This window comes from Moschus berezovskii, chromosome X (genome assembly GCF_049115385.1).
Source record: "Moschus berezovskii isolate FMDL1 chromosome X, NW_MosBer_1.0, whole genome shotgun sequence".
Taxonomy (NCBI): domain Eukaryota; kingdom Metazoa; phylum Chordata; class Mammalia; order Artiodactyla; family Moschidae; genus Moschus; species Moschus berezovskii.
In genome coordinates, this window is record NC_142488.1 from 57,445,537 (window position 1) to 57,517,625 (window position 72,089).

The following is a 72,089-nucleotide window of genomic DNA, read 5'->3' on the forward strand; positions in this document are numbered from 1 at the left end:
TTACACCATGAGTGTGAATAGCACATGTTCTCGTCAGGAATAGACTAGTTTATACCTGCAATGTTGCTCTACTCTCTTGATAGCTAGCTGTACCTGAGATAAACAGGGAGAGAGGGTACTTGGATTTCATTTAAAGCCATGCTCATCAGAGCCTTGTCCACGGAGGAGCAAGGCAAAAGATGCCTGTGTGCTAACAAAGTCTATGTGTTTACCAATGTTGGCAACTTGAGCACTTTAACTGCACTTTTCTCACTTGCCTTTAGGCTTGAAAATGGACAAAAATTGATGAGGGGAAATGACCCATAATTTTGCTGTTCTTAAGTGACAAATTATCCATTCTTTAGTGATTGAAATGTCATCTTATACTGGGAAGGAGAGAAAATTTAATTTAAAAGAAAAAGAATTTATGTCCGTATTCAATAGATAGAATAAGAAACCACTAAATCCAGAGGGAAAAATATGCTGTTATATTTCTCTTTCTGACTTACTTCACTCTGTATTATAGGTTCTAGTTTCATCCACCTCATTAGAACTGACTCAAGTGTGTTCTTTTCTATGGTTGAGTAATATTCCATTGTGTATATATGCCACAACTTCTTTGTCCATTCATCTGGTGATGGACATCTATTCTAACGCATATATACAGAATCTAGAAAAATAGTACTGAAGAATTTATTTACAGGGCAGCAATGGAGAAACAGACATAGAGAAATGACTTATGGACCTGGGGAGATGGGAGGAGAGGGTGAGCTGTTTGGAAAGAGTAACATGGAAACTTATATTACCATCTGTAAAATAGATGGCCAATGGGAATTTGCTGTATGGCTCAGGAAACTCAAACAGGGGCTCTGTATCAACCTAGACAGAGTGGGATGGGGAGGGACATGGGAGGGTGGATTCAAAAGGGAAGGGATATGTGTATACCTATTCCTGATACATGCTGAGGTTTGGCAGAAAACAACAAAATTCTGTAAAGCAATTATCCTTCAATTAAAAAATAAATTAATTTTTAAAGTACTGTTATAGTTGCTCATCCTGGGAAAATTATACTCTCTTCCTAGTACTTCAAATGTATAGAGCATATTCACATCTTCTGTTCAGAAGTCACACAAGACACATTAACCCATAGCCTTATGTTCTCACACAGGACTGGGCTGGCTTCCTTTCCCGAGCACCCCGAGACCTTGTACAGGAGGAACTGAATATGAACAATAGGTTTATCCCTTAAAGGCTGTTGGACCTGCTGCCTGTGCTCTCTTAACCACCAGGCATGCGATGATGAGACACAAATGTGAAATCTGAGACTTGCTCACTAACAAAAGGAGAAACTCTCTAGGGCTGCCGCATGAGAAGTTTTTACCACTGGGAATCCAAGCAGGCACTCTCACTTGGTAGAAATCATTGAGAACTAGGTTTTATGGAGAGACACTCTTCTAGTCTGGTTTCTGAGGGTGGGCTGTGTAGCTGCAGCTGTTGTCTCTCTCCCTGCAGGAGGAAGATGAATTTGTGAGCTTCCCACAAACCACAGTCACAGAAAGCTAACCAAAATGATCACACGGATCACAGCTTCATGTAACTCAATGAAGCTATGAGCCATGCCGTGCAGGTCAATCCAAGATGAATGGGTCGTGGTGGAGAGTTCTAACGAAACGTGGTCCACTGTCGAAGGGAATGGCAAACCACTTCAGTATTCTTGATTTGAGAACCTCATGAACAGTATGAAAAGTCAAGAATGTAGGACACCCGATGATGAGCCCCCCAGGTCAGTAGGTGTCCAATATGTTACTGGGGAAAAGCAGAGAAATTGCTCCAAAAAGAATGAAGAGGCTGGCCAAAGTGGAAACGACGCTGTTGTGGATGTCTCTGGTGGTGAAAGTAAATTACAGTGCTGTAAAGAACAATATTGCATAAGAACTTGGAATGTTAGGTCCATGAATCAAGGCAAATTGGACATGGTCAAACAGGAGATGGCAAGAGTGTACACTGACAGTTTAGGAATCAGTAAACTAAAATGGATGGGAATGGGTGAATTTAACTGAGATGACCATTATATCTACTACTGTGGGCAAGATTCCATTAGAAGAAATGGAGTAGCCCTCATAGTTGACAAAATAGCCTGAAATACAATATTTGGGTGCATTCTCAAAAGCAACAGAATAATCTCGGTTCATTTCCAAGGCAAAACATTCAACGTCACAGTAATCCAAGTCTATGCCCCAACTACTAATGCCAAAGAAGAAAATCAGCAAACAGTTCTATGAAGACATACAAGACCTTGGAGGACTAACACCATAAAAGGTGTTCTTGTAATCTTAGAGGATCGGGATGCAAAAGTAGGAAGTCAAGAGATACTGAGTAACATGTAAGTTTGGACTTGGAGTACAAAATGAAGCAGGGCAAAGGCTAACAGAATTTTGCCAAGAGAACACACTGGTCATAGCAAACACCCTATTCCAACAACACAAGAGATGACTATGGACATCAGCAGATAGTCAATACCGAATCAGATTGATTATATTCTTTGCAGCCAAAGATGGAGAAGCTCTATAGAGTCAGCAAAAACAAGACCGGGAGTTGACTGTGGCTCAGATCATGCACTCCATTTTGCAAAGTTCAAGACTAAATTGAAGAAAGCAGGGAAAACCACTAGACCATTCACGTATGACCTAAATAAAATCCTTTACGATTATAGAGTGGAGGTGACAAATAGATTCAAGGGAGCAGATCCAGTGGACAGAGTGCCTGAAGAACTATAGATGGAGGTTCATAACATTGTATAGGAGGCGGTGACCAAAACCATCCCAAAGTGAAAGAAATGCAGGAAAGCACAATGGTTGTCTGAGGAAACCTTACAAATAGCTGGGGAAGAACAGAGAAGTGAAAAGCAAAGGAGAAGGGGAAAGCTATACCCAACTGAATGCAGAGTTCCAAAGAATAGCAAGGAAAGATAAGAAAGCCCTCCTAAGTGCATAACACAAAGAAATAGAGGAGAACAATAGAATGGGAAAGACTAGAGATCTCTTCAAGAAAATTAGAGATACCAAAGGAACACTTCATGCACAGATGGGCACGATAAAGGACAGAAATGGCAAGGACCTAACAGACGCAGATGTGATTAAGAAGAGGTGGCAAGAAAACACAGAAGAACTGGACAGAAATGGTCCTAGTGACTCAGATAACCACAATGGTGTGATCACTCTCTTAGAGCAAGACATCCTGGAGTGTGAAGTCAAGTGGGCCTGAGAAAACATTGCTACGAGCAAAGCTAGTGGAGGTGATGGAATTCCAGCTGAGCTGTTTAAAATCCCAATAGATGACGCTGTTAAAGTGCTGCAGTCAATATGCCAGCAAATTTTAAAAACTCAGCAGTGCCACAGGACTGGAAAAGCTTTTCATTCTAATCCCAAAGAAAGGCAATGCCAAAGAATGCTCTTATCTCCATACAGTTGCTCTCATCTCATATGCTATAATGTTCAAAGCCCTTCAAGCTAGGCTTCAGCAGTAGGTGACCCAAGAAATTCCGGATGTACAAGCTGGATTCAGAAAAGGCAGAGAATCCAGAGACCACATTGTCAACATATGTTGAATGACATAAAAAGCAAGGGAATTCCAGAAAAACATCTACTTCTGCTTTCTTGACTATGTTAAAGCCTCAACTTTGTGGATTAAAAAAAAAAATGTGGAAAATTCTTAAAGAGATGGGGATACCAGACCACCTTACCTGACTCCTTAGAAACCTGTATGCAGATCAAGAAGCAACAATTAGACCCAGACATGGAACAATGGACTTCTTCAAAATCAGGAAAGGATGGTCACCCTGCTTATTTTACTTAGATGCAGAGTATATCATGCAAAATGCCAGGCTAGATGAATCACAAGCTGTAATCAAGATTGCCAGAAGAAACATCAACAACCTCAGATATGCAGGTGATCCCACTCTGATGGCAGAAAGTGAACAGGAACTAAAGAGTCTTGATCACGGTGAAAGAGGAGAGTGAAAAGGTGGCTTAAAACTCAACATTCAAAATACTAAGATCATGGCATCTGGTCCCATCGTGCACTTCATGGCAAATAGAAGGGGGAAAAGTGGAAACACTGACAGATGCTCTTTTCTTGGGCACCAAAATCACTGTGGATGGTGACTGCAGCAATGAAATTCAAAGACTCTTGCTCCCTGAACGAAAAGCTATGACAAAGCTAGACAGTGCTTTAAAAAGCAGAGACATCAGTTTGGCGACAAAGGTCCATATAGTCAAAGCTATGATTTTTGCAGTAGTCATTTACGGATGTGAGAGTTGGACCATAAAGAAGGCTGAGTGCGGAAGAATTGGTGCTTTCAAATTGTGGTGCTGGAGAAGTCTCTTGGAAGTCCCTTGGACAGCATGGAGATCAAGCCAGTCAATCCTAAAGAGAATGAATCCTGAGTATTCATTGGAGAGACTGATGCTGAAGCTGAAGCTCCAATACCTTGGCCATCTGATGCAAAGAGTAGACTCATTGGAAAAGACCTTGATGCTGGGAAGGATAGCAGGCAGCAGGAGAAGGTGATGACATAGGATGAGATGGTTGGATGGTATCACCAACTCAATGAACCTGAGTTTGATAAATCTCTGGGAGATAGTGAAGGACAGGGAAGCCTGGCGTTCTGCAGTTCATGGAGTCGCAAAGAGTTGGACTGAACTTAGTGACTGGACAACATGAGGCATAGGCTGAGAGGATCCAAGTCCACCCGAATGACCCTTGTCCTGTCACTCCTGAACCCCAGCAAAAGAATGAAAGTCTTCCTGTTGTGTCAACAGGGAAAGGTACAGTCTTATTTACTGTGTTTCTCACTCCAACCTGCTGTGCTCTGGCAGAGGATGCCTAGTGAGAACACTGAAAGCTCATGAAGCTGTTTCTCCCTGGTTCAATTGAGAGAAGAGGGGGTGTGGCCAGGGTAAACTCTGAGTTTACTCCTGGGGACAAGCTAGCTGGGCTTTGTGTGAACTTGACAACGACAGCACCGCAGAAACCGTCCCCATGCCCTGCATCTCCTCCTCAGTATCTATCAACTATACCATTTCTGAGAATGCCCAGGCTTCCTTACATAAGCTCCAGTTTCCCCTCAGAAATTATGTGGGTGAGAGAGTTTTCATTCATTCTCCCTTTCTTCTTACTAAAAACACCCCAAGCCACACTCAGTGATTGCATGGCTATGCCAAGACTTGGCCCAGGCCTAGATTCTCTGCCATCTGCAATGTTGGTGCACTCTGACTAGCTCAGAGGAATTTGATCTCAAGAAACAAACTCATGGGGCCAATCATTTCTCTAGAGAAGATCTCTCTGGGACCAGAAAATGAGCCAGGGACTAATGGCCTGAACCCTCCTATCGAGAATATTTTCACTGTCTGACAGCAGAGGGCATGGCTGAAGGGGATTATCTGCTCAGCAGGGAACTGTGCAGAACTTGACCCTCTGCCTTCCATAACTGTTGAAAGTTTAATCCCCTTCATATTTTGATGATGATTTAACTTCTCCAAAGGATACATGCTATATTCCACTGGTAACCATGAGAACCACAACTCTATACACATTTATGTTCAACTTCCATTCATTTCACTGCTGTCCTAACCTCCCTCCTCATCTTCTAGGAGTTTGTTCCCCAGGGCCCCATGCCACAATTAGACAACCTCACATGGATCTGAGTTTTGGCTTTGAGTTCTCTGTGAGGTAAACTTTGAACTCAGGCTCAGCACAGAGGACAGGGCCTAGAGTGAAAAGTGGTTCACAAGAGAGATGGCTACTTTGCTCAAAAGGAAACCTTTTTTCTTGCAGTTGGCTCAGCAGGAGAGCTATTGGGGAGCTCCACATCATTTATCCCACATATGCAGATGCAGCATGCTTGGTTCAGAGCCCAACGGACTTATACAGTGAATCTTCATACTGAGGCAGAGCTGCCACTGACCATCATTGATACAATAGGGAGCAAATATATCTGAACACATACAGGTGTATGGACCCTTTTGGACCCACACAAGATGGCAGAGTGGAAAGATGTACGCTCATCTTCTCCTGCATGAACTCCAAAATTGCAAGTAGTTGCTGAACAACCATCAGCAGGAGAATGTTGGCTTCCACCACAAAAGATACCCCACGTCCAAGGGCAAAGGAGAAGCCACAGCAAGATGGTAGGAGGGACGACATCGCATTTAGAATCAAACCCCATACCCATCAGAGATGCTTGGAGGGCTCAAACAAAATCTTGTGTGCACCAGAATCCAGAGACCCCACAGAAAATGAGCCAGGCCTGCGTTTGAGTGCTTGAGTATCTCGTGCAGAGGTACGGGTCAGCAGTGGCCTGCCACAGGGTCAGTGGTTCTCAGTGCAGCAGACCTGGGTCACACAGTGTGCGGCATAAGCCATCTTGGAGGAGGTCGCGATTAACCCTACCATAGAGCCGCCAAGCAGACAACCCACAAACTGAGAACAATTATACCAAATAAATTCTCACACTCTTAAGAAAAAGTTCTAGGACCCTCAGCAGATTTCCCAACCTTGGGGATCTGGCAAAGGGACTGAGAACCACCAGAGAATTTGACTTTGGAGGCCAGTGGGATTCAATCACAGAACTTACACAGGACTGGGGAAACAGACTCTTGGAGGGCACAAACAAAACTTTGCTCACACCAGGACCCAGGAGAAAGGAGCAGTGACACTACAAGAGACTGACCGAGACATGCCTGTGAGTGTCTAGGAGTCTCTGGTGGAGGCATGGATTGCCAGTGGCCTGCTACAGGGTCCGGGACACGGAGTGCAGCAGTGCGTGCATGGGGCCTTTTGAAGGAAGGCACCATTATCTTCATTACCTCCACCATTTGGTCTCAGGTCGAGCAAGAGGGAGGGAACACAACCCCATCAATCAATAGAAAATTGGATTGAAGATGTACTGAGCATGGCCCTGCCATTCAGAAAAAGACCCAGTTTCCCCCACAGCCTCTGCCATTAAGAAGCCTCCATAAGCCTCTTATCCTTAAACTTCAGAGGGCAGACAGAGTGAAAACCAAAATCACAGAAAAATCAAGCTGATCACATGGACCACAGCCTTGTCTAACTGAATGAAACTAAGAGCCATGCCATGTAGTGCCACCAAAGACAGATGGGTCATGATGGAGAGTTCTGACAAAACACGGTCCACTGGAGAAGGGAATGGCAAACCACTTCAGTATTCTTGCCTTGAGAACCCCATGAACAGTACAAGAAGACAAAAAGTTATGACACTGAAAGATGAACTCCCCAGGTTGGTAGGTGCCCAATATGCTACTGGAGAAGAGTGGGGAAATAGCTCCAGAAAGAATGAAGAGACAGAGCCAAAGCGAAAACAACGTCCATCTGTGGATGTGACTGGTGATGGAAGTAAAGCCTGATGCTGTAATAACAATATTGCATAGGAACCTGGAATGTCAGGCCCATGAATCAAGGTGAATTGGAAGTGGTCAAACAGGAGATGACAAGAGTGAACATCGACATTTTAGGAACCAGTGAAGTAAAATGGACTGGAATGGGCAAATTTAACTCAGACGACCATTATATCTACTATTCTGGACATGAATCCCTTAGAAGAATGGAATAGCCAATATAGTCAACAAAAGAGTCTGAAATGCAGTACTTGGGTGCAATCTCAAAAACGACAGAATGGTCTTGGTTCATTTCCAAGGCAAACCGTTCAATATCACAGTAATCCAAGTCTGTGCCCCAACCAGTAATGCTGAAGAAGCTGAAGTTGAACGGTCCTATGAAGACCTACAAGACCTTTTAGAACTAATACCCGAAAATGTTGCCCTTTTCTTCATAGGGTACTGTAATGCAAAAGAAGAAAATCAGGAGATACCTGGAGTAACAGGCAAATTTGGTCTTGGAGTACAAAACAAAGCAGGGGAAACACTAACAGAGTTTTGCCAAGAGAACACAGTGGTCATAGCAAACACCCTCTTCCAGCAACACAAGTGAAGACTCTTCACATGGGCAACACCAGATGGTTAATACTGAAAGATTGATTATATTTGTCGTAGCCACAGATGCAGAAGTTCTGTACAGTCAGAAAAATCAAGACCAGGACCTGTCTGTGGCTCAGATCATGAACTCCTTATTGGCAGATTCAGACTTAAATTGAAGAAAGTAGGGAAAACCACTAGACCATTCAGATATGACCTAAATCAAATCCCTTATGATTATACAGTGGAAGTGAAAAATAAACTCAAAGAAATGGATTTGGTAGACAGAATGCCTGAAGAACTTTGGACAGATGTTCATATCATTGTACAGGAGGCAGTGATCAAGATAATCCCCAAGGAAAAGTAGTGCAAAAAGGCAAAGTGGTTGTCCAGGAAGGCCTTAGCTTAGCTTAGCTTAAGTTGCTCAGTCGTGTCCGACTCTTTGCGACCCCATGGACTGTAGCCTACCAGGCTCTTACGTCCGTGGGATTCTCCAGGCAAGAGTACTGGAGTGGGTTGCCATTTCCTTCTCCAAGAGATCTTCCCAACCCAGGGATTGAACCCAGGTCTCCCGCATTGTAGGCAGATGCTTTACCATCTGAGCCACCAGGGGTAGCTAAGAAAAGAAGAGACGCGAAAGGCAAAGGAGAAAAGGAAAGATATACCCATTTGAATGCAGAGTTCCAAAGAACAGCAAGGAGTGATAAGGAAGTCTTTCTCAGTGATCAATGTAAAGAAATAGAGGAAGATAATAGATTGGGAAAGACTAGAGATCTCTTCTGGAGAAGACAATGGCAACCCACTCCAGTACTCTTGCCTGGAAAATCCCATGGACGGAGGAGACTGGTGGGCTAACGTCTGTGGGGTCGCACAGAGTCGGACACGACTCAAGCGACTTAGCAGCAGCAGCAGCAGAGATCTCTTCAAGAAAATTAGATATACTAAATGAATTGGGGGCAGGAGGAGAAGGGGACAACAGAGAATGAGATGGCTGGATGGCATCACCGACTCGATGGACATGAGTTTGAGTGAACTCCAGGAGTTGGTGATAGACAGGGAGGCCTGGCGTGATTCATGGGGTCGTAAAGAGTCGGACACGACTGAGCGACTGAACTGAACTGAACTGAACTGAAGGGAACATTTCATGCAAAGATGGGCACAATAAAGGACAGAAATGGTGTGGACCTAACAGAAGCAGAAGATATTAAGAAGAGGTGCAAGAATACACAGAAACCTATGCAAAAAAGATCTTCATGACCAGAGAACCATGATGGCGTGATCACTAACCTAGAGCCAGACATCCTGGAATTCGAAGTCAAGTGGGCCTCAGGAAGCATCACTACGAACAAAGCTAGTGGAAGTGATAGAATTCCAGTTGAGCCATTTCAAATCCTTAAAGATGATGCTGTGAAAATGCTGCACTCAATATGCCAGCAAATTTGGAAAACTCAGCAGTGGCCACAGAACTGGAAAAGGTCAGTTTTCGTTGCAATCCCAAAGAAAGGCAATGCCAAAGAATGCTCAAACGGCCACACAATTGCACTCATCTCACACACTAGTAAAGTAATCTTCAAAATTCTCCAAGGCAGGCTTCAGCAATACATGAACCGTGAACTTCCAGATGTTCAAGTTGGTTTTAGAAAAGGTGGAGGAACCAGAGATCAAATTGCCAACATCCGCTGGATCATGGAAAAAGCAAGAGAAACATCTATTTTGACTATGCCAAAGCCTTTGACTGTGTGGATCACAATAAACTGTGGAAATTCTGAAAGAGATGGGAATACCAGACCACCTGACCTGCCTCTTGAGAAACCTGTATGCAGGTCAGGAAGCAACAGTTAGAACTGGACATGGAACAACAGACTGGTTCCAAATAGGAAAAGGAGTACGTCAAGGTTGTATATTGTCACCCTGCTTCTTTAACTCATATGCAGAGTACATCATGAGGAACGCTGGGCTAGAGGAAACATAAGCTCGAATCAAGATTGCCAGGAGAAATATCAATAACCTCAGATATGCAGATGACACCACTCTTGTGGCAGAAAGTGCAGAGGTACTAAAAAGCCTCTTGATGAAAGTGAAAGAGGAGAGTGAAAAAGTTGGCTTGAAGCTCAACATTCAGAAAACTGAGATCATGGCATCTGGTCCCATCACTTCATGGCAAACAGATGCGGAAACAGTGGCTGACTTTATTTTTCTGGGCTCCAAAATCACTGCAGATGGTGATTGCAGCCATGAAATTAAAAGATGCTTACTTCTTGGAAGGAAAGTTATGATCAACCTAGACAGCATATTAAAAAGCAGAGACATCACTTTGTCAACAAAGGTCCGTCTAGTCAAGGCTATGTTTTTTCCAGTGGTCGTGTATGGATGTGAGTTGGACTATAAAGAACGCTGAACGCCAAAGAATTGATGCTTTTGAACTGTGGTGTTGGAGGAGACTGCAAGGAGGTCCAACTAGTGCAACCTAAAGGAGATCAGTTCTTGGGTGTTCATTGGAAGGACTGAATTTGAAGCTGAAACTCCAATACTTGGGCAACCTGATGCGAAGAGCTGACTCATTTGAAAAGACCCTAAAGCTGGGTAAGATTAAGGGCAGGAGGAGAAGGGGACGACAGAGGATGAAATGGTTGGATGGCATCACCGATCCAATGGACATGGGTTTGGATGCACTCCAAGAGTTGGTGATGGACAGGGAGGCCTGGCGTGCTGCGGTTCATGGGGTCACAAAAATCGGACATGACTGAGCGGCTGAACTGAACTGATTTGTGATCCCTAATATAGATTACAAATTCTGAAGAACATTCCACGTGCACTTGAGAAGAAAGTGTATTTTGCTGCTTTTGCATGAAATGTTCTATAAGAATCAATGAAGTCTATCCATCTAATGTGTCATTTAAGGCTGTGTTCCATTACTAATTTTATTCATGATTGATCTATCCATTGGTGGAAGTTGGGTCTTATAGTTTGCCAGTATTATTGTGCTGCTTTTGATTTCCCCTCTTATGGCTGGTAGCATTTGCTTGGATGTTGAAATGCTCCTATATTGGATCATATATATTTGTAATTGTTTTACCTTCTTCTTGGATTGCTCCATTGATATAATGTAGTGTCTTCTTCACTCTTATAACAGTGTTTATTTTAAATTCTATTTGGTCTGTTATGAGTACTGTTACTTCAGCTTTCTTTTGATTTCCATTTGCATGGAATAATATTTTCCATACCCTCACTTTAAGTATGTGTGTGTCCTTAGGTTTGAAGTTTATTTTTATACAGCATATATAAAGGTCTTGTTTTGTATCCATTTAGCCAGTCTGTTTCTTTAGGTCGGAGCATTTATTGCATTTATATTTAAAGTAATTATTGATATATATGTTCCTATTGCTATTTTCTTAATTGTTTAGATTTTTTCTTTAGGTCGTATGCTTTTCTTGTGTTTCCCTCCTAGAGAAGTTTCTCCAGCATTTGTTGTAAAGATGGTTTGGTGATGTTGAATTCTGTTAAGCTATTGCTTATCTGCAAAGCTATTGATTTCTGTGGTGATTTTGAATGGGAGCCTTGCTGAGTAGAATATTCTTGATTGTAGGATTTTCCTTTTCATCTCTTTAAATATATCCCTTCTGGTCTTCAGAGTTTCTGCTGTAAAATCAGCCGATAACCTTATGGTGATTCCTGTGTACAATACTTATCTCTTTTCCCTTTCTGCTTTTATTATTTTTCCCTTTTGTTTAAAGTTTTTGTCTGATTATTATGTTTCTCATCATAGTTCTCCCGGTTTTATCCTCTATGGTACTCTTTGTGTTTCTTGGCACTGGGTAATTATTTCCTTTCTCATGGTTGGGAAGTTTTTTTTTTTCACTATAATCTCTTGAAATGTTTTATCAAATCCCTTTTCTTTTTCTTCTTCAGGAACCCCTTTAATGTTGGTGCATTTAATGTTCCCCCAGAAGTCTATATGAGAGTGCCCTCATTGTTTTCATTCTTTTTCTTTTATTCTGTTCCACAGAAGTGATTTCCACCATTTTATCTTCCAGATAAGTTTTCAGTCTCCTGTCTCAGTTGTTCTGCTTTTCATTCCTTCTAGTGTATTTTTTCATTTCAGTTATTGTACTATTCATCACTGATTGTTTTTTAGTTCTCATAAGTTCTTGTTAAACATTTGTTCTATCTTCTCAATTTGTGTCTCCATTTTATTTCTGAGAGTTTAGATCATCCTTGCTATCATCACTCTCAATACTTTTTCAGTTAGATTGCCTATCTTCTCTTCATCTATTTGCCTTTTTATATCTTTATCTTGCTCCTTTGTCTGCAACACATTCATCTTGCATCTCATTTTGTCTTAATGTGTTTGTAATCTCTTTTCCACAGGTTATAGGGTAATAGTTCCTCTTGCTTCTGGTGTCTGCTCCATGGTGGATAAGTTTAGTCCAGGGGCTTGTGTAGGCTTCCTGGTGTGAGGGACTGTTGCTTGCACGCAGTTGGTTGGAGTTGGATCTTGTCTATCTTTTGTGCAAGGCCATGTCAAGGACTGTGTTTTGGGGAGTCTGTAAGCTTACTTAACCTTTACCCAGTCTGTCTGCTGATGGGCGGGGCTGTGTTCATCTCTTGATAGTTGTTTATCCCGAGGCATTCAGCACTGGAGTTTGCAGGCTGTTAGATGGAAGCTGTTCTGGTACCAACATGGGTAACTGTGGGAGAGGTCACACCAATTAATATTCCCTTGGACCTGGTATTGTCTGTTGATTCAGCAGCTGTGACTCAGTTCTCTCACCATGGGTGCTAAGGTTGATCCCAGGCCAGGGTATGAAGACGTCTCAAGCCATATCGCTTGACCAAAGAAAAGAAAACATACAGACAGAAACCAAGAAAATAATAAATATAAAACCAAAAAATAAGGCACTAAAGAGGAAAACAACCAGTGAAACAAAAGCAAACTCTGAAATGGAAACAAACAATAAAAACAAAGTTAAAAATATGAAACAAAAGCAACAAAAAAGCAAAGAAAGCAAATAATAAGCACACAAAAAAAGACAACAAAGCAATTTTTAAAATCACGGAAAAGAGAAAGAAAGAAACCCAAATAGAACACACCAGCAAACAAACAAAAAGACAACAAAAACACTTAATGATGGTGTTTGCTTCCAATGAAGTTCATGCTCCCTCTAGGAGCATTCCCAAGTGTGGAGTTCCTCATTCTTGTCCTTTCAGGCTGTCTCCACACAGCCAACAGCAATACTCTCTCTGGATTTGCTCTCCTAACCCCAAACTTCGGCATCCAGCCCCAACCCTCATTGGCAGACGACTGTCTCAAGCTGGGGCATGCAGAGCTGTGTTAAAGACTGTGCCAGTCTCTCTCTGTCCTGCCTGCCACAGGCTGTCCAGTACACTTTCTTCTGATAGCCCACCAAACCCTCCTACTATTTCAGCATTCTCCATCAGTGAGAGGGCCTTCTCCAGGTATGGTAATCTCTCTTCTCCTTCATTTCCACCCATAGGGTGTGGGTCCCATCCTGTTTCCTCTTTTGTTCTTCCCTTTCTCTCCTTCAATTCATTCACTCATTTGTGTCCAAATCTTTGCATTCTCATGGACTGCAGCACACCAGGCTTCCCTGTCCATCACCAACTCCTAGAGTTTACTCAAACTCACATCCATTGAGTTGGTAATGCCATCGAACCATCTCATCCTCTGTCATCCCATTCTCGTCCCGCCTTCAATCTTTCCCAGCATCAGGCTCTTTTCAAATGAGTCAGCTCTTGGCATCAGGTGGCCAAGGTATTGGAGTTTCAGCTTCAACATGAATCCTCCCAATGTACACTCAGGACTGATTTCCTTTGAGATGGAATGGTTGGATCTCCTTGCAGTCCAAGGGACTCTCAAGAGTCTTCTCCAACACCACAGTTCAAAAGCATCAATTCTTCGGTGATCAGCTTTCTTCACAGTCCAACTCTCACATCCATACATGACCACTGGAAAAGCCATAGCCTTGACTGCTACTACTGCTGCTGCTAAGTCGCTTCAGTCGTGTCTGACTCTGTGCGACCCCATAGATGGCAGCCCACCAGGCTCCCCCGTCCCTGGGATTCTCCAGGCAAGAACACTGGAGTGGGTTGCCATTTCCTTCTCCAATGCATGAAAGTGAAAAATGAAAGTGAAGTTGCTCAGTCATGTCTGACTCTTAGCGACCCCATGGACTGCAGCCTACCAGGCTCCTCCATCCATGGGATTTTCCAGGCAAGAGTACTGGAGTGGGGTGCCATTGCCTTCTCCTAGCTTTGACTAGACAGACCTTTGTTGGCAAAGTAATGACTCTGCTTTTTAATATGCCATCGAGGTTGGTCATAGGATTTCCCTCATAACTCAGTCAGTAAAGAATCTGACTGCAATGCAAGAGACCTGGGTTCAATTCCTGGGTTGGGAAGATCCCCTGGAGAAGGAAATGGCAATCCACTCCATTATTCTTGCCTGGAAAATCCCATGGACAGAGGAACCTGATGGGCTATAGTCCATGAGGTTGCAAGAGTTGGACACGACTTAGCGACTAAGCCACCACCACCAGGTTGGTCATAACTTTCCTTCCAAGGAGTAAGGGTCTTTTAATTTCATGGTTGCAGTCACCATCTGCAGTGATTTTGGAGCCCCAAAAGATAAAGTCTGCCACTGTTTCCCCATCTATTTGCCATGAAGTGATGGGACTGGATGCCATGATCTTAATTTTCTGAATGTTGAGCTTTAAGCCAACTTTTTCACTCTCTTTCACTTGCATCAAGAGGCTCTTTAGTTCTTCTTCACTTTCTGCCATAAGGGGGGTGTCATCTGCATATCTTGTTATTGATATCTCAATATCAATAGAAGTTATTGATATTTCTCCTGGCAATCTTGATTCTAGCTTTTGCTTCATCCAGCCCAGTGTTTCTTATGATGTACTCTGCATATAAGTTAAATAAGCAGGGTGACAGTATACAGCCTTGACGTACTCCTTTCCCTATTTGGAACCAGTCTGTGGTCCCATGTCCAGCTCTAACTGTTGCTTCCTGCGCTGCATACAGATTTCTCAGTTCAGTTCAGTTCAGTTCAGTCGCTCAGTCGTGTCCGACTCTCCGCGACCCCATGAATCACAGCACGCCAGGCCTCCCTGTCCATCACCAACTCCCGGAGTTCACTCAAACTCATGTCCACACAGTCGGTGATGCCATCCAACCATCTCATTCTCGGTCGTCCCCTTCTCCTCCCACCCCCAACCTTTTTCTCAAGAGGCAGGTAAGTTGGTCTGGTATTCCCATCGCTTGAAGAATTTTCCAGTTTGTTGTGATCCACATAGTCAAAGGCTTTGGCATAGTCAATAAAGCAGAAATAGATGTTTCTTGGAACTCTCTTGCTTTTTCAGTGATCCAGTGGATGTTGGCAATTTGATCTCTGGTTCCTCTGCCTTTTCTAAAACCAGCTTGAACATTTGGAAGTTCACGATTCAGGTATTGTTGAAGCCTGGCTTGGAGAATTTTGAAGATTACTCTACTAGCGTGTGAGATGAGTGCAATCATGTGGTAGTTTGAACATTCTTTGGCATTGCCTTTCTTTGGGATTGGAATGAAAACTGACCTTTTCCAGTCCTGTGGCCACTGCTGAGTTTTCCAAATTTCTCTCCGTAATCTTACCCTAATATGCAGGAATATTTTCTCGTTCTTTTCTGTGACTGTGGTCTTCTGCTAGTGTTCTGCTGGTGTTTTGTGTGAATTATTTCACTTGTAGATGTTCTTGATGTTCTTTTGGGAAGAAATGAGCCTCAGGTAGTCCTATTCTGCCATCTTCAGCAGACCATGACTTTTTATAATATTGTTGAAATTAACCCCATAACATATAAGTGATTTGCAAGTATTTCCCCCTCTTTATTTTGTTGCTAGTTTTATTTGCTTTATAGAAGTTTTTTAGTTTGATATAGTCCACTTTTTAATTTTTGCCTAATTATTATAGCTTTTGGTGTCCAATCCAAAAACCACTGCTAAAATCAATATCAAGGAGGTCATTCCCTATATTTTTCTAGGAATTAAATGACTTCAGGACTGAAGTTAAAGTAATTAATCTATCTTGCATTTATTTTTCTGTATTGTGGTAGATAGGGGTTCATCAATTTTATTTTTTTACATGTGCCTGTCCAGTTTTCCCAGCATCATTTTTTAAAAGGCTAAACTTTCCACATTGTATATCCCTTCTTACTTTTCTCTATATAACTTAATTGTCCATATAGGCATGAGTTTCCCAGCTACCTATTCTGTACTATTGATCTATTGTGTCTATTTACATGCCAATAACAGATTGTTTTGATTACTATAGCTTTGTAATGTAGTTTGCAATTAGGATGTGTGATGCTTCCAACTTTGTTCAACATTCCCAAGATTGTTTTGACTAACTGAGATACTTTGTGGTTCCATACAAATTTTAGAATTTTGTTTCTCTTCCTGTTAAAACTGCCACTGACATTTTGATAGAGATTGCCTGTACTCTACAACTATTTTGGTAGTATGAATACTTTAACACTATTAATTCTTCCAATCTGTGAGCACAGAATTTAATTACATTTTTGTGTCTTCTTTAGTTGATTTTATCACTGCTTTATAATGTAAAATTTAAACTATTTTACCTCCTTGGTTAAATTTACTCCTAGATATTTTATTCTTTTGAATTTACTTGGAAATGAGATTGTTTCTTTATCTTCCTGATATTGTGTTGTTAGTGCATAGAAATGCCACTGACTTTTATATATTGATTTTGTACCTTGAAACTTTACAAAATTGGTATATTAAATCTAACATTTTTGTGAAATATAGATTTTTCTATACACAATAGCAAATTATCTGTAAATAGAGACAGTTTTATTTCTTTATTTAAATATGGGTGCTTTTTATTTATTTTGCTGGCCATTTCTCTGCCAAGATTCAGTACTATGGTGCATAAAGTAGGAAGTATGTTTCATAATCTTAGATGAAAACCTTTCAGCTTTTAACCAGTGAGTATGATGTTAGCTGTGGGCTTGTCATAGATGACCTTTATGTTATTGAGGTATGTTTCCTTTATACCTAGCTTGTTGAGATTTTTTTATCATTAGATGTTGAGTTCTGTCAAATATTTCTGTATATCTATTGACTGTGTGCTCAGCTGTGTCCAATTCTTTGCAACCCCATGGACTGTAGCCCACTGGGCTCCTCTATCCAGGGAATTTTCCAGGCAAGAATACTGGAGTGGGTTACCACTACCTACTTCAGGGGATTTTCCCAACCCAGGGATCAAACTGGCATGTCTTGTATCTCCTGTATTAGTATATATATTCTTTACCACTGCCCCACCTGGAAACCCAAGATTTGTGTGTGTGTGCCTAAAATCTGTGCAAAGTGCTAGAATGCCTTACTGCCAAGGGGTGAAGAAACAGTAGAAGCTAAATCAACTCAAACTTTGTATCTGAAGCCAAGAAAAGATCACATGATTTTTATTCTTCATTTTGTTAATGTGATGTGTCACCTTCACTGATTTGCATAATTCCATCCTTGTAATGAGTCCCACTTGATTATGTTGTTTGATCCATTTAATGTATTGTTAAATTCCTTTTGTTAATATTTTGTTGAGTATTTTTGCATCTATGTCCATCATAGATATTAGATTATAACTATTACTTTTAGTGTTCTTATCATACTTTAGTATGTCAGTAACTGTCACCTGCAAAATTAGTTTGATAGTGTTCTCTAATTTGTAAAGTTTTAAGAATAATGGACGCTAATTCTTCACTAAAATTTTGGTGGAGTTCACTAGTGAAGCCAACTGGTTCTTCATATTTACTTTTTGGAGGTTTGATTCAAATGATTCAACTCCTTTACTTGTAATTAATCTGCTCAGACTTTTTATATCTTCATGATTCAGTCTAGGTGGATTACATATTGATAGGAATGTTTCCATTTTTTCTAGGTTATCCAAATGTTGGCATAGTATTGTTCATGGTAGTCTCATGACCTTCTATTTGTGTTATACCAGCTATAATATCTCCTCCTTCACTTCTAATTTTATTTATTTGAATCCCCACTCTTCTTTTCAGTATCTAGTGAAACGTTTGTTTCCTTTATTTATTCCTTCAAAAACAGCTCTAAATTGTATTGCTTTTTTTCTATCACGTTTTTATTTCAGTTATTTCTGTTTTGTTTCTACCAACTTTGGGCTGAGTACATTCTTCTTTTTATACTTCCTTGAAAGGTGTAATAGTATGCATATTATTGATCTTCCCTTTTTATTATTGTAGGGATTTATTGCTATCGACTATTCTCATAGAATTCTTTTTGATGTAATCCAGAAATTTTAGTGTTTTGCTTCCTTTTTCATTTCTATAAAGATATTTTTAAAATTTCTCTTTTGATTTCTTCCTTTGATTTATTGAGTATTCAGTAGCATATCATTTAACCACCACATAAATTTGTAACTGTGAATTTTCTAGCTTTCCCCTTGCAATTTATTTCTAGTTTTATACCAGTCAGGACAAAAAAATTCTTATACCAGTATGGACAAAAGAGATACTTGATATGATTTTAATCCTCTTAAATGTATTAAGCCTGTTGTTAGTCTATAGTAGTATCTATCCTGGGGAATGTTCCATGTGTGCTGTGTATTCTGTTAGAATAAATAATCTGTAAATGTCAGTTCAGTCCATCTCATCCAAAGTGTGGTTTATGTTCAATGTTTCCTCATAAATTTTCTGAAAGAAAGAAGATCAAAAAAGAAGAGACTGAGGAATTGAAAAATATAAATTAAATTAAATGGGAGCACTGAATATGAACTAGAAAGAGTGAAACAAAAAATATAAAAGCAAAAGATCATCACATAGTTCAGTTGCTTTTAAACATGGCTGCTCATTAGAAACATATGTGGAGCTCCGGTGAAAAACAGCAATACCTGGGCATTTGTATTTTTCAAAAAGCTTTCAAGATAATTGTGATATGCATCTGGATTTTAAATAGTGAGTACAGGTTTTTCTATTAAGTGGTAGTTTTGATGATACAGAATTCTATTGTTTTTCTGTTGCGCAACCATGATACAGTGGTATTAAGTGTGTAATAGTTACGTAATCACAATAGTAAAAGATATTTATTAGTTTTCACAATCAAGAAAAGAATAGTCTTCACAATCAATAGCCAGACAAAAAAGAAATTACAATTGCAAGCCATATTGGGAACAAGATTAACCTAACAATATTTGTGGGGTCAAGAGGAGTGATGTGGTAGGTGGAATTGCATACATGCACATGTTTTTATCCGCTCAGCCAGTCTATGTCTTTTGGTTGGTGCATTTAATCCATTTCCATTTAAGGTAATTATTGATATGTATGATCTTAATACTGTTTCTTAATTGTTTGGAGTTTATTTTCTGTAGGTCATTTCTTTCTCTTGTGTTTCCTGCCTAGAGAAGTTCCTTTAGCATTTGCTGTAAAGCTGGTTTGGTGGTGCTGAATTCTCTTAACTTTTCCTTGTCTGGAAAGCTTTTGATTTCTCCATCAAATCTGAATAAGAGTCTTGCTGGGTAGAGTATTCTTGGGTGTAGGTTCTTCCCTTTCATCACTTTAAATGCATCGTGCCATCCCCTTCTGGCTTGTAGGGTTTCTGTTGAGAAATCTGCTGATAGCCTGATGAAAGTTCCCTTGTATGTTGTCATTTTTCCCTTGTTGCTTTTAATATTTTATCTGTCTTTAATTTCTGAGAGTCTGATTACTATGTGTCTCGATGTGTTCCTCCTCAGGTTTATCCTATCTGAGACACTCTGTGCTTCCTGGACTTGGATGAATGTTTCCTTTCCCATGTTAGGGAAGTTTTCAGCTATTATCTCTTCAAGTATTTTCTCAGGTGCTTTTTCTCTCTCTTCTACTTCTGAGACCCCTATAATGTGAATGTTGGTGTATTTGATGTTGCCCCAGAGGTCTCTGAGGTTGTCTTTGTTTCTTTTCATTCTTTTTTCTATATCCTATTCTGTGGCAGTGATTTCAACCATTGTCTTCCAGGTCATTTATCCATTCTTCTGCCTCAGTTATTCAGCTATTGATTCCTTCTAGTACATTATTCATGTTTGTCTGTTCTTTAGTTCTTATAGGTCTTATAGGTAAACATTTATTGCATCTTCTCTATTGTTGTCCCAAGATCTTGGATCATTTTCACTATCATTATTCTGAATTATTTTTCTGGAAGGTTGCCTATCTCCACTTCATTTAGTTGTTTTTCTGGGGTCTTATCTTGTCCCTTCATCTGAGACATAACTTTCTACTTTTTCATCCTAATGAACTTTCTGTAATGTAGTTTCTGTTTTAGCTGCTGTGGGACTTTGGTTCTTTTGCTTCTTCTGCCTGCCCTCTGATGAAAAGTTCCAAATTTTTAAAGCTTGGAGCTGAGAATTCATTTAGACTTATATCTCCTCTGAAGATGGGCTGGGGATAAAATACAAGATCGCCCAAACATTTCCCTTAAGACCCACAACAAGAGCTCTGTGAGTCTCACACTTTATAAAAAGTGAATTTTTAACCTTAAACAACGTTGTGACATACAGACATTTTCTGATGGAAATGCAAGTATAAATGATAGGGATAGAGTAGGATATTTAGGGCTACCCTTGTGTCTCAGATTGTAAAGAATCTGCCTGAAATGCAGGAGACATAGGTTCAATGCAGGAGACACAGGGATAGCACAGGGAACAATAGTCAATATGTTGTAATAACCTATAATGGAAAATAACTTCAAAAATAATATATGCGCATTTCTATAATTGAATCACTTTGTTGTGCTCCTGAAACATTGTCAATCAACTATATTTTAATAAAATATATATATTAAGAAAAAAATGTAAACTTTGTAAAATGAATATTCCAAATTTGAAAGAATAATGGGAGAAAGAAAAATTACACATGCTGGCTAAATAATCTGTAGTAATCTTCAACATTACCTAGCCTTTTACGGCATTTTCTTCAAGTATCTTTGGTCAGCCAATTCAGTTGCTCAGGCGTGTCTGACTCTTTGCAGCCCCATGGACTGCAGCAAGACAGGCATCACTGTCCATCACCAACTCTCGGAGCATGCTCTAACTCATGTCCATCGAGTTGGTGATGCCATCCAACCATCTCATTCTCTGTCATCCCTTGCTCCTCCTGCCTTCAATCTTGCCCAGCATTAGGGTCTTTTCCAATGAGTCAGTTCTTTGCATCAGGTGGCCAGCGTATTGGAGTTTCAGTTTCAGCATCAGTACTTCCAATGAATATTCAGAACTGATTTCCTTCAGGATTGACTGGTTGGATCTCCTTGCAGTCCAAGGGACTCTCAAGAGTCTTCTCCAACACCACAGTACAAAAGCATCAATTCTTCTGTGCTCAGCTTTCTTTATAGTCCAACCTTCACATCCATACATAACTAATGGGAAAACCATAGCTTTGACTAGATGGACCTTTGTCAGCAAAGTAATGTCTCTAATTTTAGTATGCTGTCTAGGTTTGTCATAACTTTTCCTCCAAGGAGCAACTCCTTTTACTTTCATGGCTGCAGTCACCATCTGCAGTGATTGTGGAGCCCAAAAGTATAGTCTCTCATTGTTTCCATTGTTTCCCCATCTAATGGTATGAAATGGTATGGACCTAACAGAAACAGAAGAATATAAAGAAGTGGTGGCAAGAATACACAGAAGAACTATACAAAAAAGATCTTCGTGACCCCGATAACTACGATGTTGTGGTCACTCACCTAGAGCCAGACATCCTGGAATGTGAAGTAAAGTAGGCATTAGGAAGCATCACTACGAACAAAGCTAGTGGAGGTGATGGAATTCCAGCTAAGCTATATCAAATGCTAAAATATGATGCCATTGAAGTGCTGTACTCAATATGGCAGGAAATTTGGAAAACTCAGCAGTGGCCACAGGACTGGAAAAGGTCAGTTTTCCTTCCAATCCCAAAGAAAGGCAAGGCCAAAGAATGTTCAACCGGCCACACAATTGCACTCATCTCACACGCCAGCAAAGGAATGCTCAAAATTCTCTAAGCTATGCTTCAACAGTACATGAAACGTGAACTTCCAGATGTTCAAGCTGTATTTAGAAAAGGCAGAGGGACCGGGTGTCAAATTGCCAACATCTGTTGGCTTATCGACAAAGCAAGAGAGTTCCAGAAAAACATCTACTTCTGCTTTATTGACTATGCCAAAGCCTTTGACTGTGTGGATCAAAGCAAACTCTGGCAAATTCTGAAAGAGATGGGAATACCACAATACCTTACCTGTCTCCTGAAAAATCTGTATGCAGGTCAAGAAGCAACAGTTAGAACTGGACATGAACCAGCAAACACACTGGTTCCAAATAGGAAAAGGAGTACGTCAAGCTTGTATATTGTCACCCTGCTTATTTAACTTATATGCAGAGGAAAGGTCAGTCATCATTCCAATCCCAAAGAAAGGCAATGCCAAAGAATGCCCAAACTACTGCACAGTTGCACTCATCTCACACGCTAGTAAAGTCATGCTCAAAATTCTCCAAGCCAGGCTTCAGCAATATGTGAACCGTGAACTTCCAGATGTTCAAGCAGGTTTTAGAAAAGGCAGAGGCACCAGAGATCAAATAGCCAGCATCCGCTGGATCATGGAGAAAGCAAGAGAGTTCCAGAGAAACATCTATTTCTGCTTCATTGACTATGCCAAAGCCTTTGACTGGGTGGATCACAATAAACTGTGGAAAATTCTGAAAGAGACGGGAATCCCAGACCACCTGACCTGCCTCTTGAGAAACCTGTATGCAGGTCAGGAAGCAACAGTTAGAGCTGGACATGGAACAACAGACTGGTTCCAAATAGAAAAAGGAGTACGTCAATGCTGTATATTGTCACCGTGCTTATTTAACTTCTGTGCAGAGTACATCATGAGGAACGCTGGGCTGGAAGAAGCACAAGCTGGAATCAAGATTGCCGGGAGAAATATCAATAACCTCAGATATGCAGATGACACCACCCTTATGGCAGAAAGTGAAGAGGAACTCAAAAGCCTCTTGATGAAAGGGAAAGAGGAGAGTGAAAAGGTTGGCTTGAAGCTCAACATTCAGAAAACAAAGATCATGGCATCTGGTCCCATCACTCCTTGAGAAATAGATGGGGAAACAGTGGAAACAGTGTCAGACTTTATTTTTTTGGGCTCCAAAATCACTGCATATGCTGATTGCAGCCATGAAATTAAAATACGCTTACTCCTTGGAAGGAAAGTTATGACCAACCTAGATAGCATATTAAAAAGCAGAGACATTACTTTGCCAACCAAGGTCCGTCTAGTCAAGGCTATGGTTTTTCCCGTGGTCATGTATGGATGTGAGAGTTGGACTGTGAAGAAAGCTGATCGCCGAAGAATTGATGCTTTTGAACTGTGGTGCTGGAGAAGACTCTTGAGAGTCCCTTGGACCGCAAGGAGATCGAACCAGTCCATTCTAAAGGAGATCAATCCTGGGTGTTCATTGGAAGGACTGATGCTAAAGCTGAAACGCCAATACTTTGGCCACCTCATGCGACGAGTTGACTCACTGGAACAGACTCCAATGCTGGGAGGGATTAGGGGCAGGAGGAGAAGGGGACGACAGAGAATGAGATGGCTGGGTGGCATCACCGACTCGATGGATATGAGTTTGAGTGAACTCCGGGAGTTGGTGATCACAGGGGGGCCTGGCGTGCTGTGCTTCATGGGGTCGCAAAAAGTCGGACACAACTGGGCGACTGAACTGAACTGAACTGAACTGATAGCATGCTAAATGCCAGGCTGGATGAAGCACAAGCTGGAATCAAGATTGCTGGGAGAAATATCAAATACCTCACCTACGCAGATGACACCACCCTTATGGCAGAAAGCGAAGAAGAACTAAAGAGCCTCTTAATGAAATTGAAAGAGGAGAATGAAAAAGTTAACTTATAACTCAAAATGTAGAAAACAAAATCATGGCATCCAGTCCCACCACTTCATGGCAAATAGATGGGGTAACAATGGAAGCAGTGAGAAACTTTATTTTGGGGGGATTCAAAGTCACTGCAGATGGTGACTGCAGTCGTGAAATTAAAAGATGCTTGCTCCTTGGAAGAAAAGCTATGATCAACCTAGACGGCATATTAAAAAGCAGAGACATTACTTTGCTGACAAAGGTCTGCCTAGTCAAAGCTATGGTTTTCCCAGTAGTTATGTATGGATGTGAGAGTTGGACTATAAAGAAAGCTGAGCACAGAAGAATTGATGCTTTTGTACTGTGGTGTTGGAGAAGACTCTTGAGAGTCCCTTGGACTGCAAGGAGATCCAACCAGTCAATCCTGAAGGAAATCAGTGCTGAATATTCATTGGAGGGACTGCTGTTGAAGGTGAAACTCCAATACTCTGGCCACCTGATGCGAAGAACTGACTCATTGGAAAAGACCCTAATGCTGGGCAAGATTGAAGGCACGAGGAGCAAGGGATGACAGAGGATGAGATGGTTGGACGGCATCACCAACTCAATGGACATGAGTTAGAGCAAGCTCCGAGAGTTGGTGATGGACAGGGAAGCCTGTCATGCTGCAGTCCATGGGGTCCAATGTGTCAGACCCGACTGAGCCACTGAACTGAACTGAAACTGATCTTCAGGGTTTCTGTAAAATGTACATGGCCCTCACTGGGCAAAACCCTAGGAACATAACATATTTCCACACGGGTATACCTAAACACGGAGAAGGCAACGGCAAGCCACTCCAGTACTCTTGCCTAGAAAATCCCATGGACGGAGGAGCCTGGTAGGCTGCAGTCCATGCGGTCGCTACGAGTCAGACATGACTGAGCGACTTCGCTTTCCCTTTTCACTTTCACACATTGGAGAAGGAAATGGCAACCCACTCCAGTGTTCTTGCCTGGAGAATCCCAGGGACGGGGGAGCCTGATGGGCTGCCGTCTATGGGGTCACACAGAGTCGGACACGACTGAAGTGACTTAGCAGCAGCAGCAGCAGCATACCTAAACAAGTAAACACTGCGTGAGTTCAAGTAGGGCCTCCCATTCCTCTGGACCGCCACACACTATGCAACCTCCGTCTTTATCCTAGAGAAGTGCTTCCATCCAGCACTCAGTAACACCCACCCGGTGGCTGACGGGGGCGCCAGATGTAGATAGTGACCAGGGACCCCATTCTAAATAGTGTGGAGGAGAGTCTGCTTACGACAGAGATGGCCAAGCAGGGGACATAAAACAGGAGAGGCAGTGGAGTTCTCCGGGTGGGGTCCAAGTCCTGTCACTGGGTACATTCTGTACATCCGAGTCCCCTCCTTGCCTGCAGTCAGTTCATGAAGACTTGACTTCATAAAGGAGGGGTTGGGGAAAGGTGGGATCTGGCTCCATGCGCCCCAGCTGGCGTCCCCCACCCCAGGGCAACCCCGCCCAGATTTGACAGAGCTAGCCCAAGCGGGGAGAGAGGCGGGGAGAAGCTGCGGAGTGGAAGGCGGGCCGGCCGCTTCGAGCCGGCCAATAGGCGGCTCTCCAGGGCTGAACCAGGAAAGGGCAGGCACCCAGCAACACCGCCTCCAGAGTTTCCCTTGTGGATGCACGGTCCCGGTGACTCCGCTCCTCCCGGCACAGAGGGGTCTCAAGAGGCCGGAGGACCGGACTCGGGACGGGATTTCCGAGAAAGGGGAGAGGAAGGGCACTCCACCCGCTCTGGAGTGGTTAGGTGAACGATGAAGGGCCGGCGGCGGCGGCGGCGGGAGTACTGCAAGTTCGCGCTGCTGTTGGTGCTATACACGCTGGTGCTTCTGCTCATCCCCTCGGTCCTGGACGGCGGCCGCGACAGGGACAAGGGCGCCCGGCACTGCCTGGGCCTGCAGCGCAGCCTGGGAGTGTGGAGCCTGGAGGCGGCGGCGGCGGGCGAGCGCGAGCAGGGCGCGGAGGCGCGGCCAGCCGCGGAGGGGGTCGCTGGCGGGTCCCCCAGGTCCCCGGGCAACCTCAACAGCGCCGTCGGGGAGGCCGCGTCTCGCGAAAAGCAGCACATCTACGTGCATGCTACCTGGCGCACTGGCTCATCGTTCCTGGGCGAGCTCTTTAACCAGCACCCGGACGTTTTCTACTTGTACGAACCCATGTGGCATCTGTGGCAGGCGCTGTATCCGGGCGACGCCGAGAGCCTGCAGGGCGCGCTCCGCGACATGCTGCGCTCGCTCTTCCGCTGCGACTTCTCAGTCCTGCAGCTGTACGCGCCGCCCGGTGACCCTGCCGCACGTCCCCCGGACGCGGCCAATCTCACCACGGCCTCCCTCTTTCGCTGGCGGACCAACAAGGTCATCTGCTCGCCGCCACTGTGCCCTGGCGCACCCCGGGCCCGCGCCGAGGTCGGCCTAGTCGAGGACGCCGCCTGCGAGCGCAGCTGCCCACCCGTGGCTCTCCGAGCCCTGGAGGCCGAGTGCCGCAAGTATCCGGTGGTGGTCATCAAGGACGTGCGTCTTCTCGACCTGGGCGTGCTGGTGCCCCTTCTGCGCGACCCAGGCCTCAACCTGAAGGTGGTGCAGCTTTTCCGCGACCCGCGGGCTGTCCACAACTCGCGTCTCAAGTCCCGGCAGGGGCTGCTGCGCGAGAGCATCCAGGTGCTGCGCACCCGCCAGAGGGGCGACCGCTTCCACCGCGTGCTGCTGGCGCACGGCGTGGGCGCTAGCCCCGGGGGAGCATTCCGCGCGCTGCCCGCTGCGCCGCGTGCCGACTTCTTCCTGACCGGCGCGCTCGAGGTGATCTGCGAAGCCTGGATGCGCGATTTGCTGTTCGCGCGCGGCGCCCCTACCTGGCTGCGGCGCCGCTACCTGAGGCTGCGCTACGAGGACCTGGTGCGGCAGCCGCGCGCCCAGCTGCGCCGCCTGCAACGCTTTGCCGGGCTCCGCGCGCTCGCAGCCCTCGACGCCTTCGCGCTCAACATGACACGCGGCGCGGCCTATGGCGCCGACCGGCCCTTCCACCTGTCGGCGCGCGATGCCCGCGAGGCCGTGCACGCCTGGCGCGAGCGCCTGAGCCGAGAGCAGGTGCGCCAGGTGGAGGCCGCCTGCGCCCCAGCCATGCGCCTGCTGGTTTACCCTCGTAGCGGGGAAGACGGCGATGCCGAGCCGCCTGAGGATGAGGAGACACAGCCGGAGACCGAGGCGGACGGCGCCACGTAGCCCGCCACCCGCGCCCCCGGGACGGATCCGGGTAAGGTGGCCCTCGGGCAGGGAAGGGTCTTCGGGGAGCTTGGATCAGCCTTGGTTAATAGCTGAGGCGGGACCCAAGCCTCCGCACTTTGTTTCCTCTCTGAAGAAAGAGGTAGTATGGTCTGTTGAGAATGAGGGAGTGGGGAAAGGAGAGGGAGGAGGGGTCTGAGCAGAGTAGAGGAGGTTTGAAAGTCACAGTGAATGAAGCTCGAGATTGGGAATTGACATGAAAAGTACAGGATGTCGCGGACCATTTGAGGTCCATCATTATCATTTAATCTTGAGGCCACTCTGTCCTATGGGGAAACCTTTTGAAGCAGTGTTTGCAGGCACAGAGAAAACCAAAAAGTAGGATTTGAGGGAAAGTTATTCACTGTTATCCTACCTGCCCCTAATCCGTTTCATATTTCTTCTCTGCCTCTGCCTCTCTGACTTGCAGACTCCGAGGCTTTCCTTAGGATTTACCAAGCAGACAGGCATAGTCAGGCCTCTCTTGTGACAGTTTTTGCACGTGTGTGTGTGTGTGTGTGTGTGTGTGTGTGTGTGTCTCAGGTTCTGGTATATTGTCCGGGAGTGGATTTTTATTTCCCCTGGTGACTCCCCCCACCCCCGCCCCCAATTGCTGGCGCCCTCAGGATATTTGACCATATCCCGTTCACATCAGCTCACAAAAGCTGCCTGGTCTGCTTCCTCTAATGCAGACAGAACCTCTGGGCTGGGCTTCCCCAACTCTGCCCCATCCCCTTGAGAAATGGAACCTTGGATGGGCATTAACATCTTTGGCTGTGACTGCAGAAGGATCTTTGTGAAAAGATATCCCCCCCCCCCATTTTTTGGTTCTTTCTGTGTAAAGCATATATCCAAAGCTATCCTAAGATGCCAAAATGGGGCTTAAATGATCTCAAAATGTGTTCAGTGTCTGGGTCAGCCTATGACCTGTTCGTTGGGCTGAGGGAAGTTTGTTCTGCATGATGCTGACCTCAGGAGTCTAGTGAGTGGAATAGGAATGTGATTCCCCAAACTGTATGAGTTGGAAGGGTGCAGTCCAGAGGAGGAAAAGCAGCAGGGCTGGGCGGAAGTGACTTAAGTTTCCATTCATTAGTTTACAGTGTAATTCAGTATTCCTCTGGGATGAAGCTCTGAGGACAAAGTTGAAGATGTTAATGAAGATAGATTTTGTTGCTGTTAATACAGCCAGGGTTGCAGAGTGATTTTGGAAGCTGATTTTTCTCCCAGTGATCAAGTGGTTTTCTTAGTTTCTGTAATTGCTTAGGAAGTCTGTGTTCTTTCCTAAGCAGAGTGAAGGTAAAAGGCACCGGGTGACTTGGAACTTGTCACTTTTTAACAAAAACATTCTTTCATCTGCCAATCCTGTGTTTACGGATGTAAGTAACATAATGGTTCCCAACCCTCCTTCATGGGTCTGAGGGGCCATCTCTTGAGGACAAATTGCTGCAGTGTTTTATGGCTTTAAGAGCTGACAGTCTCCCAGAAACTTTTACTGTTATTTTTTTCATTTTTACTAACATTTGGCACTGACTGGGGTGAGGTAAGAAAGTGAACTGAGAGGAGGATTCGAGGCCACAAGTGTTCATCCTCTAGGAGGTTAGCGTCTGTGTGGGTGGCAGTGACTGTGGGGCCAGCCAGTGGTGCTGGAGTTTGGAACAGCCAATTGGGGCTTCCTTTGCAGGCTTGCAGGGACATCTGGGAACAAGCTTTAAGCGCTTCCATTCTCTGGTGATTGAACCCTCCAGCCTTTCTGCTGGAATTATCAGGCATGCACCATGTCACCACCAATCAGTGGATTTATTAAAATGCTTGTGTTCCTGGTTCCTAGAAGGATAATGTTACTGGCTAACTGATGAGTTTCCAAAAGTCTGTCACATTGCACTCTAGAGCCAGGAAGGGGATGGATCCTTAGGTACCAATGCATTGAGTTAGGCATAGTGTCTATATCATTGTTATGACAGCCAATGAAAATAATAAACAATCTATAATAGGAATAGGAAAAATTTTATTTGAGCCAAACTGAGGACTGTAGCCCAGAAGACAGGAAGACGGATGACTCTGAAGAACTTCTCCAGAGAAACGTGGTTTTCAGCCCAGTTTTATATTTTGTCAGAACAAAGGACACTAAGCAAGTCAGGAATCCATTCTGTCCAGGTTTCAAAAAAAAAAAAAAAATCAGCACCTACACAGTCAGTATGGCCTCAGCCCCTGGGAAGTGAGTCTTATCATGGAAGGTGCACCAGCATCGGTATCCCAGGAAGGGAGACATTTCATTTTTATTTTTAACATGGACAATATTTTACTTCTGTGCCCTTTTCATTAATAAAGTAGATGAGCAGTGTATGTTTGATAGGCCACAAACAGGCTGTTTTAGTTAGCATCACATTTGAGTTAAATCATGTATAAACCAGAAGGACTTCCCTATACCTCCATATGTGAGCATTTCTTTCATCATGGCATATTATCAGTTTTATAGATGAGAAATCAAATAACTTGCCCAAAGTCACACCTGGGCTGCTGAAGGTCAGGCAGCAGTGGTGATAGACCCCAGAGCTCAGAATCTCTCCGTTATAACACACCCTCATCTGCCCCCACTTACTATCTCCTGGCACACCTTTGGCACCACCACAGCCAGGTTTAGTGGCTAGTCTAGAGTGAGAACCACATTTAGCTTTATTACTAATACTGAAAAAAACAATAAAATATCCCTGAGCACTGCCAACGGCAGCTACACAGGAGAGCCTGTGACTCTAGCTAGGGCTGTCTTCCCCATGGCTGTCCTTCACCTGGGACACTGCAGCATTCCCCCAGCTCAGCAGTGAATTAACCCGAGTGGCTTCTGGATGCTTTAGGCCTGACAGCCAGGATTTGCTAGGGTGGGGGGTCAGTGCACTTTTTTTCAGGTCTCGGTGGGAATTGTAGCAACAAACCAAGTCACCAAGGAGCCAGGCCTATTCCATCTTTTCCATCTTTTTGGCTTTCCTTCATCAAATTATCTTCCCACTGTCACAAGATGGTAGCCTCAGCAAGAAGCATCACTTCTTCACCCAACTATGCAGGGTTGTGAAAATGCAGGAAAGAAGGAAGCTGGTTAGTAAGGGGTGCAGTTTTCCCTCATATGTCTCTCTTACCTTCAATCTGGTTATAAAACCTTCCCCAGAAGCCCCTACCCTAGCTGACTTCCTTCTATGTCTCACTGGCTAGAACTGGGTCACGTGGTCTGACCTAACCCAGTAATTGGTGAAAGGGAAAGGCGTCCTCTTGACTGGCTTAGACCAGTGTGTTCTCAGCCCTGGCTAAGCATTACCTTCACCTGAGGAGTTTCTTGTTTTGTTTGTTTTTTTTAAATGTCACTATTAAAAGCACTCCATCCATAGAGATTCTGATATAATTGGTTTGGGGTGGGATCCAGTTATTGGGATGTTTTAAAAGCTCCCCAGGGGATTGTACAGTGCAGCCAAAGTTGACAGTCACCAACTTGGACCAGTCTTGCTTCATGCCCTGGGCTGAGCTGTTGCCACTGGATCAAGATCAGGATGGGGACGAAAAGGGTGTTGATGAGCAGTGAACTGTCTGCCGCAGTCATTCATGTGGAAGAACTTGGAGCTGTGAAATACCATACAGCTCTACGGTGTTAATATGGAAATAGGGAAAACAGCTTAAATTAATCATGTCTTTATAGATCACCCTCTCACATTCCTTCAGTGCTTCCCAGGTGGTGCTAGTAGCAAAGAACTTGCTTGCCAATGAAAGAGATGAAAGAGACATGGGTTCACTCCCTGGGTTGGGAAGATCCCCTGGAGAAGGTCATGGAAACCCACTCCAGTATTCTTGCCTGGAGAATCCCATGGACAGAGGAGCCTGGCGGGCTACTCCATGGGGTTGCAAAGAGTCACGACTGAGTGACTTAGCACACACACAGGCTCACTTGATAGAAGTAACCACTATGTTTCTTGTGATGTATGTCTAGGAATGTTTTATGCAAATTCAAACAGAAATATAAAGCCCTTTTGTACTTAAATCTTTTTAATTCCTTAAAATTTTAAAATTGAGATATGACATAACTTTATATTATTTTCAGGTGTACAACATAATGGTTCAGTATTTATATGTATTGCAAAAGATCTCCACAATTAGTCTAGTTAGTATCCATCACCACACATAGTTATATAGTTTTTTTCTTATAATGAGAACTTTTAAGATCCACTTTCTTAATAACTTTAAAGTATATGGGAATTCCTTCATTGTCCAGTGGTTAGGACTCAGCATTTTCACTGCTGAGGTCCCAGGTTCAATGCCTGGGTGGGGAACTAATATCCCACAAGCCGTGTGACATGGTCATTGTGTGTGTGTGTGTATACACACAGAATATAGTATTATTAACTTTTGTCACCATGCTGTACATTACATCTCCATGACTTATTTATTTTATAACTGGAAGTTTATACTTTTTGACCCCCTTCACCCATTTCAACCTCTGCCCCCTGCACCCTCTGCTTCTGGCAACCACTAATCTGTTCTTTGCATCTATGAGTTCATGGGTTTTAGGGAGAGGAGTAGAGGGCTTGATTTCACATATAACTGAGATTATACAGTATTTGTCTTTCTTTTTCTGACTTATTTCACCTAACATAATGCCTTCAAGGTCCATCCAGGTTGTCACAAATGGCAGTCTCATTCCTTTTTTATAACTGAATAGTAATTCCTTGGATACCATGTTAGCTTTATCCGTTTATCCATGGATGAACACATAGTTATTTCCATATCTTGGATGTTGTAAATAATGCTGCAGTGAACATGGGAGTACAGATATCTTTTTGAGTTACTGTTTTCATTTCCTCTGGGTAAATACCCAAGATTGGAATTGCTGGATCATATGGTAGTTCTATGTTTAACTTTTTAAGGAGCTTCCAACCATTCTAAGACCCTCAAGAGCTTCTGGTTTTAAGGAGTATTGTCTTTTCCAGTGGAAGGGGAGTATTTGGCCTCAGGAGAATCTTCACTGGTGAAACATTTATGGCTGGCCTGGGGGCTGGAGACACCCGACACCTGGGGATTGACCTCATCTGAGAGAGGGAGGGCATCCTCCTTTCCTATGTCTGACTGCAAATGTTCAGACATCAGACAAGGGAAGTTATCCGTTTCTAGTTTTCCCCACCTCACTCTGGTCTGGAGGCAACAAATTCTCTCCCCAGTAGGGGAGCAGGGCAACCAGGGATGTATAAAAAGGGATGGGTCCCTTGCCAGTCGCCCACCTTACAATGGAGGGGCTTAGTCAAATTTTGACTTTGGGATTTTCTGTCCGTCCCCGTCACCATTTTAGTCAGGGATTCTAAAGGTCCTAATCAGAAGGGAAGAACAGAGAAGGCAGCCCCCGCTCCCCGCCCCCATCCAAAAGGAGTTCACAAGCGTCGAGAGGAGTGATCTGTATCTCACCATTCCAGTGGAGGGGCGGGGAGCTGTTCTCAAGCCGTTGGGCATCCTCAGTCCCGGTCTCCTAAGACTAACTCAGACAGAGCAGGTGTAGGGGTCTCAACATGCCTTCCCTTAGGGTGATATGGACACTCCCCTGTCCAATGTCCATCCTCTTGGCAGTAGGCACACTGGGTGCATCTCAGTGGTGGATCCCTAGTATCCTTTCTTCTTTCTCGCTCTCTCCATGACTTTCACACAGTGGTAGGGTGAACCAAGGCCAAGATTTTAGCCTGTTTTTGGGCTAAGGCTTGGATCGGCTTCTCTATCCTTCCACCCTTTTGGGCTCCTCTTTCCTCCCTTTTGACCTCCTCCTCCTGGTCCCTATTGAAAAACACTTTATTTGCCTCCTCCGCTAGCTCATCTCTTTGCCGGAGGATGTGGTGTGGTGGTTCAGTGGGAGCTATTCTGACATAGCCACTGGAAGTTGTGAAAACATGGCTGCAGTCGTCTTCTGCGGCACTTTATACCTCTGAAGTTCAACTGATCATGGCTGGAGCCAGTGTCAGTCGAGTGGTGTCTCCTGGACCTCTCCATTGTCTAAAGTGAGAGCACAGTATTCATGAATTTTTTGTTGTTGATTTACGTTAATGATGGCCATGTTTGTTTTTTTTTAATTTGTATTCTGCCATATTTTTAAAAGTTTTTACAAAGTTGATGGTAGAATCACTCTCATATATTCATTCAGTTCAGTTCAGTTCAGTTCAGTCACTCAGTCATGTCCGACTCTCCGCGACCCCATGAATCACAGCACGCCAGGCCTCCCTGTCCATCACCAACTCCCGGAGTTCACTCAAACTCATGTCCACAGAGTCGGTGATGCCATCCAGCCATCTAATCCTCGGTTGTCCCCTTCTCCTCCCGCCCCCAACCCTTCCCAGCATCAGAGTCTTTCCCATTGAGTCAACTCGTCACATGAGGTGGCCAAAGTATTGCAGTCTCAGCTTTAGCATCAGTCCTTCCAATGAACACCCAGGATCGATCTCCCTTAGAATGGACTGGTTGGATCTCCTGGTGGTACAAGGGACTCTCAAGAGTCTTCTCCAACACCACAGTTCAAAAGCGTCAATTCTTCGGCGATCAACTTTCTTCACAGTCCAACTCTCACATCCATACATGACCACGGGAAAAACAATAGCCTTGACTAGACGGACCTTGGTTGGCAAAGTAATGTCTCTGCTTTTTAATATATTATCAAGGTTGGTCATAACTTTCCTTCCAAGGAGTAAGCGTCTTTTAATTTCATGGCTTCAATCAGCATCTGCAGTGCTTCTGGAGCCCCAAAACATAAAGTCTGACACTGTTTCCACTGTTTTTCCATCTATTTCCCATGAAGTGATGGGACCAGATGCCATGATCTTTGTTTTCTGAATGTTGAGCTTCAAGCCAACTTTTTCACTCTCCTCTATCACTTTCATCAAGAGGCTTTTGAGTTCCTCTTCACTTTCTGCCATAAGGGTGGTGTCATCTGCATATCTGAGGTTATTGCTATTTCTCCCGGCAATCTTGATTCCAGCTTGTGCTTCTTCCAGCCCAGCCTTCCTCATGATTTACTCTGCATATAAGTTAAATAAGCAAGGTGACAATATACAGCCTTGACACTTTCCTATTTGGAACCAGTCTGTTGTTCCATGTACAGTTCTGACTGTTGCTTCCTAACCTGCATACAAGTTTCTCAAGAGGCAGGTCAGGTGGTCTGGTATTCCCATCTCTTTCAGAATTTTCCACAGTTTATTGTGATCCACCCAGTCAAAGGCTTTGGCATAGTCAATGAAGCAGAAATAGATGTTTTTCTGGAACTCTCTTGCTTTCTCCATGATCCAGCGGATGTTGGCAATTTGATCTCTGGTGCCTCTGCCTTTTCTAAAACCTGCTTGAACATCTGGGAGTTCATGGTTCACATATTGCTGAAGCCTGGCTTGGAGAATTTTGAGCATGACTTTACTAGCGTGTGAGATGAGTGCAATTGTGCGGTAGTTGGAGCATTCTTTGGCATTGCCTTTCTTTGGGATCGGAATGAAGACTGACCTTTTCCAGTCCTGTGGCCACTGCTGAGTTTTCCAAATTTGTTGGCATATTGAGTGCAGCACTTTCACAGCATCATCTTTCAAGATTTGAAATAGCTCAACTGGAATTCCATCACCATCACTAGCTTTGTTCCTAGTGATGCTTTCTAAGGCCCACTTGACTTCACATTCCAAGATGTCTGGCTCTAGGTCAGTGATCACGTTATCGTGACTATCTTGGTCGTGAAGATCTTTTTTGTACAGTTCTTCTGTGTATTCTCACCACCTCTTCTTAATATCCTCTGCTTCTGTTAAGTCCATACCATTCCTGTCCTTTATCGAGCCCATCTTTCCATGAAATGTTCCCTTGGAATCTCTAATTTTCTTGAAGACATCTCTTCTTTTTCCTATTCTGTTGTTTTCCTCTATTTCTTTACATTGATCGCTGAAGAAGGCTTTCTTATCTCTCCTTGCTATTCTTTGGAAGTCTGCATTCAGATGCTTATATCTTTCCTTTTCTCCTTTGCTTTTTGCTTCTCTTCTTTGCACAGCTATCTGTAAGGCCTCCTCAGGCAGCCATTTTGCTTTTCTGCATTTCTTTTACATGGGGATGGTCTTGGTTCCTGTCTGCTCTACAATGTCACGAGCCTCCGTCCAGAGTTCATCAGACACTCTATCTATCAGATCTAGTCCCTTAAATCTATTCCTCACTTCCACTGTATAATCATAAGGGATTTGATTTAGGTCATACCTGAATGGTCTAGTAGTTTTCCTTACTTTCTTCAATTTCAGTCTGAATTTGGCAATAAGGAGTTCATGATCTGAGCCACAGTCAGTTCCTGGTCTTGCTTTTGCTAACTGTATAGAGCTTCTCCATCTTTGCCTGCAAAGAATATAATCAATCTGATTTCGGTGTTGACCATCTGGTGATATCCATGTGTAGAGTCTTCTCTTGTGTTGTTGGAAGAGGGTGTTTGCTATGACCAGTGTGTTCTCTTGACAAAACTCTATTAGCCTTTGCCCTGCTTCATTTCGTGCTCCAAGGCCAAATTTGCCTGTTACTCCAGGCAAATTTCTTGACTTCCTACTTTTGCATTCCAGTCCCCTATAATGAAAAGGACATCTTTTTTGGGTGTTCGTTCTAAAAGGTCTTGTAGGTCTTCATAAAACTGTTCAACTTCGGCTTCTTCAGCGTTACTGGTAGGGGCATAGGCCTGGATTACTGTAATATTGAATGGTTTGCCTTGGAAACGAACAGAAATCATCCTGTCATTTTTAAGATTGCATCCAAGTACTGCATTTTGGACTCTTTTGTTGACCATGATGGCTACTCCATTTCTTCTAAGGGATTCCTGCCCACAGTAGTAGATATAATGGTCAAGAGACGCCGGCCCCGGCGGTGCAGATGCGAGAGACGCCTGCCCCGGCACAACCGATCAGGCAAAGAGGCGCGGCCGAGAGGAGCTACACCATGCCTGAGCCAGGGCCAGGGGCCGAGAGAAGCTGCCCCACGTCCAACAGGCGGTGGCTGCGCGGGCACAGGAGGGCCGAGAGGAGCTACTCCACGTTCAAGGTCAGGAGGGGCGGCCTTGAGGAGATACCCCTCGTCCAAGGTAAGGTACAGCGGCTGCACTTTGCTGGAGCAGCTGTAAAGAGATTTTCCACGACCAAGGTAAGAGAAACCCAAAAGAGACGGTAGGTATTGGGAGGGGGCATCAGAGGGCAGACACACTGAGATCATAATCACAGGAAACTAGTTGATCTGATCACATGGACCACAGCCGAATGTGGTCCACTGGAGAAGGGAATGGCAAACCACTTCAGTATACTTGCCTTGAGAACCCCATGAACAGTATCAAAAGGCAAAATGATAGGATCAGTTCAGTTCAGTCGCTCAGTCGTGTCCGACTCTCCACGACCCCATGAATCACAGCACGCCAGGCCTCCCTGTCCATCACCAAATCCCGGAGTTCACTCAAACTCATGTCCACAGAGTCGGTGATGACATCCAGCCATCTCACTCTCGGTCGTCCCCTTCTCCTCCCGCCCCCAACCTTTCCCAGCATCAGAGTCTTTTCCAGTGAGTCAACTCGTCGCATGAGGTGGCCAAAGTATCGGAGTTTCAGCTTTAGCATCAGTCCTTCCAATGAACACCCAGGATTGATCTCCCTTAGAATGAACTGGTTGGATCTCCTGGCGGTACAAGGGACTCTCAAGAGTCTTCTCCAACACCACAGTTCAAAAGCATCAATTCTTCGGCGATCAGCTTTCTTCACAGTCCAACTCTCACATCCATACATGACCACGGGAAAAACCATAGCCTTGACTAGACGGACCTTGGTTGGCAAAGTAATGTCTCTGCTTTTCAATATATTATCAAGGTTGGTCATAACTTTCCTTCCAAGGAGTAAGTGTCTTTTAATTTCATGGCTTCAATCAGCATCTGCAGTGCTTCTGGAGCCCCAAAACATAAAGTCTGACACTGTTTCCACTGTTTTTCCATCTATTTCCCAAGAAGTGATTGGACCAGATGCCATGATCTTTGTTTTCTGAATGTTGAGCTTCAAGCCAACCTTTTCACTCTCCTCTTTCACTTTCATCAAGAGGCTTTTGAGTTCCTCTTCACTTTCTGCCATAAGGGTAGTGTCATCTGCATATCTGAGATTATTGATATTTTCCCCAGCAATCTTGATTCTAGCTTGTGCTTCTTCCAGCCCAGCGTTCTTCATGATGTACTCTGCATATAAGTTAAATAAGCAAGGTGACAATATACAGCCTTGACGCACTCCTTTTCCTACTTGGAACCAGTCTGTTGTTCCATGTCCAGTTCTGACTGTTGCTTCCTGACCTGCATACAGGTTTCTCAAGAGGCAGGTCAGGTGGCCTGGGATTCCCATCTCTTTCAGAATGATACTAAATGAGGAATTCCCCAGGTTGGTAGGTGCCCAGTATGCTACTGGAGATCAGTGGAGAAATAACTCTAGAAGGAATAAAGGGATGGAGCAAAAGCAAAACCAGTACCCAGTTGTGGATGTGACCGATGATAGAAGCAAGGTCCGGTGCTGTAAAGAGCAATATTGCATAGGAACCTGGAATGTTAGGTCCATGAATCAAGGCAAATTGGAAGTGGTCAAACAGGAGATGGCAAGAGTGAACATAGACATTCTAGGAATCAGTGAATTAAAATGGACTGAAATGGGTGAATTTAACTCAGACATATTCATTAGAAACAGTAATTCCTAATGGAGAGGAAGAGTAATTTCGATATAACATAAAATATTATGTCCAAAGCATGTGTATTTAAAATATTTTTCTACATTCATCCAATGGATTTATTTTCTAAAGATATAGGTATTTTGTTTTAGATTATGAATTCACTTATTTTGGAAATCTGATAGTGTTAAATGCTAACTCTTTGTGTGTATTTTTAATTTTCAAAGTGCTCACACAGGTAAGTACATCGAATTCATGACAGTCTGATTTTTATATAAATATAACTAAGCTTTATAGCAGAGTTCTACTGATTTTAAGATATAATTCAATGTTTGGAATTTCTTGGTGGTTTAAAAATGATGTGTTTTTACATTTTACCACACATCATTATGTTGCAAATTAGATTTGAAATCTCAAAACTATTGAAATTGGGTTTTACATGTTTAAACATAGGTATGGAACTGAATTTCTGTATTATCAGCTCACTTGGGATATAATCTATTTGGGCTTAGTTCAGTAGTGTTTATTTTGTAAGTAAGTGAAGTCATTCAGTCGTGTCCAACTCTTTGCGACCCCATGGACTGACTGTAGCCCACCAGGCTCCTCCATCCATGCGATTCTCCAGGCAAGAGTACTGGAGTGGGTTGCCGTTTCCTTCTCCAGGAGATCTTCCCAACCCAGGGATCGAACCTGGGTCTCCTGCACTGCAGGCAGACGCTTTACCATCTGAGCCACCAGGGAAGCTCTAAGTAAACTCATACTGTGTATCTACCTTCACTACTAAAAGATTTCATCACTCTTTTCTTTTTTCAAACTTACCTAAGTACATGAGTAGGGAGAATAAAATTGTTAACAATTTTGGGTTAAGATTCCACAGTTACAGACAAATACTTCAATCTGATTAATAGAGTATTTTAATATCATGATTTTTGCCATTACCACTGATTACCTCTCCTTAAAATTCCTCCTTGACTTTTGTGACAATGCTATATATTTTATTCCATTTTCAAGTAGTTTTGCCTTCTCTGGCTTTCCTCAGAGGAAGTGTAGGAATCCCTCTGGGCCCTATTTTAATTTCTCAGTTTTTCAGGCCCTGTTATATAAGAGTCAGTTTAACGTTTCACCTGTCATCAATATCTAGATGACTTCCAAGCCTACGTTCTCTCCCCTTAACCTCTCTTCACTCTTAATCCCCTTTTTTCCCCTAGTCTGGGGCTCTGTCCTAATCAGTCTATTTCATGGCCTCTTCCTTTTTCCCCATCTCTATTGAGAGATAATTTACATACCATGAAATTCACCCATTTAAAGTGTAAATTCAGTTGTTTTTAGTATATTCACAGCATTGTGCAAACCATCACCACACTCGGAATTTATAACATATTCATCATCACCACAAAAAGAGACCCTTTTCTGTTAGCAGTCACTCTTATTTTCTCCTTTTTCTCTCCCCTTAGCCCTAGGTAACCACTACTAATCTACTTTCTGTCATTAAGGATTTGCATATTCAGGGCATTTTATATAAATGGAATTATATAATATGTGGTCTTTTGTGACTGATTTCTTTCACTTAGCATGTTTTCAAGGTTCATCTATGTTGTTAACAAGTGTCTTTTTATTAACAAATATTCCATTGTATAGGCATGTACCACATTTATTTATCCACCCATTGGTTGATGGACATTTGCGTTGCCTCCCCTTTTGGGGTATGATGAATAATGCCATTATAGGAACATATATTTTCTTTTTCTTGGGGATATATTGTATTCGGAGTGTAATTGCTGGGTCATATGGTAACTTTATACTATTTAACACTTTGGGGAACTGCCAAGCCATTTTCCAAAGCGGATACATCATTTTACATTCCCACCACCAGTGAATGAGATTTCTAGTTCCTTGCCAAAAAGTAAAATAAAATATAAAATAAAATAAAAATCCTCGCCAACCTTGTTTTACTCTGGGTGTCTTTTTGATTGTAGCCATCCTTGTGGGTATGAAGTATTTCATGGCCTCTTAACCAGGAACTTTGGGAATCCTCCCTCCCAAATTCCCTCTTCTGTTAGTTTCTTAGGAACTCATCGATGAGCTTCAGGAGGCTTATAAGTTAGGTGAAATTGTATGAAAAACTGTGAGTGTTTTCAAATATGTACTTATTTATTTTTTTAAAGGACACTTACCCTCCTTAACTTCTCAAAGGGGTTTATAACACAAAGGGGTAGCAAACACTGAAATTTGCAAAACGTGCTCTACAACTTGTCATTCTTAATTCTGCTTCTGTCTAACCTCAGTTCAGTTCAGTTCAGTTCAATCGCTCAGTCGTGTCCGACTCTTTGCGACCCCGTGAATCACAGCCCGCCAGGCCTCCCTGTCCATCACCAACTCCCGGAGTTCACTCAAACTCATGTCCATCGAGTCGGTGATGCCATCCAGCCATCTCATTCTCTGTCATCCCCTTCTCCTCCCGCCCCCAGTCCTTCCCAGCATCAGAGTCTTTTCCAGTGAGTCAACTCGTCGCATGAGGTGGCCAAGGTATTGGCGTTTCAGTTTTAGCATCAGTCCTTCCAATGAACACCCAGGACTGATCTCCTTTAGAATGGACTGGCTGGATCTCCTTGCAGTCCAAGGGACTCTCAAGAGTCTTCTCCAGCACCACAGTTCAAAAGCATCAATTCTTTGGCGATCAGCTTTCTTCACAGTCCAACTCTCACATCCATAGTTTTTTATCAAAAGTGCTTCCGTATCATCTGTGTCAGCCATCTGGCAGCATGGTAAAAAATGCAAATTTCTGGGCACTGTCCTACACTTATTGAATCAGAATACTCTGAGGGTGGGATCTAAGAAATTTACATTTTGAACAAATGCTCCAATAATACTGATTATAATATTAAGATTTATCAAGTGCTTACGGTGGGTCGGGTACTCTTTTAAGCTCTTTTTTTAAAAAAAAATTAACTTACTTATTCCTCATAGTAACCACCACCCTACCTCCCTCCAAAAAAGTACTGTTTTTCCCTATTCACTGCTGATGAAAAATAAGGATCAGAGAAAAGTCATAACTTCATGTTCTTACAACTAATCATTACCAAAATTGGGCTTTATATTGAGAAGTCTGCCCCCACGATTCAGGCCCTTAATTAACCATTAAGCTTAGCTACATTTCAAACGATCATTCTTAAGCATATAGATGTTTCAGAACCACTGGCCTCATCTATTAAGTCTGAATTAAAATACCTACATACTTCCTCTGTTTCTTACTCCAAAATGTCTTTTAATAAATCACCTTCAGAAAGCCTTCCATGACTTAGACATGCTTCTGTTCCTTTTCCCGCTTGGTGTGTGTGTGTTAGTATTTGCTTATCGATATGGCCTGTTAAATTACTTATTTCAATATAATTCTTTTTTCCACAGATGGACAGCAGATTTCTCGACGGCAGAGGCCTTACCATTTTTTATATCTCCTTACAAGTGCTTAGCCTTTTACAAAGACTATTCAATATAGTAAGTGTTAACTAAGTAGAGGGAGAAATAGTAGCAGACTAGTCTTTTTAGTACCCTGAAAGATGTTAAGGTGATAGATTGTGCCATAGCATTTCGCTAGAATGGTTGGATAAGATATTGCTGCAATACCAGAGAGTTGTCCAATATCAAGGAAAGGATCTCAAGTACTAGGAGGGAACTGCATTTCTAACTGGGAATTGACTTTGCTGGTATAGATAGTAAAATGGAGGAGATTGAAGATGGGAGTAGCATGGTCATATGAAAATGAATATAGAAATCTATATTGATAATTATGTTTCTGAAACTTTCAGGAAAGAATCTGAATTGAGTTCTTTTTATTATCACTAGTAAATCTAAATCTATTATCAATCTTTATTAATTTATGCTTTGTCAAGAAAAGCAGATTTTTCCTGAGTGAGGAACACTGACAAGAGCATTTATAACATATTACAGAACAAACATAGGGGATTGAGACTCTATGTTTGCTATATAAAGCACCACACTTTGAAGGACATTCCTTTCTAAATAATATTTTTCTCTTTCAGGGTGATCTTGGAAAAAAAGTGCCTCGTTCCCTGTTTAGAGGATTAGAGCCCCAACTTAGTGGGGGTGAATTCTTCCAGATTAAAAAGGAAGTACATTTAAGTTAATCCAGTTGTGGCAGTCTTTCTTGTTTCTAGCTTAATGAGGGGAGATGCTGATGAGAAGTCAAAGATGATAAAGATAAAGCACTGTGGTGTACCACAAACAGATATCTTAGTGAGACCGTCATGAGGCAGTTTTTGTGCCAAGTTGAAGAAATGAAAAAAGGCCTTAATACATTAATTTGTCATTTTTCTCTGATATCTTTTTATCTTAGATTGACTTCTTCCATGATACAACACAGCGCAGTTCACATTCAAAGTGAAAATGTGTACCCAGCTATCTATTCAAACAGTGTAGCAGATCCATGTCTCATTATTCACTGGGTTTCAACTTTCTCTGGGCTCTTTATTTAAAAAAAAAAAACTGATCCAAAACTTCATTCTTATTGTAAAGACTTTAAAAAAAATGTGTAGCATAAAGTTTGACATATCACCTTAAACATGTCACTTCTCACCCGGTACGCCTTTCCACACACAGTTACTCCTCTCCCCTCCCCATAGATAATTACCATTGAAAAAGTTTGGTTTATAATTTTTATTAATTTTTCTAGCTTATCATGTAAATAGAAAGCATAATATGTATACTTATTATCATTAACATGAATTGAATCAAATTAAAAACTTTTCACCAAATTTGTCTTGAAGCTTTTCCCATGGGGAGGTTGTTTTTTTTTCTGTTTGTTTTGTTTTTGTTTTTTAAATTGTATAGTGTGACTGGCCTTCCCAGGTGGTGCAGTGGTAAAACATCCACCTGCCAATGCAGGAGACCAAGGTTCGATCCCTGAACTTGGAAGATCCCCTGGAGAAGGAAATGGCAACATGCTCCAGTATTCTTACATGGGAAATCCCATGGACAGAAGAGCCTGGCGGGCTATAATCCATGGGGTTGCATAAGAGTTGGACACGACTTAGTGACTAAACAACAACAACTAGCTCAGAGATCGATGTCTCTGGCCCTTTTCCTAGTTTTTGAAATTTTCTCCTTATGTCCAAGGCTGCCTGGGTTATGAAGGAATGGGTCAGCAGGACTCTTCCTTCAATACCTTTTAGGTCTGCCTGCCTAGGTAAACGGAGAAGGCAATGGCAAGCCACTCCAGTACTCTTGCCTAGAAAATCCCATGGATGGAGGAGTCTGGTAGGCTGGAGTCCGTGGGGTCGCTAAGGGTCGGACACGACTGAGCGACTTCACTTTTCACTTTCACACATTGGAGAAGGAAATGGCAACCCACTCCAGTGTTCTTGCCTGGAGAATCCCAGGGACGGTGGAGCCTGGTGGGCTTCCGTCTATGGGGTCACACAGAGTCGGACACGACTGAAGTGACTTAGCAGCAGCAGCAGCAGCAGCCTAGGTAAAATTTTTAAAGGCCTCTGTGAGCCTTCCCAAAAATAAAAGGGTGGATTTTCACTCTCTCCCTGTTACATCCTCAGTTCAGTTCAGTTGCTCAGCTCTGTCCGACTCTTTGTGATCCCTTGAATTACAGCACGCCAGGCCTCCCTGTCCATCAACAACTCCCGGAGTTCACTCAAACTCATGTCCATTGAGCCGGTGATGCCATCCAGCCATCTCATTCTCTGTCGTCCCCTTCTTCTCCCGACCGCAATTCCTCCCAGCATCAGAGTCTTTTCCAGTGAGTCAACTCGTTGCATGATGTGGCCAAAGTATTGGAGTTTCAGCTTTAGCATCAGTCCTTCCAATGAACACCCAGGATTGATCTCCTTTAGAATGGACTGGTTGGATCTCCTTGCTATTTAATACTCATTTTGTCTTATTAACGGCCTTCCAGACACCCTGGGTAATGCCCTGCAGTAGGCAAGTAATGAGGTGTATTAGGGATTCCCTTCCTGCCCTTGTGTTGGGATCCTGATCCGGCTCTGCACAGGGGATTGCCTCTTTTGCAAGGGCCAGGTTGGCACCCACCCACGGTTGTTCATCAGCCACTTTTCCATCCTTACCTAAGATTCTAGCTTTCTCCTCGTCATCCCAACACAGAGTGAGAATGACCATCACATCCCTCCAGGTGAGGGAGAAGTTAAGGCTAAGATATTCAAATTCATCCCTAAACTTTTGAGGGTTTTCAGGATTTGAACCCAGTTGTTCCCTGCATTGGGTACTATCTTTCATAGAAAAGGGAACATGAACTCATGTGGTTCCCCCTTCCCCATCTGGAACCTCTCTTAGGGGACAGTTTGTATTTTTTGGTCCAAGGGTGACCTTTCCTCCTCGGGAGGGTAAAGCTTACTTCCTGATCATAATCCCATGAGGGAAAGAGGTGGCACTGAGGTGGCTGTAGGTGACCTTCCCTCAGGTCCCAATTTCTGGGGCTGCCTGAACTTCCCTTTCCTGCATCCTCTATCAGAACTGAAGGGGTCAGGAGAAGGTCATGGGGGGGGTCTTCCACCTTGGACCATGCCAAGAGGACTTTGAAAGAGCATTTATTGGGGTCTCTGAGCTTACCTTTTCTCCTTTTCTCAGAATCCTGGTAGAGGGCCATAAAGGCCTGGACATAGGGAACCTCCTTGCATTTACCCTCATGTTTGCAGTATAGACTGAGCTGCAAAATGCTGTTAAATTCAAGTGACCCTGACTGGGGCCATTTTTCCACTCCTCCCAGGGAGTAGGTAGGCCTGTACCGAGTACAATATTTGATAAGTTTTTCCTTTTTAGTCCATCCAGTTGATATCCTTCCCAGTGGGCCAAAAGACAACCCAGTGGGGTGTCTAAAGGGAAAGTAGGCTTATTTCCCATTTTCATGGTGGTATAGTTATTTTTAAAATTAATTTATTTTAATTGGAGGATAATTACCTTGCAATATTGTGATGGTTTTTGCCATACATCAGTATGAATTGGCCATAGGCATACATGTGTCCCCTCTATCCTGAACCTTCCTCTCACCTCCCTCCCCATCGCATCCCTCCAGGTTGTCACAGAGCACCGGCCTTGGGTGCCCTGCATCATACATCAAACTCCCACTGGCTATCTGTTTTACTTATGGTAATATATATGTTTCAAAGCTAGTCTCTCAAATCATCCCACCCTCTCCTTCTCCCACTGAGTCCAAAAGTTTGTTCTTTACGTCTGTGTTTCCTTTGCTGCCCTGCACATAGGTTCATCGGTACCATGTTTGTAGATTCCATATGTATGCGTTAATATACGATATTTGTCTTTCTCTTTCTGACTCACTTCACTCTGTATAATAGGCTGTAGTTCATCCACCTCATTAGAACTGACTCAAATGCGTTCCTTTTTATAACTGAGTAATATTCTATTGTGTATATGTACCACAACTTCCTTATCCATTCATATGCTGAGGGACATCTAGGTTGCTTCCATCTCCTAGCTATTGTAAATAATGTTGCAATGAACATTGGCATACATGTGTCTTTTTAAATTTTGGTTTCCTCAGGGTCTATGCCCAGTGGTGGGATTGCTGGGTTGTGTGGTAGCTTTATTCCTGTTTTTTTAAGGACTCTCCATACCATTCTCCATAGTGGTTGTATCAGTTTGCATTCCCACCACCAGTGTGAGAGGGTTCCCTTTTCTCCACATCCTCTCCAGTATTTATTGTTTGTAGACTTTTTGATGATGGCCATGCTGACCCGTTCTGAGATGATACCTCATTGTGGTCTTGATTTGCATTTCTCTAATAATGAGCGATGCTCAGCCTCTTTATATGTGTTCGTTAGCCATCTGCATGTCTTCTTTGGAGAAATGTCTGTTTAAGTCTTCTGCCCACTTTTGATTGGGTTGTTTTTCTGGTATTGAGGTGCTTGTATATCCTGGAGATTAATTCTTTGTCAGTTGTTTCATTTGCCATTATCTTCTCTCATTCTGAGGGTTGTCTTTTCACCTTGCTTATAGTTGCCTTCATTGTGCAAAAGTAGGTCCCATTTGTTTATTTTTGTTTTTATTTCCATTACTCTGAGAGGTAAAAAGCAGAGACATTACTTTGCCAACCAAGGTCTGTCTAGTCAAGGCTATGGTTTTTCCCGTGGTCATGTATGAATGTGAGAGTTGGACTGTGAAGAAAGCTGATCGCTGAAGAATTGATGCTTTTGAACTGTGGTGTTGGAGAAGACTCTTGAGAGTCCCTTGTACTGCAAGGAGATCCAACCAGTTCATTCTAAGGGAGATCGATCCTGGGTGTTCATTGGAAGGACTGATGCTAAAGCTGAAACTCCGATACTTTGGCCACCTCATGCGACGAGTTGACTCACTGGAAAAGTCTCTGATGCTGGGAAATGTTGGGGGCGGGAGGAGAAGGGGACGACCGAGAGTGAGATGGCTGGATGGCGTCACCGACTCTGTGGACATGAGTTTGAGTGAACTCCGGGAGTTGTTGATGGACAGGGAGGCCTGGCGTGCTGTGATTCATGGGGTCGCGGAGAGTCGGACACGACTGAGCGACTGAACTGAACTGAACTGAAGAGTTGAGTCATAGAGGATCTTACTCTGATTTATGTTAGAGAGTGTTCTGCCTATGTTTTCCTCTAAGAGTTTTATAGTTTCTGGTCTTACGTTTAGGTCTTTTATCCGTCTTGAGTGTATTTTTGTGTATGGTGTTAGAACGTGTTCTGACTTCATTCTTCTACACACAGCTGACCAGTTTTCCCAGCACCACTTGTTGAAGAGAGTGTCTTTTCTCCATTGTATGTTTTGCCTCCTCTGTCAAATATCTGACTCTAGAGAGGTTGCAAGTTCTCTCTTGGTACCAGATCACCTGGTTGTACATGAGACAAAGGAAATGCTCAGGAGTAATCACAATCAGAGGGGCTGTAGGGCTGGCCCCAAAAGGTGAATTAACCCCTAGACATATGTCTAGGGTATTAACTTTCACCCAAGACCAGGTGCAACTATACTGAGCCCCATCAATCATTTCCATTTGGAGCACTCAGCCAAATGAACAATCAAATGGCTGAATTTATAGAAATAGGGCCCCTGATGGAGGGCTCCTATTTCCCAATTATCTCCCCACGAACGGAAAACACAATTTATGGGGAGGAGAGATCATGGTCTCTTAGAAAGTCTCTCACAAAGACTCAAAACTTCAGGTCTGAGTATCGACGGATAGAGTAAACAGAACTACCTTGGGTCTTCGAAGGGAGGGAAAGAAGACAGGTTGAAAGAGAAGGAGGGAGAGAGAGAGAAAAAAACAGGTTAGGGTTGGGAAGGGATGAGAAAAAAAGAGGGAGTGGCCTTACAGTCGTCTTGCCACCTGCAGATGCCCAGATGTTATGGGAATTTTCTCCTGGGCTTCCAGGAAAGGAGGACTGGAACTCGGCCCTACCAGAAACCAGAAATCAGGCCGGATCAGACCAGAACCAGAATTCGAGTTCTCTGCCAACTGGAGGTGATCAGGTTGTGATCCTCAGCTCAGGCTGAGGCCCTTCAATCAGACTCCTGCGTCCAGGACTGGGGGAGAAAAAAAGAAAAGTAGGATAGGAGGGGTTGAAAAGAGGGATGAGAGAAAGATAAAAAAAAAAAAAGGAAGGGGCAGGGAAGTCAATAAAGTGGCTTGTTCCTTACCTGGTTGGGTACTCCAGCCGTTGTTCAGGAAAGAGATCAGGGACAAAGGGGTCCCGGTTGCGGCCGCTGGGTCTGATCCGTCAGCAGGTGAGCTGGTTCTTGAGTACCCTGAGTGGTTGGGATGTCAGCCCCAGTAAACAGAGGTCCCTTTGTGATTGCCAGTTGTTGCTGGAAGGGGGACCCCTTTCAGGACCCGAGAGTGGGCTCTTGTCTAACACTCGGAAATGAATCGTCCAAGGAGACACACATGCTGACAAAGCAAGAGACTTTACTGGGAAGGGGCACCTGGGTGGAGAGCAGTAGGGTAAGGGAACCCAGGAGAACTGCTCTGCCACGTTTTATGGTAATGGGATTAGTTTCTGGGTTGTCTCTGGCCAATCATTCTGACTCAAGGTCTTTCCTGGTGGCACACGTGCTGCTCAGCCAAGATGGATCCCAGTGAGGAGGGTTCTGGGAGGTGGTAGGACATGTGGCATCTCCTTCTGACCTTTCCGGAACTCTTCCAGTTAGTGGTGGTTTATCAGTTTCGTGTTCCTTAATAGGACCTCCTGTCTTAAAATAACTCACGTGAATGGTTACTGTGGTGCCTGGCCAGGGTGGGCGGTTTCAGTCAGCTTGTTTCCCCTACCAGAAGCAGAGAGGTTAAGAAAGTAAAGTGAAAATTTATTTAAGGAAAGATACATTCTCAGAGGGAGAGCAGGCAAACAAGTGAAGAGTTGCTTCCCTGGGCCTCATTGGCAAGCCTGTTCTGAGGGATAAGCAAGTGAAGTGGCAGAATATTGTCTAGCGAAGGAGGAGTTTGGGAGTTGACTTCTTGACTTCCTTCCCAGCTCCATTTTTCCAAGACGAGGAGTAATTTCTGTCCCCATTTAGCTTAGATTAGAAGTATCATGTGTCGGTACATGGTGAGTACTTTTTATCTGTAAGGCTAATCTTACTGTAGTGAGAGCACAAATGAGCAAAAGGTTCCATTGGGACGCAGGAGATTCCCACCTTTCCCCAACTTTCTTTGTCTGCTACTCAGATCCTTACCACCTAAAATGTGTGGTTTCCCTTGAGTCTGAAGGTTCCTGCTTCCCTCTGTCTGCCCATGAACCCCCACTGTTTACAAGATGTATGGTTTCCGGCCACCTGGCCCCTGCCCCCCATTTCTCTGCTCATACCTAGCTACCTGCCTGCTGTAACAATAGGAAATAAATACAACTTCCCAGGGGTAACAAGCCCTCCACATCCCATGCGCTTTCAGTGCAGGCCAGATGGGGAGCAGTGCCAGAGGCATGTCCCTCCCCCACGGTATAAACACAGGCCTAAGTGGGGAACCTGGACTTGCACTCCTGCCTTCACCTGCTGGTAGAGTGTCAGAGGAGGTCTGCTAAAACCGAAGAATTGAATAATACCCAGACTCTCAAATCAACCAAAATGTCCAGGAAAGATAAAATCGAAAATCACTCATCATGCCAAAACCCAGTAAAAGCTCAACTTGAATGGGAAAGACAATCAACTGATGCCAGCACCAAAATGGCACAGATGTTAGAATTACCTGACAAGGATTTTAAAGCAGCTATCATTAAAATGCTTCAATGAGCAATTATTAACAGTTGAAACAATGAAAAAAGAATAGGGAGAGTCAGCAAAGTTATAGAGGATCCAAAGAAGATCCCAATGGAAATTTTAGAACTGAAAAAATACAATAGTTAAAAATTTTTGAAAGTCAGTTAACAACTCAATGCATGGATTCAGTAGCAAAATGGAGAGGACAAAGGAAAGACTCCATGAGCTTAAAAGTCAGAACAATAGAAATTACCCAGTCCAACTAAGAGAGAGAAAATAAACTAGAAACAAAGATAAACAGAGCCTCAGAGACCTGTGAGGCTATAACCAAATATCTCTCAGTGGATTTTTCATCAGAAACCACAGAGGCCTGAAGGAAGTGGTATAACATTTCTCAAGTGCTGACAGAAATGAACTGTCTTCCCAGAAAATCTTAACTGGTGAAAATAACTTTCAGGAATGAAAGGGAAATATAAACACATTCTCAGATGAAGAGAAAGTAAGAGAATTTGTTGCCAGCAGACCTACTTAAAAAAAAAAATAAGGACTAAAGGAAGTTCTTGAAACAGAAATTAAAGGATAAAAGAAGGAATTGTGGAACATTAGAAAGGAAAAGCGAACAGCAGAAATAGTAAAAATATGTGTAAATACAATAGAGTTTCCTACTCCTCTTGAGTTTTCTAAATTGTGTTTGGTGGTTAGAAGGAAAAAAATTACATTGTGATTCTCAATGTAGAAAAAGTATACAAAAATGCAATATTTTCATTAACAATGTTATAGTAAAGGTAATGAACAAATTTCCACATGTCAGAATTATTTTCTGTTGTCTCTAATTTTCTTTACCTTACTTTGCAGATGTGGGACCCAAGGCTTTTCACCCCCTCCCCCAGTGTGTGTGTGTGGGGGGTGTGAGCAGGTGGGAAGTGGTTTGCTAAGCAAGGATGTTAGGTGAATGACTTAAGATGAACTTTTGGGAAGAAGGCAAAACACTGATGAAGAAATAGGTATTTGTGAGTATTCAAGAACTTTAGCACACTATTTGTGTATAATCTTCTTGTATCTGTACATGTTGCAATCACTAGAGACCATCTCTCTGTCTCTCTAAGGAAGCAAGACTTCAACAGGTATCAGGTAAAGGTGGACCAAGTGATGGCATATAACCCATGAAAGGTGTAAAACATGTTTTCTCTTTCCTGCAAAATTTGATGGAAGATGGGTTATCTGCAGTTGTGTGGCAGTGGCAATTCTGAGGAAAAAAGAAAAGCTGAGTTGTGAGACACATAAATGGTCCCTTTGCTAGGGTTGAACACAGCCCTGGGCCGCATACGTTTAACGTATTCAATATGAGAGGCCGCAGGTGGCTCCATTTTATGTTTCTACCTTTGAAGACAATGTGGAATATTGGAGAACCCCTGAAGTTTACCATCAAAGGGACCTAGATTCACTCCAGAAATTATTATTTAATGTAAGGGAAAAGTTATTTAACTTCTCTGATTCTCACTTTTCTCATTTCAAATGAGGATATAAGAATGCATACCAGGTATGGTGTTTGCAAGCATCAAATGAGAAAAATGCACGTGAAGGGCTTGGAATATTAAAGCTGTTCAGTAAGTGACATTTCCCTGCTCTACTACAACGCTTCCACCTCCAAATCAAAAGAACTGGATTTAAATCTTTGTTGTGATGTCCAATAGATTCTGTTGATGTCTTTAATTTTCCCCTAAGGAACACTGGGTAAGCTTGGAGCAGTCTATGAACAACTCTTTACTTATAGCATCACACTTGACTTGGCAACTTTGGAGAGCATGAAAAAACATCACCGGTGACCTTGACAAATAGAAATAAAATACATTATTCCCAGCTCACTAGAGGAAATACAGTACTAAAGGACACTCAGTCCATCTGACAGAAACTCAATCGAACCGATAGAAAACAGATAAAAGAGAAAAATACATGAGAAGCATAGGAAAACAACAACAACTCCCAATCAATAGGAAGCAGAAATAAGATGACAGAAACAACTGCAAAATAGAGATTACTAGGAAAAATTCAAAATGGGGCCATATGATCTTAAAAAGAGGAGGGCACGAAAAGGTTAAGAGGAAGCAGTTGTGGACTTTCAGCTCCTAAATGATTCAAAACAGGGATTCAGGGCTAATTACTGTGACTATAATGCTGAAGGCTCAAATATACATATGCCAAAAATTCACTGAAATTGGCAGATACATAGAGTGGGAACGTTTAGTATATCTCTCAGTAACTGATCAATTAAGAAAACAGTAACTATTAGCAATGATAAGGGAGATTTGAAGAATCCTATTAAATCTTATTCTAATGAGCAGGTATCGAATACTAGGTCCAAAGATTAGAGAATATATATTCTTTGGGAGCACAAATATCTTCTGCTTCTGTTAGGTCCATACCATTCCGGTCCTTTATCAAGCCCATCTTTGCATGAAATGTTCCCTTGGAATCTCTAATTTTCTTTTCGCGATCTCTTGTTTTTCATATTCTGTTGTTTTCCTCAATTTCTTTGCACTGATCACTGAGTAAGGCTTTCTTATCTCTCCTTGCTATTCTTTGGAACTCTGCATTCAGATGCTTATATCTTTCATTTTCTCCTTTGCTTTTCGCTTCTCTTCTTTTCACAGCTATTTGTAAGGCCTCCTCAGACAGCCATTTTGCTTTTTTGCATTTCTTTTCCATGGGGATGGTCTTGGTCCCTGTCTCCTGTACAGTGTCACGAACCTCTGTCCATAGTTCATCAGGTACTCTATCAGATCTAGTCGCTTAAATCTATTTCTCACTTCCACTGTATAATCATAAGGGATTTGATTTAGGTCATATCTGAATGATCTAGTGGTTTTCCCTCCTTTCTTCAATTTCAGTCTGAATTTGGCAATAAGGAGTTCATGATCTGAGCCACAGTCAGCTCCTGGTCTTGTTTTGGCTAACTCTATAGAGCTTCTCCATCTTTGGCTGCAAAGAATATAATCAATCTGATTTCGGTGTTGACCATCTGGTGATGTCCATGTGTAGAGTCTTCTCTTGTGTTGTTGGAAGAGGGTGTTTGCTATGACCAGTGCGTTCTCTTGGCAAAACTCTATTAGCCTTTGCCCTGCTTCATTCCGTGCTCCAAGGCCAAATTTGCCTGTTACTCCAGGTGTTTCTTGTCTCCCTACTTTTGCATTCCAGTCCCCTGTAATGAAAAGGACATCTTTTTTGGGTGTTCGTTCTAAAAGGTCTTGTAGGTCTTCATAGAACCGTTCAATTTCAGCTTCTTCAGCGTTACTGGTTGGGGCATAGGCCTGGATTACTGTAATATTGAGTGGTTTGCCTTGGAAATGAACAGAAATCATTCTGTCGTTTTTAAGATTGCATCCAAGTACTGCATTTCGGACTCTTTTGTTGACCATGATGGCTACTCCATTTCTTCTAAGGGATTCCTGCCCACAGTAGTAGATATAATGGTCATCTGAGTTAAATTCACCCATTCCAGTCCATTTTAATTCACTGATTCCTAGAATGTCTATGTTCACTCTTGCCATCTCCTGTTTGACCACTTCCAATTTGCCTTGATTCATGGACCTAACATTCCAGGTTCCTATGCAATATTGCTCTTTACAGCACCGGACCTTGCTTCTATCATCGGTCACATCCACAACTGGGTATTGGTTTTGCTTTTGCTCCATCCTTTTATTCTTTCTAGCGTTACTTCTCCACTGATCTCCAGTAGCATACTGGGCACCTACCGACCTGGGGACTTCCTCATTTAGTATCCTATCATTTTGCCTTTTGATATTGTTCATGGGGATCTCAAGGCAAGTATACTGAAGTGGTTTGCCATTCCCTTCTCCAGTGGACCACATTCGGCTGAGGTCCATGTGATCAGATCAACTAGTTTCCTGTGATTATGATTTTAGTGTGTCTTCCCCCTCCCAATACCTACCATCTTATTTGGGTAGCAAGAATACACAGAAGTACTGTACAAAAAAGATCTTCACGACCAAGATAGTCACGATAACGTGATCACTGACCTAGACCCAGACATCTTGGAATGTGAAGTCAAGTGGGCCTTAGAAAGCATCACTAGGAATAAAGCTAGTGGTGGTGATGGAATTCCAGTTGAGCTATTTCAAATCTTGAAAGATGATGCTGTGAAAGTGCTGCACTCAATATGCCAGCAAATTTGGAAAACTCAGCAATGGCCACAGGACTGGAAAAGGTCAGTCTTCTCTTGAAGAGATCTCTTGTTTTTCCTATTCTGTTATTTTCCTCTATTTCTTTGCATTGATCACTGAGGAAGGCTTTCTTATATCTCCTTGCTATTCTTTGGAACTCTGCATTCAGATGCTTATATCTTACCTTTTCTCCTTTGCTTTTCGCTTCTCTTCTTTTCACAGCTATTTGTAAGGAGAGACGCTGGCCCCGGTGGCGCAGATGCGAGAGACACCAGCCCCGGCGGCGCAGACACGAGACACGCCGGCCCCAGCGGAGCAGACGCGAGAGACGCCGGCCCCTGCGCAACTGACCATGCAAAGAGGCGCGCCAAGAAGAGCTACCCCACGCCTGAGGCCAGGGCCAGCGGCCGAGAGGAGCTGCCCCACATCTAACAGGTGGTGGCTGCGTGGGCGCAGGAGGGCTGAGAGGAGCTACTCCACGTTCAAGGTCAGGAGGGGCGGCCTTGAGGAGATACCCCTCGTCCAAGGTAAGGTACAGTGGCTGCACTTTGCTGGAGCCGCTGTGAAGTGATTTTCCACGACCAAGGTAAGAGAAACCCAAAAAAGATGGTAGGTATTGCGAGGGGGCATCAGAGGACAGACACACTGAAATCATAATCACAGGAAACTAGTTGATCTGATCACATGGACCACAGCCGAATGTGGTCCACTGGAGAAGGGAGTGGCAAACCACTTCAGTATACTTGCCTTGAGAACCCCATGAACAGTATCAAAGGGCAAAATGATAGAATACTGAATGAGGAATTCCCCAGGCCAGTAGGTGCCCAGTATGCTACTGGAGATCAGTGGAGAAGTAACTCTAGAAGGAATGAAGGGATGGAGCAAAAGCAAAACAAATACCCAGTTGTGGATGTGACCGATGATAGAAGCAAGGTCCGGTGCTGTAAAGAGCAATATTGCATAGGAACCTGGAATGTTAGGTCCGTGCATCAAGGCAAATTGGAAATGGTCAAACAGGAGATGGCAAGAGTGAACATAGACATTCTAGGAATCAGTGAATTAAAATGGACTGGAATGGGTGAATTTAACTCAGATGACCATTATATCTACTACTGTGGGCAGGAATCCCTTAGAAGAAATGGAGTAGCCATCATGGTCAACAAAAGAGTCCGAAATGCAGTACTTGGATGCAATCTTAAAAACGACAGAATGATTTCTGTTCATTTCCAAGGCAAACCACTCAATATTACAGCAATACAGGCCTATGCCCCTACCAGTAACGCTGAAGAAGCCGAAGTTGAACAGTTCCATGAAGACCTACAAGACCTTTTAGAACTAACACCCAAAAAAGATGTCTTTTTCATTATAGGGGACTGGAATGCAAAAGTAGGAAGTCAAGAAACACCTGGAGTAACAGGCAAATTTGGCCTTGGAGCACGGAATGAAGCAGGGCAAAGGCTAATAGAGTTTTGTCAAGAGAACGCACTGGTCATAGCAAACACCCTCTTCCAACAACACAAGAGAAGACTCTACACATGGACATCACCAGATGGTCAACACCGAAATCAGATTGATTATATTCTTTGCAGCCAAAGATGGAGAAGCTCTATAGAGTTAGCCAAAACAAGACCAGGAGCTGACTGTGGCTCAGATCATGAACTCCTTATTGCCAAATTCAGACTGAAATTGAAGAAAGGAGGGAAAACCACTAGACCATTCAGATATGACCTAAATCAAATCCCTTATGATTATACAGTGGAAGTGAGGAATAGATTTAAGGGACTAGATCTGATAGATAGAGTGCCTGATGAACTCTGGATGGAGGTTCGTGACATTGTACAGGAGACAGGGACCAAGACCATCCCCATGGAAAAGAAGTGCAAAAAAGCAAAATGGCTGTCTGAGGAGATTATTACCTGACTATAATCATTTAAGGAATGAAGTCAGGTGACTTGGGGTATACCAGGCTTTATCTACTGAAAGTTCTTGACTTATAATTCTTATTTTACTAATAACTGCTAGCTATGGCTATATTATTTTCTATGTCACTTGTTTCACTGAGCCTGCTGAACTGACAGTTCCATATGAGATCAATAATTGTAATAATGTGACTCTGGGTATGGGAAAAAGCAACAAGAGGAAATATTTTCCTGGACCAGGAGGCTAGTAAGACAGTGGTCCAGAGACTTTTGCTACTTGCAAGGCCTGGTACAATTTTAGCACACTGAGTGGCCCATCACTTCCCTAGACCTGGGAATGAGCCTTCCCAGCACCATGGGACACAATGGCCATGAAATAGTGTCACAAGTTCAGATATGTGGCTATGAAGGGACCCTGCTGACTGGAAGTTGGTCCTTGCCAGCTGCCTCTACAAACATTACATCATGACCATTGCAAGCTGCTGACCTTCAACACCCCCTGAAAGAAGTTCAGGGTGAAAATCAGGAATGAGGCACTCTGTGCTCTGAAAAAAAAAACTGGCAGAACAGGCCTTCAGATAGTTAGATCTTTTCAGAAAAAGGTTTCATGAGTTCCAATTCTTGCATCTTCTCATACCTAGAAAAACACTGACGTCATTAATGGTGACATCTTCTTTGGCTATTAAAAAAAAGTTTTTTTACAATTAAAAGTCAAAATAGAGTAGCTATGGTTCAGACATCCTGGGAAATAACTATTTCCCAGATATCCTGAAAAATGATATTATGGGTGTGATTTCAGATTAGACATTGTGACCTAATGTAGAACTTAATGCTCCTGTAATGCATTTTTGCTTCTGTACTTTGCTTGCTGCTCATAAAACCAAAGTTACTCCATTTTAATATAAGGTTGTTTTTCAGTAAAGATTCCTAAAATTGTTTTTGAAAAAATAAAAAAAAATGTGGAATGCTAAAACTAAAGTTGGTAAAGCCCTTGGACAGTTTTCCATGGCCTCAAATATTACCGTTAACTTCAATGTATGTAAGATCAACCCCATCTGGGACTCATAGTTTATCTACATATTAATTCACATGAGGCCAGCACATATACATGGGAATCTCATCCCCAATTTTGGATTCTACCATTGTTACAAGCTGATATGATTAATTACTCGAAAGCACTCATACCACACTTCCAGCTTTATCATACAGATAGGAGCAAATCTCCCAAACACTCACCTAAACAGCCTTTCCGTTATCTGCAACCTGGAGACTCCTCAGTCTTCTGAAATAAGCATCAGAAAAATCTGCCCTTGAGCCTAGGTTAAAAAAAGAAAGAAAGAAAGAAAAACCTTTACCAGGTACTATTAACAACTAACATCAGTGAAACTCCAGAGTGTTGATCCTTGAGTTGTTCCCCATCACATCCCCCTGTATACTGGGTATCCACTCCATCTGAAGACCTTAAATTGAGGATTCTTAGCAGCCTTCCAGGTGTCACTGACTTCAGAAAGTGGACAGATTCTTCCTCAAGACAACAGAATAACATTAATTTTCTGATTCTCTAGGAACTTTTCCTCCCCCTTTACTAATAATATTGCGTACCATTACATTCTGATGTCTTCCAGCACATTACTGTGAGCTCCCCTTATTTTTAATGTATTATTTCTTAAACTCCTGTGGTCTCCTTCTGCCACTTAAGGAAAACCATCTGACATTCCCCATCACACCCTGCTGACAAAAGAAACAAATGCTATTTGTCAGTTTCCCGTACAGCATTAATCCCAACCTCTAGAAGTTAAAAACCGGACACTGACCTCATCTCAGCAAAATACTCCTGCAGAGGTCACTATAATCCTATCGGCGAGTGCTACTCAATCAAGAGTAGGCTCCATTATTGGGGCCACCCTGACCCTGATAGTCAAATTTGCTCATGGTATTCCATTTGTTCATGATAGTCGGCCTGCTTTGTGAAACTGATTGAAAGTGAAAGTGAAAGTCACTAAGTCGTGTCCGACACTTTGCGACCGCATGGACTACACAGTCCATGGAATTCTCCAGGCCAGAATACTGGAGTGGGTAGTCTTTCCCTTCTCCAGGGGATCTTCCCAACCCAGGGATCGAACCCAGGTCTCCTGCACCGCAGGTGGATTCTTTACCAGCTGAGCCACACAAGGGAAGTTCTGCTAAATACATCACTTACCTTGAGGAACACAAAATCGGCTTTCTCTAGTTGTGATAAATGATGCTTATTCTCCTGATAGAGGCCGTGCCACAGTGAGGTACTACTTGTTATGTAACATCTTATATGACACCCATATGGCATATGCTAACTTATCTTGTGTGTTCAGGATAATTGCTGGAGACTTTGTGACATGTTAAACTAAACATTCCAGCAGATCTTGTTTCCCAGAAACCGGTGGGGGAGGAGGGGAGGGGGTTAGGGAGAGGGGATTATCCATAACAGTCAAACCAATTTCTTTTAAAAACTCACCAGGAAGGGCTTCTCTGGTGGCTCAGATGGTAAAGAATCTGCCTGCAATGCAGGAGACCCGGTTCAGTCCCTGGGTTGGGAAGATCCCCTGGAGAAGGGAATGGCAACCCACTCCAGTATTCTTGCCTGAAGAATACCGTGGACAGAGGAGCCTCGTGGTCTATAGTCCATGGGGTTGCAAAGAGTCAGACATGACTGAGCAACTAACACACACACACACGAAGAATAACTGACTCCCTATTCATATAGGCTTTGTGACTTGCTCTTCTCACTCACATTAGGGAAAATAATAGGTAGCAAGGGTGGTCCAACACTTGTCTTTGATTCTGACAAAAGTCACGTGGTGCTCAAAGGTGAACCCAACTGGATTCATTGCCTGGTTTTTATAATCCAAGCCCTTGATTTCAAGTCTTGTTTCAAGGACTAATAATCATTGTGTTTTGTTTGATTACTTGTCTTGCAGTTGGCCAGTGCATCCTGTCTGGAGTCTTAAATGCTATTGCACAGCCCATATCACACCATAGTGTTCAATGACGCGTTCTACTGCACAAGGAGCAGGAGAGACCAACCCATGTCCTACTACAGACTACATTCTCCAAACAAATTCCTGATCATCAAAATCAGAGCACTGTAGATAATCTAGATAACATGGATTAATGGCTTGTGGCCAAAAAGGGGTACTAAAAAATATCTCTTGACATCCAGGCTAGGACATGTTATTCTCCCATTAGACATTGAAAAAAATCTCAGGGAATGCCAACTTCAGATGAGATCATGAGACCTCATCACTCTGAGATCATGATAAAGTGAGACAAAACAAAGTCCACTTCATGATTTTTTTTCCTAAGCACAGACAAAAGCAAAATCACTGTACAAATCACCATATATCCCTCTCCTAGCTAGTATGAGTGACTGCTAGTTTGGGGGTATTGTTTTCCCTTTTGCTTTCTTTGTTTCTCTGTTTTCAGCAATTGCAGCTTTCAGTTCAGTTCAGTTCAGTTCAGTCGCTCAGTCATGTCTGACTCTTTGCGACCCCGTGAATCACAGCACACCAGGCCTCCCTGTCCATCACCAACTCCCGGAGTTCACTCAAACTCATGTCCAGAGAGTCGGTGATGCCATCCAGCCATCTCATTCTCTGTCGTCCCCATCTCCTCCCACCCCCAATCCTTCCCAGCATCTTTACCCTCACTCTAATCTATTCTCTCTATACAAAAGGTTTATTAAGATACTGTCATAGGAATACCCTGTCTTCCTGACAGTATCCAATCCAAATGAAAACTCTTGCTTCTTTAAAACCTCACCCAAATCACCTAAAACAAGCCCACCTCTTTTTTTCTTTAATTTTTTTTTTGACGCGGTCCCTTTATTTAGTCTTTATTGAATTTGTTACCATATTGCTTCTGTTTCTTTCTTTTATGTTTTGGTTTTTGGCCACAAGACATGTGGGACTTTAGTTTCCCCAACCAGGGATTGAACCCACACCACGTACTTTGGAAGGCAAAGTCTCATCCACCGGACCAGCAGGGAAGTCCCAAGCCCAAATCTTTTAACATCCCTTTTCTATTACCCACGTACTTGTGTGGCCCACAGTTCCTTCACTGTGTGTGTTCTCCTTCACTGCAAAGAATAATAAACTCAAATTGTTCATCTACAATTGTGTTCTTGCTGTTCTTTAGCTGGGGGGCATCGAAATATCATATCACATTAAACGTGATGACAAAGCAAAACAGAAGACTCAAATGTATTCACTACAATAACCCCACATGCTATTATTTCTAAGGTAAATTTCAGTTTACAAAGACATTTATTTTGTATCCTTTCAACCAGCAATTCCAAGGCCTACAGACTGAGAAGAGGGCTGGTACATGGGTGGAGATATTAACAATACGAACGGTAAAAGACCAACAATAAAATATATTGAAAATAGATATTCATGATAGTGGAATGGGAGAAAGAAAGCAAAGGTTGAGTTTTGGACAATGAGTTTGAGATGATGGCCTGACCACCAGGTCAGATGCTGTATGGGCCGCAGAAGGTAAGACCCAAATTCTTCACATTCCAAAGCACAGGGTTTCAGAACAAACGGTCCCTTTGGGTGGCTACCAACTTTCCTCAAGCCCTGTCCCCAGCCTCCATAACATCTCAGTAAGCACAGTGACATGAATAAGACCCTGATGAGACCCTGTAAATCCAAATGTGGCCATTCTGTATGTGCGTTTCTCTAACTGCTCCCCATCCCCACAAATATCACTCACCCCCACACAGGTTATCCAGGCGACCTACGTACTCAGAAGTTGAAAGAAGTGTAAATTTTACTTGGAATGACAGACTACAGAACAGCACTATCTAACAGAATTCTCTGCACTTTTAGAAATGTTCCATATCTGTGCTTCACACAGTATAGTAGCCACGGGTTTACCACTGAGCACTTCAAATGCTGCTAGTGAGACCGAGAGAATGAATTTCCAATTTTATTTAATTGTAATCAATTTAAATAATCACATATGAGTAGGGGCTACCATTTTAAGAATATACCTCTACAGGAAGTCTCCTCACCTGTGGTGGACCATACTCAGCCACCTCAGTTCAGTTCAGTTCAGTTCAGTTCAGTCACTCAGTCATGTCCGACTCTTTGTGACCCCATGAAGCACAGCACGCCAGGCCTCCCTGTCCATCACCAACTCCCAGAGTTCATTCAAACTCATGTCCATCGAGTCGGTGATGCCATCCAACCATCTCATTCTGTGTCGTCCCCTTCTCCTCCTGACCCCAGTCCCTCCCAGGATCAGAGTCTTTTCCAGTGAGTCAACTAGTTGCATGAGGTGGCCAAAGTATTGGAGTTTCAGCTTTAGCATCAGTCCTTCCAATGAACACCCAGGATTGATCTCCTTTAGAATGGACTGGTTGGATCTCCTTGCAGTCCAAGGGACTCTCAAGAGTGTTCTCCAGAACCACAGTTCAAAAGCATCAATTCTTCGGCAATCAGCTTTCTTCAGAGTCCAACTCATATCCATACATGACAACGGGAAAAACCATAGCCTTGACCAGACGGACCTTGGTTGGCAAAGTAATGTCTCTGCTTTTTAATATGCTCTCTAGGTTGGTCATAACTCTCCTTCCAAGGATTAAGCGTCTTTTAATTTCCTGGCTAAAATCAGCATCTGCAGTGATTTTAGAGCCCTAAAAAATAAAGTCTGACACTGTTTATACTGTTTCCCCATCTATTTCCCATTAAGTGATAGGACCAGATGCCATGATCTTCGTTTTCTGAAAGTTGAACTTCAAGCCAACCTTTCACTCTCCTCTTTCACTTTCATCAAGAGGCCTTTGAGTTCCTCTTCACTTTCTGCCATAAGGGTGGTGTCATCTGCATATCTGAGGTTATTGCTATTTCTCCCGGCAATCTTGCTTCCAGCTTGTGCTTCTTCCAGCCCAGCGTTCCTCATGATGTACTCTGCATATAAGTTAAATAAGCAAGGTGACAGTATACAACCTTTACTTACTCCTTTCCCTATTTGGAACCAGTATGTTGTTCCATGTCCAGTTCTAACTGTTTCTTCCTGACCTGCATACAGGTTTCTAAAGAGGCAGGTCAGGTGGTCTGGGATTCCCTTCTCTTTCAGAATTTTCCACAGTTTATTGTGATCCACGCAGTCAAAAGCTTTGGCATAGTCAATGAAGCAGAAATAGATGTTTTTCTGGAACTCTCTTGCTTTCTCCATGATCCAGCGGATGTTGGCAATTTGATCTCTGGTGCCTCTGCCTTTTCTAAAACCTGCTTGAACATCTGGAAGTTCACGGTTCACATATTGCTTAAGCCTGGCTTGGAGAATTTTGAGCATGAATTTACTAGCGTGTGAGATGAGTGCAATTGTGCGGTAGTTTGAGCATTCTTTGGCATTGCCTTTCTTTGGGATTGGAATGAAGACTGACCTTTTCCAGTCCTGTGGCCACTGCTGAGTTTTCCAAATTTGCTGGCATATTGAGTGCAGCACTTTCACAGCATCATCTTTCAGGATTTGAAATAGCTCAATTGGAATTCCATCACCTCCAATAGCTTTGTTCGTAGTGATGCTCTCTAAGGCCCACTTGACTTCAGATTCCATGATGTCTGGTTCCAGGTGAGTGATCACGCCATCGTGATTATCTTCTTCGTGAAGATCTTTTTTGTACAGTTCTTCTGTGTATTCTTGCCACCTCTTCTTAATATCTTCTGCTTCTGTCAGGTCCATACCATTTCTGTCCTTTATCGAGCCCATCTTTCAGTGAAACGTTCCCTTGATATCTCTAATTTTCTTGAAGAGATCTCTTGTTTTTCCTATTCTGTTGTTTTCCTCTATTACTTTGCATTGATCACTGAGTAAGGCTTTCTTATCTCTCCTTGCTATTCTTTGGAACTCTGCATTCAGATGCTTATATCTTTCCTTTTCTCCTTTGCTTTATGCTTCTCTTCTTTTCACAGCTATTTGTAAGGCCTCCCTAGACACCCATTTTGCTTTTTTGCATTTCTTTTCCATGGGGATGGTCTTGGACCCTGTGTCCTGTACAATGTCTTGAACTTCGGTCCAGAGTTCATCAGGCACTCTATCAATCAGATCTAGTCCCTTAAATCTATTTCTCACTTCCACTGTATAATCATAAGGGATTTGATTTAGGTCATATCTGAATGGTCTAGGGTTTGCCCTACTTTCTTCAATTTAAGTCTGAATTTGGCAATAAGGAGTTCATGATCTGAGCCACAGTCAGCTCCTGGTCTTGTTTTTGCTAACTGTATACAGCTTCTCCATCTTTGGCTGCAAAGAATATAATCAATCTGATTTCGGTGTTGACCATCTGGTGGTGTCCATGTGTAGAGTCTTCTCTTGTGTTGTTGGAAGAGGGTGTTTGTTATGACCAGTGCGTTCTCTTGGCAAAACTCTATTAGCCTTTGCCCTGCTTCATTCCGTGCTCCAAGGCCAAATTTCCCTGTTACTCCAGGTGTTTCTTGACATCCTACTTTTGCTTTCCAGTCCCCTATAATTAAAAGGACACCTTTTTTGGGTGTTAGTTCTAAAAGGTCTTGTAGGTCTTCACAGAACCGTTCAACTTCGGCTTCTTCAGAATTACTCGTTTGGGTATAGACTTGGATTACTGTAATATTGAATGGTTTGCCTTGGAAAGGAACAGAAATCATTCTGTCGTTTTGAAGATTGCATCCAAGTACTGCATTTCGGACTCTTTTGTTGACCATGATGGCTACTCCATTTCTTCTAAGGGATTTCTGCCCACAGTAGTAGATATAATGGTCATCTGAGTTAAATTCACCCATTGCAGTCCATTTTAGTTCATTGATTCCTAGAATGTCGATGTTCACTCTTGCCATCTCCTGTTTGACCACTTCCAATTTGCCTTGATTCATGGACCTAACATTCCAGATTCCCATGCAATATTGCTCTTTACAGCATCGGACCTTGCTTCTATCACCAGTCACATCCACAACTGGGTATTTGTTTCGCTTTGCCTCCAGCCCTTCCTTCTTTCTGGAGTTATTTTCCACTGATCTCTAGTCGCATACTGGGCACCTACCGACCTGGGGATTTCCTCATTCAGTATCCTATCATTTTGCTCTTTGATACTGTTCAAGGGGTTCTCCAGGCAAGCATACTGAAGTGGATTGCCATTCCCTTCTCCAGTGGACCACATTTTGTCAGACCACCCCACCATGACTCGTCCGTCTTGGGTGGCCCCACACAACATGGCTTAGTCTCATTGAGTTAGACAGGGCTGTGTTCCATATGATCAGATCAACTAGTTTTTTGTGATTATGATTTCAGTGTGTCTGCCCTCTAATGCCCCCTCCCAAGACCTACCGTCTTATTTGGTTTTACTTACCTTGGTGGTGGAAAATCTCTTCACAGCCGCTCCAGCAAAGTGCAGCCACTGTACCTTAACCTTGGACTATGGGTATCTCCTCAAGGCCGCCCCTCCTGACCTTGAAAGTGGAGTAGCTCCTCTCGGCCCTCCTGCGCCCACCCAGCCACCGCCTGTTGGACGTGGGACAGCTCCTCTCGGCCACCGACCTGACCTTGGGCGTGGTATAACTCCTCTCAGCCACGCTTCTGTGCTTGGTCGGTTGTTCCGAGCCGGCGACTCTCGCGTCTGAGCCGCCGGAGCCGGAGACTCTCGCGTCCCCGCCGCCAGATCCGGCGACTCTCGCGTCCGCGCCGCCAGAGCCGGGGACTCGCGCGTCTCCGCTGCTGGAGACGGAGTATCTCGCAGTAGGGGGATGCAAAATCAAGGGCAAACATCGAAGGATGCAACAGCAGCTTCCTGATTGAACCATTTCATATAACTAACTGTCGTGTAAATATTACTCTAATACTAGTATGTGGGTTTGGGATAACGAAGCCTTTCAAATCTCCTTGAAGAGTAAAAAGGAATGAATGAATGAATAAAGTCAAAAGTAATTTGTTCACTGAATGACAATGGATAAAATCTAATTGGGAAGAGAAACATAAACCACCGCTAAGGAAAATTCTGATTTCAACTAAGTAAAACATTAAATCTGGTGACTATATTTTTTCATTTGTTCATCTTGTATTTATCACACCCTTTCCAAGCAAGTCTTTGTTATTTGTATGTATTCTTAAATAGAATTTTCCATTCTTTGACCTCAAAATGACTCAATGAAATGCAAACATTTCATTGAGGGAGGGAATGGGAGGGTGACAATTTGCAAGTTAACCGTAATCAGAAACCAACAAATTCAAATCGTGGCTAGTGTGTTTCTCCTTTTGTGACAAAAACACTTTTTATCTTACCTTTTTGATCACTACTGTGGACTTCTCGTCTTTTGATCCCACTTCCAGATGCCAAACAATTCCCATTATAATTCAAAAGCATTCCTTCTCAGAGGTTACCAGACCTGTTTTTAAGCAGGAAAGAAAGAGTCTTTCCAAGTACAATTCGAACGTCAAATGTTTCTGAAGGGCAAAGGCCATCAACATGCTTAAAGAGTGCATTCTGGTGCATAAATAATTCATGACTGTATGCCACAGGAAAGCTCTATCTAGTACGGAGATGTCCTCATATAATCAATCAGCTGCCTTCCACTCCACCCCCAATATAGGTTTGAATAAGATTTGGAACGTCTTTCTAGGGTTAAAATGCTAGGAAAGTAAAAATAAAGTCTAACTAACATCAAGATATGGTATAAAGTCAACTAACCTAAGAATATTGAGGAACAACCAATAAAGAGAAGATCATCAGTGTAGCCTGGGTGTGTTCAAATAGTGAGAGATCATGGAAACCAAGTACTACACTCAGTGGCAGGAAATGGGGAAAGGGAAGCAATCCAAACTAAGCTAGCAGTAGTGGTGGTAATTAATGAGTGGGGCAGAGCGGCTCTAAACACATGAACTGAAAGTGAAACCAAACTGTTTCTTTATGTATAGCAGGATTCCCTTTCCTCCACACTCTCTCTACCATTTATTATTTGTAGATATTTTGAAGATGGCTATTCTGACTGGTGTGAGGTGACACTTTGTTTGTAATTCCGATTTGCATTTCTCTAATACTGAACTGAACTGAAACTGAATAATTAGTTATGTGAACCGTCTGTTCATGTGCCTGTTGGTTTTCTGTATGTCTTTTTAGGGGAAATGTCTATTTAGGGCTTCTGCCCATTTTTTGGATTGGATTGTTCATTTTTTTTTTTTGATATCGAGTTGGATGAGGTCTGTGTATTGTAGAAAAGAATCCCTTGTCAGTCACATCATTTTTAATATTTTCCCCCATTCTGTAAGTTGTCTTTTCATTCTGGACATGAATTTGAGCAAACTCTGAGAGATCATGAAGGACAAGAAGCCTGGTGTGCTGCAGTCCGTGGGGTCACAAAGAGTCGGACATGACTTAGCGGCTCAACAACAACAACAAATGGTCAGTTAATCTATGATGAAGGAGGCAAGGCTATACAATGATGAAAAGACATTTGATGTCTTATCTTTGATGGCTTCCTTGCTGTGAAAACTTCTAAATTTAATTAGGTTCCATTTGTCTATTTTTGCTTTGCTTTCCTTTGCTTTAGGAGAGGAATCACCCCCCCAAAATAAAAAATAAAAGATTGCCGCGATTTATGTCAAAGAGTGTTTTGCCTATGATTTCCTCTAGGAAGTTTAATGTATCTGGTTTTCCATTTAGGTCTTTAATCCATTTTGAGTTTATCTTCGGACATAGCGTTAGAGAATATCCTAATTTGATTCTTTTATGTGTAGCTGTCCACTTTTCCCAGCACAACTTATTGAAAGTGACTGTCTTCTTCATTATATAGTCTTGCGTCCTCCACCATAGATTACTTGACCATTTGTTGTTGCTGAGTCACTAAGTTGAGTCCAAGTCTTTGCGATCCCAAGGACTGCAGCATGCCAGGCTTCCCCACCCTTCCTTATATCCCAGAGTTTGCTCAAATCCATGTCCACTGAGTCAGTGATGCTATCTAACCACCTCACCCTCTGCCACCCGCTTCCCCTTTTGCCGTCTATCTCTATCAGGATCATTGTCTTTTCCATTGAGTTGGCTCTTTGCATCCACTGGCCAAAGTATTGTAGCTTCACCATCAGCATCAGTCCTTCCAATGAATATTCAAGGATGATTTCCTTTAGGATTGACTGATTTGATCTCCTTGCAGTCCAAGGGACTCTCAAGAGTCTCCTCCAGCACCCCAATTGAAAGCATCAGTTCTTTGGTGTTCAATCTTCTTTATGGTCCAACTTTTGCATCTATACATGACTACTGGAAAAACCATAGTTTTGACTATAGAAACATTTGTCAGCAAAGTGATGTCTCTGCTTTTTAATATGCTGTCTATGTTATACAGTGGAAGTGAGGAATAGATTTAAGAGGATAGATCTGATAGACAGAGTGCCTGATGGACTATGGATGGAGGTTCGTGACATTGTACAGGAGACAGGGATCAAGACCATCCCCAAGAAAAAGAAATGCAAAAAAGCAAAATGGCTGTCTGAGGAGGCCTTACAAATAGCTGTGAAAAGAAGAGAAGTGAAAAGCAAAGGAGAAAAGGAAAGATATACCCATTTGAATGCAGAGATCCAAAGAAAGGCAAGGAGAGAAATGAAAACCTTCCTCAGTGATCAATGCAAAGAAATAGAGGAAAAGAATATAATGGGAAAGACTAGAGATCTGTTCAAGAAAAGCAGAGACACCAAGGGAACATTTCATGCAAAAATGGGCTTTATAAAGGACAGAAATGGTATGGACCTAACAGAAGCAGAAGATATTAAGAAGAGGTGGCAAGAATACACAGAAGAACTGTACAAAAAAGATCTTCACGACCAAGATAATCATGATAACGTGATTACTGACCTAGAGCCAGACATCTTGGAATGTGAAGTCAAGTGGACCTTAGAAAGCATCACTACAAACAAAGCTAGTGGAGGTGATGGAATTCCAGTTGAGCTATTTCAAATTTTGAAAGATGATGCTGTGAAAGTGCTGCACTCAATATGCCAGCAAATTTGGAAAACTCAGCAGTGGCCACAGGACTGGAAAAGGTCAGTCTTCATTCCAATCCCAAAGAAAGGCAATGCCAAAGAATGCTCAAACTACTGCACAATTGCACTCGTCTCACATGCTAGTAAAGGCATGCTCAAAATTCTCCAAGCCAGGCTTCAGTAATATGTGAACCATAAACTTCCAGATGTTCAAGCAGGTTTTAGAAAAGGCAGAGGCACCAGAGATCAAATTGCCAACATCCGCTGGATCATGGAGAAAGCAAGAGATTTCCAGAAAAACATCTACTTCTGCTTCATTGACTATGCCAAAGTCTTTGACTGTGTGGATCACAATAAACTGTGGAACATTCTGAAAGAAATGGGAATCCCAGACCACCTGACCTGCCTCTTTAGAAACCTGTATGCAGGTCAGGAAGCAAGAGTCAGAACTGGACATGGAACAACAGACTGGTTCCAAATGGGAAAAGGAGTATGTCAAGGCTGTATATTGACACCTTACTTATTTAACTTATATGCAGAGTACATCATGAGGAATGCTGGGCTGGAAGAAGCACAAGCTGGAATCAAGGTTGCCGGGAGAAATAGCAATAACCTCAGATATGCAGATGACACCACCCTTATGGCAGAAAGTGAAGAGGAACTCAAAAGACTCTTGATGAAAGTGAAAGAGGAGAGTGAAAAGGTTGGCTTGAAGCTCAACATTCAGAAAACAAAGATCGTGGCATCTGGTCCCATCACTTCATGGGAAATAGATGGGAAAACAGTGGAAACAGTGTCAGACTTTATTTTTTGGGGCTCCAAAATCACTGCGGATGCTGATTGCAGCCATGAAATTAAAAGACGCTTACTCCTTGGAAGGAAACTTATGACCAACCTAGATAGTATATTAAAAAGCAGAAACATTACTTTGCCAACCAAGGTCCGTCTAGTCAAGGCTATGGTTTCTCCTGTGGTCATGTATGGATGCGAGAGTTGGACTGTGAAGAAAGCTGATCACCGAAGAATTGATGCTTTTGAACTGTGGTGTTGGAGAAGACTCTTCAGAGTCCCTTGGACTGCAAGGAGATCAAACCAGTCCATTCTAAAGGAGATCAATCCTGGGTGTCCTTTGGAAGGACTGATGCTAAAGCTGAAACTCCAATAGTTTGGCCACCTCATGAGACGAGTTGACTCACTGGAAAAGACTCTGATGCTGGGAAGGATTGAGGGCGACAGGAGAAGGGGACGACAGAGAATGAGATGGCTGGATGGCATCACTGACTCTATGGACATGAGTTTGAGTGACCTCCGGGAGTTGGTGATGGACAGGGAGGCCTGGCGTGCTGTGATTCATGGGGTCGCAAAGAGTCGGACACGACTGAGTGACTGAACTGAACTGATATATATACATGATTGTTTTCAGTTGCTGATCTCTTAATTTTAAACACATTTTAGAAACCCTGCCTTTGTACTCTCCTCCCCTCACGATTACTGTTTTTGAAGTCATATTTTGCATCTAACTGCTTTTTGGATACCTTAACTGCTTACTGGGGAGACAGTAGATTTTACGCTTTTTTGTGTGTGTTTAATTCCTTTTAACCTTCCTACCAACTTTGTGCGGATGATTGCCTACCTTTATGAGTATGTTTGCCTTTATCAGTGAGCTTTTTCATTTCCTAATTGTTTCCCGTTGTGACCTTTTCATTTTTCTTAGAGACATTCCTTTACTGTTTGCTGTCATTCTGGTTTAGTGGTGGTAAATTCTTTTACGTTTTGTTTGTCTATAAAGCTTTTGATTTCTCCATCAACTCTGAACAAGAGCCTTGCTCAGGAGCGTAATTCTTGGTTGTATTCTAGGTGGTGGTTTTCCCTTTCATCAGTTTACATGTATAGGGCCACTCCCGTCTGGCTTGAAGAGTTTCAGCTGAAAAATCAGATGATAGCTTTATGGGAAATCCCTTGTTTCTTTTTTCTTGCATTCCCCTTGCATCTTTTAACATTTTCTCTTTTTCTTTAATGTTTTTCATTTTGATGACAATTTGTCTTGGTGTGATTCTCTTTTGGATAATCCTCTAAGGGACTTCCTGTAACTCCTGGACTTGGGTGACTTTTTCCTTCCTCATGTTATGAAAGTTTTCAGCTATTATCTCTTCAGTTATTTTCTCAGGCCCTTTGTCTCTGTTTTCCTTCTGGGGCCTGCATAATGTGAATATTAGTGCGCTATTCCAGAGGTCTATTAAAGTGTCCTCATTTCTTTTTGTTCTTTTTTGTTGTTGTCATCCAGCGGTAGTGATTTTCAGTACTCTGTCTTCCAGCACACTGATCCATTCTGCAACAGTTAGTCTACTGTTGATTCCTACAGTAGGTATGAATCCTACTGTAAAAAATTCCTAAGGTATTTTTTATTTCACTTATTGTATTCTTTATCTCTGTTTGGTTGTTCTTTATATTTTCTAACTCTTGTTAAAAAGTTGTAACTTCTTATCCTTTGCATTCATTCTTCTGAATTCTTTTGTTATCTTATTATCATTACTATGAACTCTTTTTCATGTAGATTGCCTATCTCCACTTCACTTAGTCCTTCTTCTGGGGTTTTATATTTTTCCTTCGTCTGGAACATATTCTTCTGCTGCCTCATTTTGCCCAGGTTGCTATTTGTGTTTTCATATATGTGGTAAGTAGCTACATTTCTTGATCTTGGAGAAGTGGCCTTATGTAGGAGAAGTCTTATGTGTCTCAGCCATGTACTGCCCTGTCAGCACTCGTGCTTTATGATCTAGGGCTTCCCCTAATGGGGCTGCACGTGTCCTTCTGTTGTCCCAGGCTGACTACATAGATGGTCTGGTAGGCTTGGTTGACCCCAAGTCCTGTTAGTTATGAGGGCCTGCTTTGTGCAGATGGTGCTGGTTGCTATTCATCAGAACTTGGTCACAAGGGCTTGGCTGTAGAACCCAAGGTGGCTCTGGGGCTAGTGCTGACTCGCTGGTGAATGGAATCAGGATCCAAAAGACTTTAGGGTTGTTTCCAGCCAAGGGCAAGTGAAGTCATATCCTGAGGACCGTATTGGACTACTGGCAGGCAGGAGTCTGGTTATAGGCCCAGGGATCTCAGACCTCATTTCAAATCTTTGCTGGATGAGGGAGCCCTGACAGAGTGGGATTTGGGGTCCAGGAAGTCCTACACTTTGCGTTGGCCTGATAGTGCACAGAGCTAGGACCTAGCTGTCCCCAGGTTATGGTCTGGCCTACTAGTGTCAGATTCAGTCTGCAGGACAGTAATTTTCTTGTTTCTGGTGTCTGCTTCTTTGTGGGTATGGATGCTCTAGAGGCTAGTGCAGGCTCCCTGGAACAAAGGGCCAATGCCTGTCCACTGATGAGTGGAACTGGGTCTTAGCCCTGTGGAGGGCAAGGCCATGCCTTGGGGCATGTTTAGATGACACTATGGGTACAGGAAGTCTTTAGACATCCTCTCTGCTGATGAGGGATTGTGTCCCCATTCAGTTTTCTTTTTGGCCTGATGTGGACCATCACTGTTGCCTACAGGCTGCTGGGTGGGGCCAGGTCTTGGAGCTAATGAATCAAGGTGAAGGTGGAAGCCACCAGCAGCAGTGTTCAAGTAGTTTACTGTTCCTAAATATGTCTGTCACCGGTGTCCATGTCTGAAGGGTGAGCCATAGCTTAACCCTGCCTCTCCAGGAGACTCCCCAAGAGAAACAGGTAGTTCTGGCCTCAGCTCCTGCCAAATTACTGCTTTTGCCCTAGGTCCCGATGTGCATAAGATTTTGTGTGCACCTTTTAAGAGTAAAGTTTTTATTTCTCCCAGTCCTGTGGGGTCCTGTAATTAAGCCCCACTGGCCTTCAAAGCCAGATTTTTTTTTTAATCTCATCTTTCCAGTGATGGCCCCCTGGGCTGGGGAGCCTGATGGGGGGGAGGGCTCAGAACTCTCTGTCCTGTGGGGAAAATTCTGCAATATATTGTTGTTATTGTCCATTTTGAGGGTTGCCCACCTGGGACATATGGGATTTGATTATATTGCCAGTTCACTCCTCCTATGCATCCGCTTGTGGTTACTTCTTTGTCTCTTGTTGTAGAAGATCTTTTCTGGAATGTTCCAGTCCATTTCATTAATTGTTGTTCTGCAGATAGTTGTGGTTTTGGTGTGCTCACAAGAGGCAGTGAGCTCAGAGACTTTCTACGCTGACAACATGGCTACCTTCTCCAATTGTCAATCATTTGTTGATGGGCCGTTGGATTGCATTGATTCCTTGGCTATTGTAAATAGTGCTGCTATGAACATTTGGGTACATGAACCTTTTCAAAATAGTGTCTCACTTTTTATTCTTCCATATATACCCACAAGTGGATTTGCTAGATCATATGGTAGTTCTAGTTTTAGTTTTTAGAAGAATCGCCACACTGTGTTCCAACAGTGACTGTACCAGTTTGCATTCCCATCAACTATGTTGAAGGATTCCCTTTCCTCCACACCCTCTGTAGGACTTATTGTTTGTAGATTTTTGGATGATAGCCATTCTGACCAGTGTGAGGTGATACTTGTAGTTTCGATATGCATGTCTCTAGTAATTAGTGATGTTGAGCACTTTTTCATGTGGTATTTTGCCATTTGTATATTTTCCTTCAAGAAGGGTCTGTTTAGATCTTTCATCAATTTGGGGGGGGGGCTGAGTATTCAATTGTAGGAGATGTTTGTATATTTTGGAGGTTAATCCATTTTCGGTAGCTTTGTTGCAAGGATTTTCTCCCATTCTGAGGGCTGTCTTTTCATTTTGCTTATAGTTTCCTTTGCTCTGCAAAGGTTTTTTAAGCTTAATCAGATCTCACCAATCAAAATTTATTTTTATTTTCTTTACTCTAGGGTGTGGGTCAAAAAAGATCTTGCTGTAATTTATGT

General features: G+C 43.0%; 1 protein-coding gene and 1 non-coding gene across 2 annotated transcripts; one reads left to right on the forward strand and one right to left on the reverse strand.

Annotated features, from left to right (window-relative positions):
- The first annotated feature begins 25,538 nt into the window (after positions 1-25,538).
- On the forward strand, positions 25,539-27,153 carry LOC148773325 (carbohydrate sulfotransferase 7-like). The gene has a single exon (XM_088833732.1). The coding sequence runs from the start codon at positions 25,691-25,693 to the stop codon at positions 27,149-27,151; it is 1,461 nt and encodes a 486-aa protein (XP_088689858.1). The 5' UTR covers positions 25,539-25,690; the 3' UTR covers positions 27,152-27,153.
- Positions 27,154-38,550: 11,397 nt separating this feature from the next.
- TRNAC-GCA (transfer RNA cysteine (anticodon GCA)) lies at positions 38,551-38,622 on the reverse strand. Its single transcript has one exon. It is a non-coding gene; the product is annotated as a tRNA-Cys (tRNA).
- Positions 38,623-72,089: the final 33,467 nt, after the last annotated feature.

Excerpts from the sequence above, each read along its gene's own strand:
- LOC148773325 (XM_088833732.1), top strand. The coding sequence starts at position 25,691 with ATGAAGGGCCGGCGGCGGCGGCGGCGGGAGTACTGCAAGTTCGCGCTG.